The sequence below is a fragment of the Homo sapiens genome, chromosome 2 (genome assembly GCF_000001405.40).
Source record: "Homo sapiens chromosome 2, GRCh38.p14 Primary Assembly".
In the NCBI taxonomy this organism is placed as follows: Eukaryota; Metazoa; Chordata; class Mammalia; order Primates; family Hominidae; genus Homo; species Homo sapiens.
This window is the reverse complement of record NC_000002.12, coordinates 103602276-103674364: the sequence shown is the minus strand read 5'-3', so window position 1 is coordinate 103674364 and position 72089 is coordinate 103602276. Positions and strand designations below refer to the sequence as shown.

The window sequence follows — 72089 nt, the reverse complement described above, 5'->3', positions numbered from 1 at the left end:
GTGGTGAGGTTACATCCAGTGCTCCCAGTGGGATCTGACCAAAGTACCCTCCAGCTAAGACATCCTTTGCTTACTCTATCCTACTTCCCTTATTTCTTTTTGCAGAGGAATGTTCTCTTAATAAAGCATGTGCCCTGAAATCCCTATCTCAGGCTGTGCTCCTAGGGAACCTGGCCATAAACAATTACTAAGAGGATTATGATAATATACAGATTACTTGCTGATTCTTAGACGTAAACACATCGAATCCTTTAAGCTGTGTGTGTTTGTGGGTGTTTTGTGAGTGAATTGTTTGAGGATATAGTATTCCTAAATATAAGTCATCTTTTTATTACTTGAAGTATACATTTTATATTATTTTTTGTCACCTTTGTGTGAAAAGAAACCTTTTGTTTTCTTTAACTTTATAGCCCTAATAATCATAATGTTATCTAAAATATATTGCAGAGGGTAACATTCCTATGACAATATTAATGTTACTCATACTTGACCCAAGTTGTATTATGAGTACTTTTTCTTCACTCAATGTTTTTCCATACAGTAGTTGCTATCTTATTTTTTATTATATTTTATTATATACCTCCTATTGTTTTACTTCAATTTTTTGTTTTTAATTAATACTTTATTTTTATTTTTTATAATTGATAAGAGTTATTGTATAAATTTTGGGGGCACATGTGATATTTTGATACATGCGTATAATATGTAATAATCAAATGAGAGTAATTGAGATATCCGTCATCTCAAACATTCATCAATCTTTAATCTTTGTATCTGGGAACATTCCAAACCTTCTTGTATATCTGTTTTAAAAGATGCAAAAATATTATTGTTAACTACAGTCACCCTACTGGGCTATTGAACTCTAGAACTTACTGAAATCAAGAACCCATTGAACTCTCTAATTGTAGTTTTGTACCTATTAAACAATTTCTCTACTGTGCTCTAAATGATCCAACAGATCATCACATAATCCTGCCGGAACCCTGCCCCATGCAGGAGGCTTCTCTCAACACCGTCTTACAAAACCAGTGGGTGCAGGTTGCTCTCTGGACCTCCTGGACAGCTGCCAACTTGAGGCTTCTTTTTACTCCTGTCCTGGTCACCGTACTTTGTTTTTTCCCTTTCTTCAATTTACTGAGCTTTGCAGTAGCTTCCTAAGTAAGGGTACATGCGAGCTAAGCCATCCTTTTTTTACTCTGAAAGACTTTGTTCTACCTGTATATTTCACTAATATTTTGCCTAGGTAGTTTACTGTCATGATAGTTGCCTAGTTTACTGTCATCTCCAGACCTGATAGATAAGGCATCAATTCCCTCTGTTAAGAATTCTCCTTTCTGGTGGCCATGAGCCTATCACCTTCAGCTACTCTTGGTGAGGTGGCATTAGAATAGTATATTGCTTAACAGGATAGGCTTTGGGTTAAGACAGCCTTGAGCTTAGAAACTAAATATACAATAATATGGCTGGGTGCAGTGGCTCACACCTGTAATCCCAGCACTTTTGGAGGCCTAGATGGGCAGATTGCTTGAGCTCAGGAGTTCAAGAACAGCCTGGGCAACATAGCAAAAATTTGTCTGTATAAAAGAAAAATATAAGGCCAGGCCTGGTGTCTCACGCCTGTAATCCCAGCACTTTGGGAGGCCGAGGCAGGCAGATCATGAGGTCAGGAGTTCGAGACCAGCCTGACCAACATGATGAAACCCCATCTCTACTAAGAATACAAAAATTAGCCAGATGTGGTGGCACATAGCTACTTTGGAGGCTGAGGCAGGAGAATTACTTGAACCAGGGAGGCAGAGGTGGCAGTGAGCTGAGATTGCGCCACTGCACTCCAGCCTGGGCAACAGAGCGAGACTCTGTCTCAAAAAAAAAAAAAAAAAGTAGAAGAAAAATGTATATACAATAATTTCTTAACTTTCACAGCCTCCTGCTCCTGATATAGAATACTAAAATATCTACTTCAAAATGTGATATGAAAATTAACTGATATAAAAAATGTAATGTGAACATTCAAGAAATGGTTATTTAGATTCTCAAAGGCGATGTCAAAGGTAGTAAGCATTCATAAGGGGCATAACATATAATTAAGATATATTTTGTATAGCATAGAGGAGAAAATAAACTTGCCCTCAAAATACTTAAAAATATGGAACACAAAATATATATGAACGTCAGTATATTAATCATAAGAATCTTCATCTAACATAGGCTAGATTTCATTTTCTTCCAGGTTATAGAATAAGATTGGCAATTTATCTAACACATGTGATTTTATGAAATTTTCAAACTATGTAAGATTTGATATGGTTTGGATCTGTGTCTCCACCCAAATCTCATGTTCAATTGTAATCCTCAGTGTTGGAGGTGGGGCCTGGTGGGAGGTGACTGGAGCATGGCAGCAGCTTCTAATGGTTTACCACCACTCCTCCGGGTGTAACTCTCATGATCGAGGGTAAGTTCTCATGATATATGGTTGTTTAAAAGTGTGTAGCACCTCCCCTCTCTCTCTCTTCCTCCTGCGCCCACCATGTAAGACGTGCCTGCTTCCCCTTTGCTTTCCACAGTGATTGTTAAGTTTCCTGAGGCCTCCCCAGAAACCAAGCAGATGGCCAGCATTATGCTTCCTGTACAGTTGGTAGAACTGTGAGCCAAGTAAACCTCTTGTCTTTATAAATTACACAGTCTCAGATGTTTCTTTATAGAAGTGTAAGAATTAGCTAAAACAAGATTATAATAATTAAATCTTTGGCTAACTACTAGGGCTCAGAATTTAAGTCAAGGACTCTTCTTGTGTGTATATTTGTGAGTAGGTGTGGTAATGTCTATCTTGGTTATTATTGTATTAATCTCATGTCATGTTGGTGACATTGTGGCTATATGTAATTCTTGCACATTACCTCAATAATATGTTTTCATAACCTAAAATACATATATAAAATAATTATTTAGAGTATTATTGATTGTGTGTGTGTGTGCATTTGAAAAAAGAGAGAGGGTGACATTGATCGTTTTCTGAAATATCTAGTTACTGCTTTCCTGAAGAAGTTATATTTGAAACTTCATGTAATTTTTCCATTTTTATATTAAATCATGTCTGAAAAATGTTCTGAAAAAAGGGTAATACAAAATAATTATGAAAATGTTGGCTTTATATCTTCTCTTCAGGGTATATTAATTAATAATGGGTAATATTAAGAGGTTCTTGTCTGCTTACAAGAGTGTGTAATTTTAAGTGGAGTCAATGAAAAATGTATCACTGAAACTGCAATTGCTGATATTTGTTGGGAAAAATTAAGGCAAAGAGCCTTAATATCTCCCTTACCACTGCTGAATGTTTTAACAATTATATACATTTATTTACTCCATAAAATAATTTTGTACCTGAAAGAAAATAAAGATAATACTTTATTTTTTTGTAAAGACCTCTTCTTTCTTATTAACTAACACTGAATAAATCTATATTAAGTGTAGACCCAATAAACACTACCAGCAGAGCTGTGTGAAAAGCCAAATGCAGCAGTTGATTCACCGAACCTGTTATAACTTTCTGAATTAGTAAAACTAAGGTGCTCTATTCGGAAGTTACAGTCTTTTCTAGGTAAATAATATTATGCTTGGTTTCCAAAAATCTTTAAAGAATAAATTTTGGTAGAACAATAGTTGTTATACCTTATATCATTTGGATAACTATTTTCATTATTGCCCATCAGCAGTGACACCTCCAGGGTCATTAAGCCGGTGGACAGCCCTAATGTGTCCTTGTTCTTATGAACAGAAAAATAAAGCTTACACTGACTGCAATGGTTTGCTGCTCATACTTACGTTGAAATGTTTCTCACACTGGAAGATTTTCATATTTCCAAATAAAATAGTCTACAGAAAGATTGAAGGGAAGGAGTTGTTATAAAGGACATAAAACAAAGGAAAACAAAACAAACATCAAAGAAAAATATCCATTTCAGATATCAGCAACTACCAAAAACTTCTCAAAAACATCAGAGCATTATATGAAAATTAGACTAATGTGGCCACAATGTGAGAGCTTTTGATGTGAACTAACAAAAAAAAACTCATTTAATGAAAACAAATTTATTTTTTTCTCTCATATATACATATATAAATATATATGTGACATATGTCATAGTTCATAGATATATTTGAAGAACTGTAATCACTGTCAGTGTCTCAAAGAAGTGAGAAATAAAGTCTGCTCCACTATGCTCTGACACAGCTTTTAAGCTTTTGGTTTGCCAGAAGTAACTCAGAAGCCTTTAGATCAGGAGGTCTTTTATGCTTAGGAAGGCAAGCTCTGTGATGATATTGATCGGTTTCAAGGGCATATTAGAAATGAAGCCAAGTCTCTGGAGAGAGGTTGCCATCACCTTGACCTTGGGTCAGCATTAGACCACTGACCCTTGAACCCCAAGACCTATCTACCAGATTCTGATATCTTTTATGCCAACTGAGTAAGTCAGCAGGGTACACATGTCGATGTGGCTCTTGCCAAATCAGAATTGACTGGCCAGTAGGAAGCCTGCGAGCAGCGGGAAATGTGGGTTAAAGTATGTCAATAATGTTTCAGAAGAATGATTTCTCCCAAGAATTGTAGCTGTTGGAATGTTTTGACATTTATTCAGCAGAGAAATGTAGCATGTTTTGTGAAGCACTTCAAGAGAGCTGCTGCTAACTGCTGTGGTATATTGATCTTTCTGTTAAATTGCATGGGCACACTTGGGAGATCATTGAGATTCAGGCAACAGGACAGAAAGGATCGGCTGCACCCGATGGTCACTAATGGTAATTGGTTTCGATCCTTGCACTTGAAGAAGCCGTGATTTACTTGGTTCACTGATGAATTGTAGACACTAAATATTTTGAAAGAAAAAAATACCATTTTTAAACATTTACAAGGCATCACCTCCATTCCTGAATATCTCATATTTAATACATTCAGCAATGTAGAAAATATACCAAGTCATATTGTTTAAAATTCTGATGTTCTTGCTGATGTTGCCAATCTTTACTTATACCATTTGTTTGTTCATTAGTTTATTTCTCAACTTGTTCGTAATTGAATTTAAGATAGTCTATTCTGCGCGTTTTTCACTGAAATGTAGTTTTATAATTATAAAAAATACATCTATAAGAGTGCATAAGAACATAAAGAGGAAACCAAATGACTTTTTTCTTCAGTCATGTGCTATTTTCAAAACTTTATTATATAATTTTTACACTTATAATGTAAACATTATTCCACATTAATACATACACCAATAATTCATTATCTTAGTGATTACACAGTAAACAATAGTATAGTGTCTGTTGAGGATCAATATTTACTTTATTGCCAACCATTTCATTTTTTTGCTAATTCTAATAATTCTCCCATATAAACATGTATACACACACGCACACATATACACATATGGCTGTGTATATAGAAAGACAGATATGTATATACGTATCTCTATGTATGTATTATATACATTTTACATATACGTATATATAAACACATAGATATGTATATACATAGGTATATATACACATACATATATCTAGCTATTTACCTATGTACATACCTATGAATATGTATATATGTACATGTATGTGTACATATGCCTGCATAACATATATTATACATAATATATGTGTATATATGCCTGTGTATATATATGTATATACATATATATGCCTATCTACCTATATACATGCAGTATTTTTGTGTATAATACATGTATGTGTGCATATACCTATACAATATATCCATTATATATGTGTTACCAATGTATATGTATTTATGTATACGTATGTACATAGTTGAATATAGGCATGTATATCTATGTATACATACATCTCTATCTATTTACCTATATACAGAGGGGTATATACATTTGTGTTTTATAATGCACATACACATATACACATATGTAATACATATATGATACTACACACACAATTCTGCCACACATATATAGACAAATGCCACCTGTGTGTATGCATATGTGTGTGTAATATATATATGGTTGGCAGAATTGTTAGAACTAGCAAAATAAATTTAAAAGGATATCCACAAATTTAAGTACTTGTGTCAGTTTAGTTACAGCACATTCCCAAAGGCGTAGTCATTTTAATTTTAACAAATATTGACACATTTTCTTTTAAAATAATTTCACCATGTTATATTGTTTTAGGAGTACTTCTTAATTTTTTTCTACCTGTGTTTATGATTCTAAGATAATTTTAACTAAAATTTGAATTGCTTTCTTAACCCTATATATTTTGGGGAGTATAATATTAAATAAATACAATACAATATGTAGTCATATTAACCAATGAAATAGTTCTCAATTTAATTGAAGAATAGGAATAATGGAATTATAACTTTTATACTAATAAAATATCTTTAAATGTCCTACACATTATGATATCAAATTGATTTTTACTGTTTAGTCACAGTCGTACTCAGAGTTTATAATCATTCAATAAAGAGGAAAAAAATTATACTATACAAAGTAGGTTTAAACACTCATTCAGGGTGTATTTCTCTAACCCACATTGGGATGAAAAAATATTTTTCTGATTAGATGTATAAGAAAAGGTTTGAGAAACATTATTGGCTATTAAACTTGAGGACATTTTGCAAACTTATTAATACATTGCGTAAGAAACACTTTGCTTATTTCATTGAACCATATTAATGAGAAATGCAAGAGAACTTAGTGGTTTTCATTGTGTTAAAATGTAAAATGTGCATTAGAATTCCTCGGGAGCTTTCAACCATGAAGGTAAATAACATGATCATTTCTTTGGAATCTTATTTTCCATTTCTGGAATGAAGATCATGCTCATGAGAGCTGTAGGCGGGAATCAGGAGACAGATCTCTGTTACTGCTGCCAATGGGCTAGTGGCAGTGAAATTACCTCACAGATTCATAAGAATCTTTCAGTCTTCTCTTCTGAAGGGTTCAGCACTAGTGGAGATAAAGGGATTATTTTTTCTGCCCATCCATTCTCAGGCTCTTATAAAACCTTGACAATAAGTGTGCTAATAAGAACTAATTGCTCTAATGGACACTAGTCTAGTGGGATCCAACAGAGACCACCAACTCATTGAAGTTGAAAAGTATTTTGTAGCAGGCTATGAATGCGTGGATTTCAACTGTTTACTTCAGAGTAAAAGAAAAATATACTTCCAAGTTTTCTCATAATTTCTAATACCTGTTTTTTTGTGTGTTTTGAAAGAATGTTTAAAATAAAAAGGCTCTGGCTGTTTTTATGATTTCACTTAGGGGAAAAAGTTATTTTCTCCCAAAGCAATGGATCCATAAGAAAGCAGCATGAAACCAACTATGATACTAGATGAGATACCAATTTTCTTCTTTTCTTAATACCACACATTCAATTCTTTTCAATAGTTTTCATATATATACATATATATATGTATATGTAAAACTTTTTTTTTTTTTTTGAGATAAAATCTTTCTTTGTCACCCAGGCTGGAGTGCAGTGGTGCAATCTCAGCTCACTGCAACCTCTGCCTCCTGGGCTCAAGCGATTCTCCTGCCTCAGCTTCCCAGTAGTTGGGAATACAGGCATGCACAACCGTGCCCAGATAATTTTTGTATTTCTAGTAGAGACGGAGTTTCACTATATTGGCCAGGCTGATCTCAAACTCCTGACCTCAAGTGATCCGCCCACCTCGGCAACCCAAAGTGCTGGGATTACAGACATGGGCCACCATGCCCCATCCGTTTTCTGATATTTCTTACAGAATAATGTATATGTATTATTCCTTTCTTCTGTTCAACCCCCAGCCTCCAGGTTTCTTTAGAATCTTGTAGAGATATATATATGGCTATAGATATAGAAGTACATCTGTAAGTATCTATCTATATCTGTTGCGCTAAGCTCATGCATTAGAATCAAACTAGGTCCTTAGGCCTGTTGTTGCCCACTATTTTTGAACACCCCAGTCCAAACCATGTTAAACCAGTTTTCAGATTCCTATAGTTTGGGGACATTGCCCATATCTTCCTTTTTTCTATCATCATCATCATCATCATATTTAATTCTGGGTCTTTTGACTTTCTATATAAACATTAGACACTAGATTTTCAAAAAATAACTCTTTAGGATTTTGATTGGGATTGTGTTAAATAAAGACGGAAAGAACTGACACGTGAACAATATTGAGTCTTCCTATACATGAACATGGAATATTTCTCCTTTTAAGATGTTTTATTTTCTTCAACATCGCCATATTTTACAATCAGCTCATCAATGCTTTATTCTGTAGATAGAGAGCCCTTCGAAAAGCAGAAGTAGTCATATTAACCAATGAAATAGTTCTCAAATGGAATAGAAGCTATTCATAGGAAAGAAAGTTGTTCTATTTTTATTCTTAATGCTATAAATTCACAATGAAGTGCTTACTATTCAGGGATCTGGTCAAAAATAATATAAGAATATTCTCAGCAGCTTATTATACAATCTTTAAGAATAGGCCCATTACATGAGTGTGTAGCTTTTTAAAATGATGAATATTTTCTTATGCCTTACCTATGGTGGATTGCAAACTATATTTGGTGCTTCTTCAATATAGCCCATTTGATGTCAAAAGGTGAGAGTAGCCAGCCCGAGGAAGGAAATCAATATGCTCTCGGGCAGCACTTAAGGCAACATGACCCCTTGGAGCATTTGGTAAACCACAGTAGTGAAAAAGCAAGGAAAGCAAATCAGTTTTTCCCAATTTTTTTTTCAAAAAGTCCTGTAAAGTTTTTCCTAAGATCACATTGTCATTTTATAATGTTGATGTATTGTATCAAAACATGTTACAGTATAGGAAAAATATTAGGAGAAAGGAAAATGGATTGATTATAATTTTAATGATCATGCATCCTCTTCAAAGCCGTAGATCCTAGCTAGATCCCTAGCTCCACAGCATTTACAATTGATTATGTACAGTTCGAACTTCTGAAATATTTACAAATGTTAGATAGATAATGACAACCCCAGAAGAAAATGCAAAAAAACCCAGAAAGCTCACAGAAGATAGCCTAAGGCAATCACTGATGAAGTCAGACCTTCATGATCTGTGAGCTTTACTTGAAAATCCTTTACTAAAATGTTTTCACACATGGTTCTGGGCTTTGGGATGAAGCAACTGTTCACCAAAGAAAGGTAAGGATTATTTACTGGCATCAGAAATAGGGAATCTATTATTAAACAGTACAGAGGTTATTATCTATCACACACTGAATTTACCAAAGTTGAATGACAACTCTCATAGCAACGGATTTTAGCTGAGATGCTCCAAGCCACGTTTCAGATAAAAGTTTATGTGATCTCTTTAAAGGACTGTGTACTGTTAATCAAGAAATTTTGCTCCAGGCCTCATGTTTGTCTTTCACTTCAGGCTATTCAGCACAATCCCGCAGGTATTCTGGCAAGGGTATGCTAATGTGGGCTTAAGTGTGTTTGTGTCAGTAAGTGGCAGCTTGGGAGTCAGGGGGTTTCAGAGGTGTCGCTGCTTATTGGTTGGTTTACCATTGGTTAGAAAAGTCAGTGAATTAGGAATGATTTTACCCAGGTACCAAACTAAACATATGATTGTTATTTTTGATGTCATGTTTATACATGTATGCATTCTTTACTCAAGCTGTCTTTTGGTTTATCTGTTTCTAGTCTCTGATGAGACCATTTCCCTCTATGCAACATTGGGAAAAAAAACTATAAAGGTTCAAATATTTGTGGATTTTCTAATCAGAAATTCATTGCCCAATTAATTACATCCATCTAGCTCTCAAAGTTACTATTATGAAAAGTTCTCATAAATTTCCAACAGTGTATTAAACCTGTTATTTTTGAGTATCTATATTTGCCCAATTCTGTGTGAAATTCTTTATATTCATGAGCCTATTGTTGAGGAAGGAATTATTTGCATTTTACTTATGATTGAACTGAGAACATACAGCTAGTAAGTAGTGAAATTCTGGATTCAAATATAGGCTCAGCAGACTCCATATTCCATGCTAATATATTATTCATTTATTCATCAACAAATATTTATTGAGTGTGGACCGTGTGGTTGGCCCTAGGAATACAGCAGCATCCTACTTAAATAGGGCTTATATTCTGAAAAGGTAACAGTGATTGTCAGCCCTTCTCTGCAGAGGTGCCTGCTGACATCATCAGCATCCTTCATGATGGTGTCTTCTGAAGTAGCCAGTTCCACTTGTCTATGGCTTAGAGGATCCATTCTGCTAGCATCAAACTCTTCCAGGCCACTGTCTCTGTCCTTCTCTCTCTCACCCACTTCTCTGTTCATCTCAGAATACAAGCAAATTAAGCTCCTCTCTCCTTGAGCCTAGGCACCCCTCTGCCATCTTTACTTTAAGCCCCCATACCATAAGAGAGAGAAGATTTGCTACCCAGGGCTTACCACCCTTCCAGAGCACCAAGTGGGAACAGGCACAAGTGTTCCAGTGTTTGAACTGGTGTTCCAGAATCCAATCTGGTGGGCTCAACTTCAGGAAATAGACAGGGTGTAAGATCCCTTTGCTGAGATTCCACATCACCCTTCTTTGCTCTGCACTTTCCTCTCTGCTATTTCCTTTCCCAGCCTAGTCAAGCCTAACGCTGTCGCTGAGAGTAGGGAATTGTGGATGATTTTGGCAGTTTCTTTTGGTCACTTTCACTAAACCAATAAGTTTCAGGAGTTCTCTTTGAAAGTTAAAATCTAAGACACATTGCTTACTTTGCATTGCTGTAATAGTTATTTTTCTGAAGACAAGGGACTGAAAAATAGAAATCATAAAAAAGTGTTGCAGTGGAGGTAAAAAAAATCTGTGTAAATAAAATGTGTGTGTGTGTGTACTCCATATATTGTTTCTAAAAATTTCAAAAGATCTGCTGTATATATCATAGTGACAACAGTTAATAACAATATATTGTATATTTTTAAATTGCTATGAGAGCAGATTTTAAGTGCCTTACAACAAAGAAATGATATGTATGTGAGGTAATGCATATGTTAAATAGCTTGATTTAGCCATTCTACAATGTATATATATAAATATATATCCAAACATCATGTTGTACAGTGTGAATATATATATATGGTTTTTTACTCATCAATTATCCTAAATAAATATTTTAAAGAGAAAGACTTATAAATTTCCTTTTGTAACTCCACCCTTTATCTGTTTGAACATTTTTTATCTTTTGCAATTTGAATGAAATATTTTATTACTATTAAAAATTTTGTCATATATAACTCTTCCTATAAATTGCTTGAATCTTTTTTATTCTTTTCAAATGGATATTCATTGTTATATTTAATATCTAATATAACTACCATGTTTACTGAGGGCTGATAAATATTTGATGCCCAGACAGGAAATCATATATTAGAATTAGCATTTATATATGTTACTTTTTTTTTCAGAGACTAGGTCTTGCTATGTTTCCCAGGTTGGAGTTCAGTGGCTATTCACAGGCACATGTACAGCGTGCTATGGGTTCCAGGGATACTCCTGCCTCAGCCTCCTGAGTAGCTGGTACTACAGGTGAGGGCCACTGTGCTCCGCCTAGTAAAGAAAAAAAGGAAAAGAAAAAATATTGACTACTAAGGTATTTGAGGAAGATAATTAACAACATTATTTAATTTAAAAATAATTCTTGAGAGGTTTCTATCACCCATGTATGGCAGGGCTAACATATCTACCACTAGGATTATCAAACTTTTCAAATGTAAGAAGGAGCAAGTAGGTTCCACTATGTCTTAGCAAAATGCCACAAAATTTTACAAACCTCATTTGTTTTTAATGCAAAAAGCATAGCAGACTGAGTGTTACTTTCTCTTTGATTAAAATATTTCCAAAATTATGAGCTATTTTAAGATTCATTATCCCCTCAATTGTGTACCAGAGACTTTATAAAATATAATTAACAGTTTTCATTAAAAATTATATCCAATAAATATGGGGGTGAATATATTACTTTGATATACTGATTTCTTTTCCTTTGAATAAATACACAGTATTGGGATTGCCAGATCACATGCTAGTTCTATTTCCAGGTTTTTAAGAAACCTCCATACTGTTTTACAAAATGGCTCTACTAATTTACATTCCCACCAACAGTATATGATTTTTCCTTTCTCAGCATCCTCAGCATCATTTTTTATTCTGTTTTTATTTTTAAATAGCCATTCTAATTGGGGTGAGATGACATCTCACTGTGGTTTTCATTTGTGTTTCCCTGATGATTAGTGATGTTGAGTATTTTTTCATATACCTGTTGGCCATGTGTATGTCATCTTTTGAAAAACATCTGTCAGATCTTTTGCCCACTTTTAATGGGATTATTTGTTTCTTTTTTCTGTTGTTTGAGTTTCTTGTATATTCTGGATGTTAATATATTAATCATTTATTAGATGAATATTTTGCAAATATTTTCTTCCATTCCAGAGATTGTTTCTTTACATTGTTGATTGTTTTCTTTGTATGTTTTCCCTCATATGTGGTAGCCAAAAATGTTGCTGTCATTGAGGTAGAGAGTAAAATGATAGTTATCTAAGGCTAGGAAAAGTGTATGTGTTGGGGAGGAATGAAGTAAGGTTGGTTAATGGGTACAAACAGACAGATAGAAGGAATACGTTCTAGTGTTCAGTAGCACAGCAGGGTGACTTGAGTTAATAATTTATTATATATTTCAAAATGCCTAGAAGATTTTAAGTGTTCCCAATGCAAACCAGTAATAAACATTTGAGTTGATGGATTTCCTATATACACTAATTTGATCATTATATCATATGCATCTATCAAAATATCACACATACCGCATCAATATATGCAATTATATATCACTAAAAACTAAATAAACTTACTTCCAGCAATTTCAATTTAAATGTTAAGAATTATAGTTCTTTTGATCTGAAAATTAGCGATGAAAATAACATTTTCCTAATCACAAAACACTTCCTTTCAGTAAATACTACCAACTTATGAAAAAGTAGACTATTTAGTTTTTTAATAATTTAATTTGGTAATTTTACTAATTCAACATTTATATATTGTTCATAACATTCAGGTTTAAATAAGAAATGTAGTATGATTGACCTGTTAGGGGATCCATAATTATGTATTGTCTTAAACCTAATACATGGCTAATTTTGCTTAATTTCTTGCAATTAAGGAAGGAGTTAAACTTGTGATGATGCAATGCAAAATGTATCATGACATAAGCTTAATAAGAGTCCCCTTCTGAATATGTGATGAGTCTAAGGAGTACATGTAAACGGTACCATTTTAATTTGTGCATTTTCAGCCCAACATCACAGCTGACACACAGTGGGAGATTAATAAATAATCACTGAAAACATGCTTTGTAATATCAGTCACCTGAAAGAAGCACTTAACCACTCATGCTGTGAGCATACATAGACCCAGTATTATTTCTTTTAATTTTCATGATAATTAAGTTTAAAAAGAACTAACATGAAACAATAGAAACTACAAGCTTAAAATAATAAAGTTACAGACATTGAAAGCTAAATCAAATTATAATTTATATATGAGAATCAAAAGTAATCAGCTTGCAATTGATAAGACCTAAGCATATTTTATTAATTTTATGCTGACATGACATTAAAATATTGTAAAATGTTTCAAAATTGCTAAAAAATGAAAAATATATTTCATAGAATATAGCAAAAGGAATGTTTTTATTTTCTAGAAAAGTTATTTTCATATATAATGTTTTGAGTTATTGTGCATTGTTTAGAAATTTGTGCAAAAAATTAAAATGTATCACAAAAATCCTTAAGAGAAACAGTATTAAGTAAAACAATAATCTTAATTGCAGGGGATATTCATATTAAAATAATTCAATTAGTATTGGTAAGAAACCATTATTTTAAAATAATGTCAAAATTCAAGAAGTTTAAGGAAATTTACATTTTTTCTTTCTTTCACAGGATATTAGTTCATATTGTAGATAATATTATATGTGATTTTGAGCTTAGAACATTAAAATAATATGAACTATTCATTTATATTTTATAATTAAATAATTATTAACAATAAGCTAGGCAATGTACAAAAGGTCAATGTAAATTTAAAAATTGAACGTATTCTCATTACATACTTAGAATTAGGTATAGGCACCAATGATGATATCTCTTGTGAGTTAAACAAGGTGGAAGTTTATTTCTCCCACATGTAACAGTTCACCGCATGCTGTCAGGGATCCAGGTTTTAACTGTGTTGGTGCTCAGCCACAAATAACTTTGATCTCATGTTGTACTCCAAGATGATAACATCCACATTCTAGGTGACAAGAAATAAAAGGGACAAAGAAGAGACCAAACAATCACTCTGGACTTTCTTAAAGAAGGTTCTGAAAAACTGCCACTTAGACATACTGTCACGTAGCTACAGTAAGATTCAGACATGAAGTGTGTATCCTGAATGGACACTTGCTTGCATTTTGATAATAAAGTGGAAGGAGAAAAAAGAGTGATAAAGGAAAACCAGCAATCTCTTTCACATCCATGGTGACCACAGTTAATATAGTAATGTATTTTTCTAATATTGTTTGTTTATTTGTTTTTTTGAGATAGAGTCTCGCTCTGTCACCCAGGCTGGAGTGCAGTGGCTCGTCTCGGTTCACTGCAAGCTCCGCCTCCCGGGTTCATGCCATTCTCCTGCCTCAGCCTCCCAAGTAGCTGGGACTACAGGCACCCACCACCATGCCAGGCTAATTTTTTGTATTTTTGGTAGAGACGTGGTTTCACCGTGTTAGCCAGGATGGTCTCGATCTCCTGACCTCGTGATCCGCCCGCCTCGGCCTCCCAAAGTGCTGGGATTACAGGCGTGAGCCACTGCGCCCGGCCCTAATATTCTTTTTGTGTTCCTATATGTGTGATTTTATATAAAACCAAGTAATATCCCAAACTATTTTTTCATTTAATTTAACTGACTCGTATTCTTCAGTGTTAAGCATTTCAGCTTATAGATAGATGTTAATTTATTTACACAATTCTCTAATGTTAAAAACCTAGCCTTTCTCAAAATTGTGTTAATATAATAATTTTTTGTGATAAACATTAGCTTACTATGATGTTTTTTATATCTTGTCATTCCCTTGTAACTAACAATATTTTAATATTACAGTAAGCCTCTTCAGCATGAAACAGAATACTTACAATTAAATATATGTTCTAATGAATTGTAAACTCATTCAAGTTACATGTTTAAAATTTGGGGCTGGGCGCAGTGGTTCATGCCTGTATTATCCCAGCACTTTGGGAGGCTGAGGTGGGCAGATCACGAGGTCAGGAGTTGGAGACCAGCCTGACCAACATGGTGAAACCTCCTCTCTACTAGAAATACAAAAATTAGCCAGGCATGGTGATGAGTGCCTGTAATCCCAGCTACTCAGGAGGCTGAGGAAGGAGAATCACTTAAATCCAGGAGGTGGAGGTTGCAGTGAGCCCAGATCATGCCACTACACTCTAGCCTGGGCGACAGAGCAAGACTCTGTCTCAAAGAAAAAAAAAAAAAAAAAAAATTGGGTTATGTTAAGCTTTTAAACTCAACTTATAGATTTTCTTATTAAAGACAATTAAAATCTTAACATATAGTAATACTTGTAAATGTAAATCCAATCACTTTTTCTTGCACTTTTTACTAATTTTTGGATTACTTACATATTTTAGATATAATTTTTCTATTATTTAATGAGATTTCCAAATTTCATTAAGTATGTTCCCTTAGACATTACAAACCAAAATTTCAAGTTTCATAGACTTTATTTTTCTCTAGAAAATTTAATACGGCAGACTTACAAATCTAACACATTGAATCATTATAAGCATTTAACTCCTTTAAAAAAAGACATAAACATCTTAAGAATTTTAGATATGTTTAAAAATTTTAAAAATCAATTACAAATTTGTTACTATTCTACTTCTTTCTAAAATATATATTTATTATTTTATATAGCTCCCTGATATTACACATCTACTCAGATAATCAAGAAAAAACAAAGTTACCATTATCTGGAATATGGATATGCAAATCATCAAAAAGCACTATAAACTATTTTTTAAAGCCACAAACTTAACTCATTCTCAGCCATGTCTAAAATGACTCTACAACATCCAATGGATTTATATTTTAGTGACCTCATAGCCATAGTAAAATGTGACACATAGAGAAAAGAATTAGAATATACAGTTATGTCTTGTCCTTTGGTACATAAACATATTCACTGAAAACAAGAAACTACCCTTGACACTGAAATCACTATTCCACAATTCCTTTGCAAAATGTTGTATTAAACTCATTGTTTTTGCTACTCCATTACATACTCATTTCTCAACTAGTTTCATGCACTGAACTAAAACTGATATTCTAGAAGTATCAATGTCTATGGTAGTTAGAATGATGGCCAAAGATTATCATGTCCTTATCCTCAGTACCTGCTAATATGTTACCATTTATAGTGAAGCACTTAACTCCTTTAAAAATAAGACATAAACATCTTATGTCTTATGGGCATGGTGGTTCGTCCTTTAATATTATGTTTTATTATTATTTGTTTTAGGATGAGTTGAACCAACCATTGTTGAATAGAAATTAATCAGTTATTGATTAGATAGCTAATTAGGTAGTTATATTTCAGATGTGATTAATGTTATGGACTTTGAGATGGGCAAATTATTCTGGATTATCTGGATGCCTCCAGTATAACCTTAGTCCATAAGAGTGGAGAACCTTATGCAGCTATGGTTGGAAGAAAAGAGATGTGGCTGAATGTAGTGGCTCACACCTGTAATCCCATCATATTGGGAGGCCACAAAGGGATGGTCGCTTGAGTCCAGCCTGAGAAACAAAGTAAGACCTTGTCTTCAAAAACTGAAAAAAAATTAGCCAGGTGTGGTACTGGGTGTCTGTGGGCCCAGCTACTCAGCAGGCTAAGGCAGGAGGATTGCTTGAGCCCCAGGAGTTCGAGGCTGCAGTGAGCTGTGATGGCCACTGCACTCCAGCTTGGGCAACAAAGCAAGACCTTGTCTCAAATTAATTAATTAATTAAAAAATAAAAGAAAGAGATGGGATGATGAAGGTGAGTCAGAGGTATGCCATATTGTTGGCTTCAAACATGAAATGAGAGAGCCACTAGCCAAGGAATGCAGGTGGTTTCTAGGAACTGAAAAAGGTCAAGAAACGAATTCTTTCTAAGAGCATCCTGAAGGAAATGTAGCTCGGAAATATTTTGATTTTATCCCAGTGAGACAGCTGTCAGGCATCTGACCTAAAGAGTTGTAAGATCATAAGCTTGTATTGTTTTAAGCCACCAAATTTGTGAATAATTTGTTGTAGTAGCAATGTGAAACAAATAAAGTGACCTGTTAGCACCACATTCAATGAGTTAGGGGTTAGTTAAACTATTTTGTTACACCATATTATCCTATAATATCTTCCTCTGAACACTAATCATATTGTAATCTTTTGTTTGATTTATTATCCTTCTGTAAACTCCCAGAAGACACAAACTGCATCTTGCACAGAGATGTACTCAGGACCATGGACAGTACTCTCAAAAGTGTGTTACATGAAATCACTGTTTTTCAAGTCTTCATTGCAATCGACCTCTGAAGCATTTGATCTTTTTTAATTTAACTCCTCCATATATTTGAATGGCTACTATGCACAAATTTTAGTTGTTTAGGAGTTGCAAATTAGAGTAAAACATTCTGTCTCCAAGGCATTTGTAAATGTAGTAGTAGCGGGAACTCGATAGCTAATTAGGTAAATAGGTAAATTGATGGACTAGACCAGAAAAAATCTAATCAAGAACAACCATACGAAAAAGAAGAAAAGGTACCAAGTGAGGAAAATTGTATATTATATAATAAGTTACCTGGATCCAGGGAATATGAATAAAATTAAATCACTGAGCTAATTGTCTCAGATGAGGTGCCTTGCAATGGTGTATTTTGTATTTACACTACTAGTTTGTCTCATCACATGCTCAATGTACTTTCCACCCAAGGATGTAATAGTTCTATCTTTATTTTTCTTTCTTCATGTGTCTAAGCTTCCATAACTATGTATTAGTATTGATCCCTGGCCTGAAATTATATTTGAGGAAATTTTCTGTTTGGCTGGTTCCTGCTATTCTGTCCCTATTGCACATGCTTTAGTTCGAATGACACGCTTCTGCCTAGGTGATTTTTCCTTGATTTAATCTTGATTCTATAGCTATTTCCTTCACAGGACAGGAATTCTTTCTTTATCTAATCAGTCCTGATGAACCGATACTGAAAGAAAAACCTGGTTCCAATTAGTTATTAAAAAAAACACCTTTCAGATGCTGGCTGCATGTATAGATATAGTTTCATCTATGGCTCAGCCCTATGTATGCATTTTAGTAATGTTAAGATGTGCTGCCTAATACTTAGCTGGATATTAATTGGAACAAATCTGTTTTGTTTTCTCCCACCTCTTAGAAAGCTATTGCAGCGTATGGTACTGGACAGTTTCTTTGAACCTGTTATTTCTCAGATTCATTTTCAGTCCAAGATCCTCACGGCTGTCCTTAACTCCTATTCCAGCGTCAATAATAAAACAAATTGAACAGAACCTCATTGCAACACTTAGTTAATATATTGGTCTATGTATTTAAAACCACTTGCCAACTACTAATGCATCCATGGCTTATGATAAATACAAACCATACAATATTATGATCTTAACAGTAATGATTTCATAATACAATCCAACTACCATCCCAGTCTCATTGACTGCTTTTCCTACATTCCTGCCAGACTCTACTTGATCCCCTCTGAGGAAACCCTTGTTCTCTGTTTCAAAAATATTCTTCTCAGCTTCTTTCACCTCTCTCTCTCTTTACTTGTTGTAATAACATAACTTTTATAGTCTCTTCTTGAAGCTCTTCCATTCCTGTAGTTACCAACACTCCCTTTTCTGCACTCTCACTAGACTCCTTTCTGGAAAATATATTATGGGAAATGATATAAGTGTGTCCTATGGTTACTAGTGGAATATTTTCATTCCAGGCTGTCTAAGTTATATTGAAATGTTTTTCTCATGCCTTATCTTTTTGGCTGTGACAGGTAAAACTAAGTTTGGCTGTGAGCAACAAACAAAAAATAACTGTTTCTTCAATAAGACAGAAGTTAACTTGTCACTCTCGTACAAGTCCAGGAGTCAGTGGCATTGAGGAGGTAATGTTCCTCAATAGCAAGACTCTGGACCCTTCCTGAAAGGCTTTTCTAGGGCTGGCGTCTATTCTCAAGGTGAAGATTCTCAAGGTCATTCACCATGGCAGCTCCAATTCCAACTAGTAAGCCTGCAATCAGTCCGGCAGGAAAGAAAAAAGGGATGGTGACTTTGAAGGGCTTTCATACTTGAAGGATATTTCCTAGAAGTTGAAAATATTATTTGCATACTTCCCCTGACCAGAAAACTAAGTTATATTATTACTATAATAAAGATCATGCCTTTGTTTTTGTTGTTGCTGTTGTTGTTTGACCGCTGACAGTTTTTAAGCCTCACCCCTCTCTCTGTTTTCCCCTGGATAAGACGGAAAGAAAGCCTGGCTGCTCTCCCCTTTGGATCCAGTGGGAGGTTCAAAGGATAAAAGCCTCTGCCCACGCACAGGAAACCTACACCATAGAAACCCCAAGCAAGTCTGCGTACTGATCTCTCAAATGATTTTCTGACCTGTTCAGGAGCCACACTGCCCTGTCCAGAAAGCCTTATTATGTGAGTAACATCTTCTCACACACTATTGGAGTGTGTGTATGTGTGTGTGTGTGATCATCAGTTTCAACATATGAACCAAATTTTGGATGGGCTTTCATCCTGTTTCTGCTACTACCCAGAACGAAATACTAGAAAATGTAAGCTTTCCTCTAGTATTTCTTAGGTCCAGTTCAAATCTGGTGGTTCTATTACCAAAGAAAAAGTCATTAGTGGTAACTGGCAGTGAATTTTGCAAATCTTTACATTGTATGTAATAATGATGTTCTGCATTGAGTTGATTTTGAGTACATTTCCATTATTATTATTGTATTTCTGTATGTATTTTAATAATAGCTTTGGTATACACTATCTTCTTTTGTGCTTAAGCAAAACGATGTTACCAATAACACCATTTTCACACACACGTGTGCATGGACACACACACATGCTGAACAGTGTTCAAAATGCCTTTTGAGGTAAAACTAGCACAGACAGGCAGGAATGATTCACATGATGAGATAGGCCCATTCTGAGAGGAAGAGCTAATTCCAGGAATCATTACACTAACTCATTATTTGATTACATCAATACACCTTTTCAGATTTTATAACTAAATGCAAATTATAATAAATGTTTGTGTTGAAAATATAGTTATAGTTTGTGTAGAAAAATATAGTTATTCAAGTTTTTATATTTACTGGCTTTAAGACTATTCTTAATCTACTATTTGCTTAGCCTTTGAACTGTGTTATTACCATTTAATTTATATATTTGTCATCATATTCTTCTACTCTTTCTGACATCTGGGAGTCTTCATTATACACAGTAGGAGCTGAGGAAGTGAAAATTTGAAATAACTTACTTCACTAATTCTAAGCTCACTTTTTAAAAATGTTGACATATCTTAAACTCGGTTGTTTCCTAAAAGCAATAGCATATAATTATTCAATTTGTAGTGTTTATTTTCTCTCACTGATAGATAAAATAACAAGGCGTGGTAATTCTAGATATATATTTTGACTTCTTGAGATAATTCTATTCTTGAACAATTATCAATAGCCCTAAGACACTGAAAGTTTAGAGATAATATGCTTTGTGCTATGATAATTTTTCATTGTATAAAGAGAATCTGAAATCAAAGTTTCCTTGTACCCGTAACCCATCTCATTTCAATTGTTTGTTTAGTGGTTCACAGCCCAAAGACAAAATATGTATGATAAAATTACTATAGTTGACATCTTATAAGAATTGTTTTCTAATTTATTCTCAAGTAAAAACACTACATGTTGACACCTATGTCTGAGAAAAAAATCATTGGTACCTCTCAAATGAGTGACTAAAGATAAATTTTCAACTTCAGTAAGCATGAGAAGTAAAATCAAGTTCCATTCATTGGTTTTTTGACCTTGAAGAAATAGTTTAAGACTTACAATTATAAAGGGTTTATTTTAGGGTTACATATTAGGTCAGGCTGTGTGCCCAAGAGCCCATTGCTAGATATGAATAAGAAGCTCTAAATATATGCACCAAAGAACTTCCCTTGTAATAGATCCTGGGGTGGGAAATCAAGATCTTCTTTAGTGGTTCCACCATGTGTTCAATTCCCACATTTCATATTTTTTCTGCTCCCTCATACCTATCCATGGTTCTGCTGCTGTCTTCAGACTTGTTATTTTATAGTTGCATGAAGATGTGTGATTGCATTAGACTACATTGTAATCTTGGTGAATAGATTTTCCCTACCATCTTACCATAGTATATAAATAAGGCATTATTTTTTTTTAAAAATAAGAAATAATAATAAGAAATCTTCCAAGAGTTATTAATTTGATGCTGATATGGATGGCTTGTGTGGACATCATGGAATATGCAGGTATGCTGGTCTGATTTAAGAAGAAATTATAAAGAGTACCCACTCCCATACTGCTATGATTATTGGAATTCAGGTGTGAGGTAACAATACATTATATACTTAAAAATATAGAAGTAGGTACTTAGAATACTTATGATATTTGAACAAATATTACATAAAATCAGTTTTAAAATACAGCTTACAAAAATAGAATTTTACAAAAATAGAATTTTACAAAAAGGTGAAAAGAAAGAAAACTAGAAAAAGTACAGTACTAGAAGAAAGCATGAGGGACAGAGGGAGAAAAGAGAAATGAGTAAAGAGGAAGGGAGAAAAAGAAACCCCAAACTGGTAATAAATTCTGTAACAGTAAAAGTTTCCATAAAATGAGGAAGAATTAAAGATAATAATGAAGTTAATGTCTAGGAAATGTATTCTATTAAAAATAGTTTACAAGTATTTCTGATTAAAATTTAATAAATGCAAAAGCCAATCAGATGAACCATGCCTAGGATCATAATGTTTTAAAAAATCTGTATTTCTATAAACATACTAAATCTAAGTAAACTGCATGTTAAAAGAATAGTGAGTGTCTACTTGGAGTTTAGGAAAAAAGATGATCTAAGGAAAAAACAGTTGGTCTTCTGTCCCCAGCCTTCTTCCTGATAAATAATGTGCTGAGAAGATTGAAAATGTGTCCCAGTCACCTAGAAAGTTTTATTTCTTATTAAAAATTAATAAATTGAAATATTGATGTATATCTGATATACAAAACAATCATGTATTATAAATTAATGTATTAAAAGTATCCCATTTGGATGATTATTTGTTAGCTATGAAAACCATTTTTGAAAAAGAAGGCCAGGTGTTATAAAACTTTTCAGCCATCATCGTGGAATTTTGTTTGAAGTTTTTAAAAATAAGCTGTGTCTTATGTCTTCTGTACTCTAAGAAATGAATCTACACTTGTATAGAAGTGCTGCACTGAATAACTGTTCTTCCTCTCTTTCAACACTGAGAGTGTCTTATACACTGAAAATGGAACCATGTTTCCACTATAAACAACTATTAGAGAGAAAATGTTATAGAAAGATTGAAACAATAGTGGCCAGGCGCGGTGGCTCACGTCTGTAATCTCAGCACTTTGAGAGGCTGAGGCAGGTGGATCACGAGGTCAGGAGATCGAGACCATCCTGGCTAACACGGTGAAACCCCATGTCTACTAAAAATACAAAAAATTAGCCGGGCATGGTGGCGGGTGCCTGTAGTCTCAGCTACTCGGGAGGCTGAGGCAGGAGAATGACGTGAACCTGGGAGGTACAGCTCACAGTAAGCCGAGATCACGCCACTGCACTCCAGCCTGGGAGACAGAGGGACACTCCGTCTAAAAAAAAAAAAAAAAAAAAAAAAAGAATGGAAACAATAGTAAAAGAAGCCAGAATTCAGAAATGCTGTTTAAAAAAATTCGCTGTCATTGCAATACACCAGCATACTTCCAAGATCTTACAGGTTCAGTTCCAGACCACCGTAGTAAAGCAAGTATCACAATAAAGCAAGTCACTTGCACTTTTTGGTTTCCTAATGCTTATAAAAGTTATGTTTCCACTATACTGTAGTCTAGTAAGTGTGCATTAAGTAGCAGTATGCAATATGTACATTTTTCCTTCCTTCCTTCCTTCCTTCCTTCCTTCCTTCCTTCATTCCTTCCTTCCCTCCCTCCCTCCCTCCCTTCTTCCTTCCTTCCTTCCTTCCTTCCTTCCTTCCTTCCTTCCTTCCTTCCTTCTTTTTTTGAGATGCAGTCCTACTCTGACATCCAGGCTGGAGTGCAGTTAGCGATCTTGGCTTACCGCAACTTCTGCCTCCTGGGTTCAAGTGATTTTTCGTACCTCAGCCTCCCAAGTAGCTGGGATTACAGGTGCCCACCACCATGCCCGAGTAATTTTTGTATTTTTAGGAGAGACGGGGTTTCACCATGTTGACCAGGCTGTCTCAAACTCCTGACCTCAAGTGATCCACCTGCCTTGGCCTCCCAAAGTGCTGGAATTAAAGGCTAAGCCACAGCGCCCAGCCACATATCTTAATTTTAAAATATTGCTTAAAAAAAGCCAATAATTATCTTAACCTTCAAGGAGTTGTAATCTTTTTGCTGTTGGAGGTTCTTGCCTCCATGCTGATTGATGGCTGTTGACTGATCCAGGTGGTGGTTGCTGAAGGTTGGAGTAACTGCAGCAATTTCTTAAAATAAGACAACAATGAAGTTTGCTGCATGGATTGACTCTACCTTTTATGAAAGATTTCTCTATAGCATGCGATGCTGTTTGATAGCATTTTGCTCACAGTAGAACTTCTTTCAAAACTGAAGTCAACCCTCTCAAACCCTGCCACTGCTTTATCAATGAAGTTTATATAATGTTTAAATCCTTTGTTAATATTTCAACAATATTCACATCTTCACCAGGAAAGGAGTCCATCTCAAGAAAACACTTTCTTTGCGCATCCATAAGAAGTAACTCCTCACCTATTGAAGTTCTATCATGAGAATGCAGCAATTCAGTCACACCTTTGGGCTTCTCTTTTAATTCTAGTTTTCTTGCTATTTCCCCACATCTTTAGCGACTTTCTCCACTGAAGCCTTAAAACCTTCAAAGTTATCAATGAGTGTTGGAATAAATATCTTCAGAATTCTGTAATGGTAATATTTTGACCTCATCCTACGAATTAGGAATGTTCTTAATGGCATCTAGAATGGCGAATCCTTTCCAGATAGTTTTTAACTTGTTTTGCTCAAATCCATAAGAGGAATCCCTGTGTATGACACCTGTAGCCTTACAAAATGTATTTCTTAAATAATCAGACTCAAAAGTCAAATTTACTTCTTGATCTATGGGCTAAAGTATGAATGTTGTGGCAACAGGCATGAAAACATTAATATCCTTGTATATCTGTACCAGACCTCTTGGGAATCTAGGTGCATTGTCATTGAGCAGTAATAATTTGAAATAAAATGTTTTTTCTTAGCAGTAGATTTGGATCATGGGCTTAAAATATTTAGTAAACCATATTTTAAGCAGATGAGCTGTCATACCATCTTCGTTATTCCATTTATAGAGCACAGGCAGAGGAGATTTAGCATAAGGTTTAAGGGTTCTAAAATTTTTTGAATGGTGAATGAGCATTGGCTTCAACTTAAAGTCACCAGCTGCATTAGCCTCTAACAAGAGAGTCAGCCTGTCCTTTGAAGCGTTGAAGACAGGCTTTGACCTCTCTATTTATGAAAGTCCTAGATGGCATCTTCTTTCATTAGAAGGCTGTTTCACCTAATTGAAAATATGTTGTTTAGTGTAGCCACCTTAATCAATTATCTTAGCTTAATCTTCTGGATAACACAGTTTCTACATCAGCACTTGATGCTTCACATTTTATATTATGGAGATGACTTCTTTCTTTAAACCTTATGAAGCAATCTCTGCTAGCTTTAAACTTTTCTTTTGTAGCTTCCTTACCTCTTTTAGCCTTTACAGAATTGAAGAAAGTTAGGGTCTTGCTCTGGATCAGGCTCTGGCTTAAGGCAGTGTTGTAGCTGTTTTGATCTTCTATCCAGACAACACAGACTTTCTCCATACTAGCAATAAGGCTGTTTCCCTTTATGCTTCTGCTGTGTTCACTGGAGCAGCATTTTTAATTTCCTTCAAGGTTTTTTTTTTCTTTTCTTTCTTTATTTCTTCTTTCTTTTTTTGGTTTTTGTTTTGTTTTGTTTTGTTTTGTTTTGCATTCACAACTTGGCTCTGTTTGACACAAGTAGTCTAGCTTTTGGCTTATCTTGTGCCTTCCTTGCTAAACTTAATTATTTCTACCTTTTGGCTTAACGTGAGAGACATGTGAATCTTCTTTTATCCTGAATACTTGGAGACCTCTGTAGGGTTATTAACTGACCTAATTTCAATACTTTTGCATCTCATGGAATACAGAGGCCAGAAGAAGAAAGGGAGAGAGAGGAGAGAACAACCTGTCGGTGGAGCAGTCAGCATATACACTTTTATCGATTAATTTTGCCATTTTATAAGGGTGTTTTTCCTGGTGTCCCAAAACATTTGCAATGGTAACAGCGAAGATCACTGATCACAGATCACCATAATAGATATAGCAGTAATGAAAAACTGTGAACTATTGCAAGACTTACCAAAACGTGACACGGATACAAAGTTAGCACATGCTGTTGGGAAAATTGTGCCAATAGACTTGCTGGTGATGTAGGGTTTCCACAAACCTTCAATTTATTAAAAAAAACTCAATATCTGTGAAATGCAACAAAGTCAACCACAATAAAGTAAGATATGCCTGTAATGTAGACATATGTGTAAAATGATGGTGTATCACCATGGAATACTATGCAGCCATAAAAAAATGATGAGTTCATGTCCTTTGTAGGGACATGGATGGAATTGGAGATCATCATTCTCAGTAAACTATCGCAAGAACAAAAAACCAAACACCGCATATTCTCACTCATAGGTGGGAATTGAACAATGAGAACACATGGACACAGGAAGGGGAACATCACACTCTGGGGACTGTTGTGGGGTGGGGGGAGGGGGGAGGGATAGCATTGGGAGATATACCTAATGCTAGATGACGAGTTAGTGGGTGCAGCGCACCAGCATGGCACATGTATACATATGTAACTAACCTGCACATTGTGCACATGTACCCTAAATCTTAAAGTATAATAATAATAAATTAAAAAAAAAGAAAAGCAAAAAAAAGATGGTATACCTAATAGCAGTTGTGAAATAAGTATAAAGGAATATCCTTATGCCATAAAACTGACTTTGATGACAGATTTATAGTGGCAGAAAAATCACAATTATCTAATGGATTGGTTTCCAATGTCAATATTACATTAAAAATGAACTTCACAGTGAGATATTTAAAGCTATCCTTGAAGATACTCTGCAATTAATGGAGAATGCCCTCCCAACCTTTTTTTCTTAAGTGGCAAATGTTGACAAAAAAATTGATGTATTTTATCTTTCATTCTAGAATGGAACATTTTTTAAAAAGCTGATTTCTTTAAAAGGTTATTTCTCCCTTACTCTCCCAATCCCACTCCCAAATGATGGACACTCAGCCCCAGCATTGGAAAACTCTCCTATTGACTAGCTTAATTCCCTCTCTAGACCTCATTTTCTTATCTATGTAAAATGGACATTAACGCTTAGCTCATATTGCTGTGTGAGAATTCAATTAAATGTGTTAATACAATTTAAAAGATTAGCAGAGTACCTGAAAAACAAGAATGTGCTTGATAAATGATGACTATTAATACATTTATTTATTTTTATTTCAATTTTGTTATTTGGAGTACAAATCTCTTCCAAAGACCATAGAAACTCCCCTGGAAAACAATTTTATCACTCATCATTTTAATTTCAGAAATATTTGCCAATATTAGAATAAATAGTTTTCATCATATAGACATATCGATACTGGTGTATTACTTTTCCATTTCTGGTGCAACAAATTCTCACAGATTTGGTGACTTAAGACAAACTAATTCTCTTACATCTCTAGAGATCAAGATCTAAAATCAAGGTATCAACTGAGTTGCGTTCCTCTGGAGGTTATGAGGAGAAAAGCCATTCCCTGGTCTTTTCAGCTCCTAGTGGCCACCTGCATTCCCTGTTCATGGCCCCTTTCTTGTATCACTCCAATCTTTTGTTTCCATCATTCCATCTCCTATTCCTGACCTTGATCTTCCTGCCTCCTACACTACAAAGACCCCAGTGACTATGTCAGTCCCACCCAGCCAATCCAGGGTAATGCCCCAAATCAAATGATTGAATTAGTCAAATCTGTGAAGTCCCTTTCATTATGTCAAGTAACATATTCATGGGTCCTGGGGATTAGGACATGAACATCATTAGGAAGCCCTCATTCAACACAGCACAATTAGTATCCTTTATTGTCTCATTCTACAGGAGTTCCACTGTGGTGCTAGTACAAATTATTTTAAGTATCCTTTCTTTCTTTCTTCCTTTCTTTCTTTCTTTCTTTCTTTCTTTCTTTCTTTCTTTCTTTCTCCCTTTCTTTCTTTCTTTCTCTTTCTTTCTTTCTCTTTCCTTCCTTCCTTCCTTCCTTCCTTTCTTTCTTTATTTCTTTATTTCTTTCCTTCTTTTTCTTTCCTTCTCTCTTTCTTTCCTCTTTTTGGGTCTCACTCTGTCACCCAGACTGGAGTGCAATGGTGTGATCACAGCTTATTTCAGCCTCCAATTGCTGGGTTCAAGCCATCTTCCCACTTCAGTTGCCTAAGTGGTTGGGACTACAGGTGGGCACCACCACACCTAGCTGTTTTGTTTGTTTGTTTTGTAGAAAGGAAGTCTTGATATATTGTGCAGGCTGGTCTTGAACTCCTGGACTCAAGGGATCTTCCTGCCTTAGCCTCCCAAGGTTTTGGGATTCCAGGCATGAGCCACTGCACGGCATCTATTTCTATCATTTCTATCACATGCTACAGCTTGGCATAGGCTGTACAGAGCAGTACTTATTCTCCACTTTCCTAACTTGGTTGAATTTTAATCACAAATGGGACATGCAAGCATAAATATTACTCACCCTACTCCTATTTCTGTAAAGTTAACTCTTCCTGATATGTTGTTCTCAAGATAAATAATTGGGGTCATATAAAAGCTGTTCTTTAAGTAAAAAATGTAAAGAAAACCACTTATCATTTTCATAGATAACATAAAATCTATTTTACAATTAATCTCATCATTGGGTGTATCAACATTTCTTTTTAAAATTTCAATTTCCCATGTGAGTGAATTTCCCATCCATCTGTCTTTTCCCATTGAGGTCCTGGTATTTTATACAGTAAAAGGACTTAATGGATTATCAAGGAAAATGAGCTTGCCAGCCCACATAATTTTTAAAAAATATATTTATGTAGTTTTTATTATAAACTCAAACAGAAAAGTATCTTTAATGCTGTAATTAACTGTCTTTTACCTCTGGGCCTTTTTTGTAATTGTAGTTCTATTCTTCTTTAATAGAAACTTTTTAATCTTATTGTCATACTATGTTTTAGTCTTAATATTATTTTACTATGTATTCTTTGGTTTTTCTTCTTCTTTTCTTTTCTTTTTTAACCGGAAAGCTAAGGCAAGAATATGAACCGGTAAAAGAGGAGGTGAACTTTTTTTATATGAATGAATCCCAAGAACAGAGAGCTCAACAAACACTTGAAGATTTATGGAATGTGTTTTCCTACCTGACAAACTGTATTAGTCAGGTTTCTCCAGAGAAACGGAACATATATATGGATGGAGAGAGAGAGAGAGATTTATTATGAGAGGAGGTATAAGTCCCAGAGCCTGAAGGCCCGAGAGCCGAGATTTCAGATGTCCAAGGCCAGAAGATGGATACTCCAGCTTCAGATGAGAGAAAATTCACCCTCCTTCCGCCTTTTTGTTCTATTCAGATCTTCGATAGATTGGATGAAGCCCACTTACATTGACGAGGTCAGATCTTGTTTACTAAATTTACTGAGTCAAATATTAATCTCTTCAAAAAAAACCTTCACAGACACACCCAGAACAAATATTTTACCACCTATCTAGCAACCTCTTAGCCGATGGAAGGTGATGCATGAAATTAACCATCATACATTACTGTCACATTCTGAGTGATAAGTTTGTCAGCAAAAAGGCAATAGATGAATAAGGTTTCTAGTCTCCCATTAACACCCATTTCTTTCTTTCTTTCTTTCTTTGTTTTTTTTTTTTTTTGAGTTGGAGCCTCACTGTGTTGCCCGGACTAAAATGCAATGGTGCAATCTCTGCTCACAGCAAATTTTGCCTCCCAGGTTCAAGCAACTCTTCTGCCTCAGCCTCCCAAGTAGGTGGGATTACAGGTGCCTACTGCCATACCCAGCTAATTTTTGCATTTTTAGTAGAGACGGGTTTTCAAAAGTTGGTCAGGCTTGTCTCAAACTCCTGACCTCAGGTGATCTACCCACCTCAGCCTCCCAAAGTATTGGAATTACAGGCGTGAGTCACCGCGCCCGGCCAACACCCATTTCATATCTTTTTGTTTTCTTAGTGATTAAAAACCGATATATTTAAAATAATGTGGATTGGTGAAAACCCATATTTGCGCAGAATACTCCAGCTGATTAAAATGAATTGTTTGCCATAGCACAGTGTGGACCAACCAAAATGGAACATTATGTGGCCCTTTAAGCACTTGCAGTATTTATTATTTATGCTCATAGTGGAATCCTTTTGCTTAACATCCCAAAAGTAACATTTTACTGATTTTAAATACAGAACTTAATTCCATATTTGCTATCAATCCATAAGATCCAATATTTTAAATGGTTAAGATAGTTTTGGAAAACAATCCTTTCATTCTGTTGCTAAAATGCAATACAGTTACTATGAAATGACAAAATTTGTTTTCCATCGGCTAGTGATAAACGGGTACTCTAAAAATAAGATTAAATGAAAAATATTATTGTGTGTTTAAATAGATCTTATTTTTTCCTTTATCATTTCAAGAATTATTATATTGTTTTTTAAATAATACAAATATTATATTTTAAATATTATCATCCTTGTTTTCCAAATAAGAAAAGCAAGTCTCAAAAAAGTTGTGAAATTAACCCAGAGTCCTATATCTGGTACCTGGTGGTGATCAGCTTTGATTGTGGTTGTCCTGACTCCAGACACAGATTTTTTTTAACTAGCACATTATGGCCCCATTTTCATTACTCTCCCTATCCGTTTCTTTCTCACTTTAAAGTAATTTTATGCTTCTATTCATTGTTAATGTTAACAATTTTGAAGACATGCTATGTACAAATTAGGGTCCTATGTTTTAATTTATTAAAATTTTACCCAAGGATTTTCAAGGACACAGACAGGCTTATAGGCAGTATCCTGCCAGGGAGGGTTTATGATCCGTGCTTTGTCTGTTTCCAAGGCTGACTTCCCTTGGGTTCTTTTACAAACTTATTTATTTAGACTTCCCATATGCTTCCACATTTAACATGAGCATGTGATTTCACAGCCACGGACCTAAGGCTCTACATGTTGGGAGGTTAAGGAAGCAGAAATTTGGGGTCATGGGAGAAAATTAGAAGCATAAAAAAAAGTCCTTGTTAATGTTAAACTTTTGAGAAAAGCTTGTTGACTACTCAGAGGTTTTCCACCCCCACACGGGCAAGTGCCGGCAGAATAGAGTCCTAGAGAAAAGGAGGATCAGGAGAAGAAAAGAGACTAGTGAAAATTCTGGCCATGAAAATAGTTGCGAATAGTGAGAAGTGGACACAGGAGCCCTGAAACATTGCTGAAATCATCAGAAACAAAACAAAACAATAGCAACACCAAATAAATTGTGATCATTTTTCCACCAGGCCTGTGAAGGAGACACTCCATCTCAAGTTTAACTCAGATACACCTAAAATTTAGTAATTTGGAAGGTAATTAAATATGAGCTTCCAAAAAATACTTTGTTTGTTTTGGAGTAAAATAAAGACATTAACAAATTTATGAAGCCTAGTTTGGTAGCAGAGGGGTTGGAGGAGGTAAGGAGTAGAGAATAACTTTAAATAAAGCAAATGAAAAGGGTAATGTGTGTAAGATCACTTTGTAATCTTTAAAATATTTTATACAAACACACACATGATCGTTGAAAAAAATCCACAAATAGGGAACTTTAATTATTTAAACCTAGCTTTGAGTGTATAGCCTATTGTGAAAAGCAGTTGTTGTCAATTTAACATCCCTGATGGTTTGTTCTTGAAAAAGTCTTTCTGTGAAACTATTGCATAGGAAAATGCCATTTATTGAAATTCAATCACTATGCAAGTCACTCATTTTTGAAAAATTTGGGAGTATTTTATTTAAGAACAAGCATAAATTACTATGGAAATCTACTGTAAAATTGTGTATTTTAATGAAGAAAAATATGGGATTATACCTGCATTTCTGAATTATCTGATAATTTTCTCCCATACGCAGATATTTATCCATCTCACCATGAGTCATTTTATAATTATGAGTTTGTGAAAGCAAATTCATTCACAGTTACACAAATTAATTATTTTCTGTATTAATAAAATGAAATTTCCTGTTTTCACCCACCTTTCTCATTTATTTATTTTATCCATGAAAGTTAACTTAATTACTGGTCAATTTGATGGTATGATATAATTTAGAAAATAAACTGAAATGCCTATTTACTGTGGTATGCAGAATTCTAAAGGCGTCTACTTTCCCCCAGTGTTCTCATGCCCTGCTCAGTCAAGCACATATTACTGTGAAGAGATTTTGCAAATGTGATGAAAGTCATAAATCAGTTGATCCTAAGATACAGAGATTTTTCAGTGATGCCTGATCCAATGAGGTGAAAGCTTTAAAAGCATAAAGTTTTCCCTGGTGGAAGAGGAAGTAAGAGATTGAAAGCATGCCCTCAATGTGCAGCTTCTGGCTTTGGAAAGGGAGGTGGCCCGGTATCAAGGAATGCAGGTGGCCTTTATGGCCTTTAGAAACTACCCTTGGCAGACTACTGACAAGGAAATAGGGGCTTCAATCCTATAGCTGCGAGGAACTGAATGGAGTTTGGCCAAGTACCTGAATAAATTTGCTTATGGATTCTTCTTCACAGCCTCCAGATAGAGTCCAGCTTGGAAGACACCTTGATTTTGGCCTTGTGAAGCCTTAAGCAGAGCACCTTGCTCAAATTCTAACTTACAGAACTCTGCAAGCTAATAGATAAGTATTGTCTTAATGCTATTAAGTTTGTGGTAATTTGTTACACAGCAAAAGTAAAGTGTAACTTACTATTACTACTGTCAATTTACTATCAACTTAATAAAGTTAACAGTAAATAATAACTTTATTACGTGCCAGCTACATTATAATACAAATGACAGTGTATCTTATCATTTTCAGAGTTTTGTCTGCTTGGTAAGGTAGGACGTCGTTTGTCCAATTTACTAATGAGGCACAGGGGAAGTGCCTTGCCCAACAACTTGTGGGTGAAGCCAAGATGACAATTCAGATTTCCTGACTTTTATTTGAGACCTTTTGGTTAACTTAAGCATTTTACTTTTTGTTGTAAAAAGTACAGTAGCTCCTACATATCCATGGTTTTGCTTTCCACATTTCAGTTACTAGAGGTAAACCGTGTTCCAAAAATATTACATGCAATAAGATATGTTGTGCATGCACACATGAGGGGAGAGAGAGAGAGAGAGAGAGAGAGAGACCACATTCAATTAACTTCTATTAAAGTTTACAGTTGAGCCTTGAACAATGCTGGTTTGAACACAGCTCCATTTACACACAGTTTTTGCTCTATCTCTGCCACCCTTGAAACAGCAAGACCAACTCGTCTTTTTCCTCCCCCTCCTCAGCCTACTCAACATGAAAATGCCGAGGATGAAGACCTTTACGATGATCCACTTCCACTTAAAGAAGAGTAAATATATCTTTTCTTCCTTATATTCTTAATAACATTTTATTCTGTAGCTTAATTTATTGTTAGAATTCAGTATATAATAAATAACTTACAAAATATGTGTATATAGACGGTTTATGTTATCAGTAAGGCTTCTGGTCAACAGCAGGCTACTAGGAGTTAAGTGTTTGGGGAGTCGAAAGTTGTACACAGATTTTTTTATTACGTGAGGGATTGGCCCCCCCCATTATTCTTTAGTCAAGGATCAACTGTATTTTTATAACTGTTCTTTTTTATTATTTGTTATGGTGTTCAGTCTTTTACTCTGCCTGATTTCTAAAGTAAACTTTATCATAGGATGAAACATAGTATATATAGGATTTAGCACTATCTGTGATTTCAAGCATCCACTGGGGATCTTAGAAAGTATTTCCCATAGAGAAGGGGATTACTGAATACACATCATATTTATCACTTTTGGTGTTTTTTACTTTCTGCTTTATTGAATCTTTTCCATCACATAATGATACCTAGGGCAGATGACAAACCTTTACTTTATTTAATTAACTAATTAACATTAGTCTTTTTTTGTATACAACTTGAATGTTATATCCAGATCAAAGCTACTGCCCTCACACAAACAAGGCTGGACCTGCAGCTGAGGAGGTGCAATGTAAATGGAGCTAGCAGAGGGTGTGGCTTGCCCTAGTACTCCTTCCCTTTTCCCTCTGCTTGACTTTGAATCCTGTAGTGTTGGGAGTGTGTTAAAGAAATGGTTAGGAAAAAGAAAGAGACTTTCCTTTTCCTTTTATATTTGGTAAAGGTGGGGTCTTGATATGTTGCCCAGGCTGGTCTAGAACTCCAAGCCTAAAGTGATTCTCCTATCTTGGCCTCTCAAAGCACTGTGATTACAGGTGTGAGCCACCACATCTGGCCCAACAAGCCTGTTTCTCGACTATTGCATTCCTCATTTTGTCAATTTTTAATGATATTTTAGCCAATAACAACTTTCCATTAATAACCTCCAAGGGAGGATGTCCAGAAAGCAGAGCAGTGTAGCCTGGGTTCTTTGGTGAGGAATTACCTGGCTAGACCTTTTAAGTCCTTCTTTGTACCCCTGTCAAGACTTTCATTTGTGCTGCCAGGCCCTTGTGTGGAGCCTCTTTTCTGGGATGTAGTATTGGTGGGGTTTCTCCAGGTAGCTTCTTTCTACAGGGTCCATGGGAAGCTAACATATCCTTGCCATGCTCAAAATGAGAACTGCAGACACATGCCATTGCCCATGCTTGTCCTTGCCTTCTGTCTCTAATTGTCTTCTCCCTGTTGAGGGCGGCACTGGGGATGATCGGCAAGTCTTTTGCTTAAGGTGACATTCCAGGAGGCCATGCAAGGTTATCCACTGCTTCCTGTAATCATCCACCCATGGGTGATACTCTGGTCATTCTCACATTTGTTCCTCAACATTCACACTGCATTCCCCACACAGCCTGGGTCACTGATGACTCTAAGGAACCCTCCTCCCTCTCTTCTTTCCACTTTTTTTAAGTAGATTGAAGGAGGTGGCTGGTAATAGGAGCATTTCCACCATATCTTGACAAGGCAGTGTCCTGCACCAATTATTGATTGCTTGCCTTAGAATGCGGAGCATGCGATGCTAATGGTTTTCAACTGAGTGTACCAACCCTCAACCTGGGACCAAAGGGAGGGTCACACTAGGTATTTATTGCACTATTCTGAAACATTCAGTTGTAGCTCAGCCTACAGAAACAAAAAAAGGGAGAAGTGATTTGCCCAAATGTCACATCAGAGTCTGGATCTAAACAGTTCCCTTTGTTTATAATTCCTCTTCTGTCTGTCATAATTAATAAGATGGTATCCAAAAAAATTAATGTGATTGTAGTAAGATCTACATTTCAGTTGCCATCTGTGAGTTCTATGTTATCTGAGATCTTTGGAAATTCATTTTGACCTAAGTATTTGAATAAACAATAAAATTTTGGAATCAGAGTAGAGCAACCTTTAGAGATAAAGAGGTAGCTGTGTTTAGTGTGGCTAGTTTGAAGTTATTCTGGTTTGTTGAAAAAAATATGAACTGATGACGTCATTATAACCTTGAACTTTTTGCAATAATTCCCAAATTGTATAAAAATGCAGATACAGTTGCACTCAAGTGTTTGCCATTCAAAGGATACAAATTTGTAGAAAGCTGGCAAAGGACTGGGATGGGAAGGACGCTTGTGGCTTGTGGCAAGGCAGTTCTAGATTGATTGTGAGATATGAAACCTAACAGAAAATAAGGGGGGTTGCAGGAATTGCCAGCCAAACTGAAGTCAGGCTGATGTCCCAGGGTCTGTTAGAGTAGAAGAGGAAAGGTCAAGACTGCTGATAGAATCTAAGATATCCTGAAGCAAAGAGTTATTGTTCAAGATGGCAGATAAATTAGAGGCCCTTTCTGGTTGGGATGTAGTGGACAGCGAAAGTGCCTGGGAAGTATATTATTATTACATTTTATTTATTGAGTGCTGTCCTGGCATTGGATTCTGGATTATGCTAAACAGGATGGATAAAACACACTTATAATCCAACGCACTAACATTTAGTTGCACAGACCAGGTAATGGGGAAAAGAGATACACTGATGAAATGAAAAATGGGTTCATTATTTTTCCCCACTTTAAACACTGTTTCTCTCAAAAGAAATCTTCAACTGAGAGGAATTGATTTATTAATTCAATAAAAATCTGTTGATTTTATGTGATTTCACTATGTGCCTAACACTGTACTAGACACGTGGGGTAAACAGAAATAATAAACCATAATCATATCCTTATAGAAATGACTATTTAGAGAAGGAAAGGGGTAAGAATAACAGAAAATAGATCACTCTGCAATAATAGTCAGCAGTAAATATCCATTGCTCTGTTGTCTAGAACACTTTCCTTCTTATGAGAACAATGTGTCCTACTGATAAGGACTCTTTGCCTTGACCTTTCTCTAACCATGATTACTGTGTCTCAGTTACATTACCGGGCTCAAGTCCAAGCCTGACCCCTCAGAGTCCCTCACCAAGACTTTTCTCATTGCAGCCAAGGAAGACACTCAACACCTCAAGGTGGCAAAAGTAAAGTTATGAAGAGTTAAATATTTCCTCATATGGAAGAAGCCACACTCCTGTAGGAGATTGTGGAGCCATGAGTTGGAGAGACACTGGGAATACTGATGAAGAATAAGCAGCACTGGTTTTATTTTCTCCATTGCCAAGACATGTTTCTACATGTCTACACCTGCTTTGGTATTTTCTGAGACATGTTTCTACATGTCTACACCTGCTTTGGTATTTTTCGAGACAATATTTTTAAAAATTGTGTCTAAAATAATTCTGGTTTTGTTTTCTAGCCAACTGCACCAAGAAAGACCTGACTGTTTCTACCCAGTCATTATTTGGACAAGCATTGCCAAAACTTTAATATGTGGCAAATGGGTAATAAGACAGTAAAAGATAACTGTGGCTCACAGTTCAGCACTTCTAATCAGGATTCATCAATAGTGACCCCGACTACAATTTTTTGTTCTGTCCCCCCTGTATAGTTGCTAAAAGGGCTTTGGGAGTTTGATATAGCAGAAAAACAATAATTTTTCAAGCAAATGCAGTGACAATGAGAATTAAGATGAGAAGAAGAGAATTTTCATATACCCCTCAAATGATTCAAAGAAGGAAAAGGCAGAGAAAAAAAGAGTAAATAGTGGAATTAAGATTTTAAAATATGTAAAAAAATAACAATCGGAAATAACAAGAAAAGGAAATTAGGTGTAAAAGGTGAAGTCCAAGAAGTGAGAAAGAAAGTAAGGGAATCATCTTGCTTAGTGGTAGTCCCCTACCTCCCATCAAATATGACCAATGGTAGATATGAACAAGTGACAAAGACCCAAAATAAGAAACTCAGATTTAAAATGCACTTCAAAGGGAAATAAAAACATAAACTTTATAGGTATTTTGGCGATGATAGAAGCCTTGGTTTATAGAAGTGGGGACACTATTTTCCTCAAAGATTTTAGTTGGTAGATTTTCAAATTCATCCTGTTTAGAATGCTCTTCCTTTCTAGATGTCTGCTTCTTAGCTGTAAACTTATTTTTGAAGTTAGCAGTTGTGGTTTTGTATAAAGTGCAGAATTCAACACCAGAAAATAACACAATAAGTAGACCACCCTTTGATATACTGCCTGGTGCTAGGCATCAACCGTTCATACTTTATTTCAGTAAGAAGAGGCACTTGTCTATGGTGCTGTCAAGCCTGTGTTAAAACAGATCCAAAAAAAAATTGACAACAAAATATTATGTTGCTTGAAACTTCAAGCAAAACACTTTTCTCTTTGAAAAGAAAAGTAACTGAGACAGCAAGGGATTTTCCATTGCTTTTAAACATTCTTAAAGACTATCTGTTTACCAATAAAATAATGAAACACAATGGCAGTTTTAAAAGTATAGTAATAAAAACCATTTTTGATAACAACTTAGGAATTGTTTTTATATTAATTATCCTCATGCCTTTATTCAAATATTTGGTAGGGCATGTTGTTAGCATTGGTCAAACACTAACACTAAAAGATAAAATATTTTTAACTCACCATTATATAAAACTTGTGTTTTGAACAAGTTTTGACAAAAGAGGTGAGCAAACTTTTTCTTTAAAGGGCAAGATAGTAAATATTTGCTGGTTATATGGTTTCCGTCACAGCTGCTCAAATCTGCCATTGTAGTGAAAAAGCAAACTTGAGGAATCCATGAGCAACTGGGTATGTCTATGTTCCAATAAAATAGGTAGGGGGCTAGATTTGACTCACAGTGTATACATAACTTGCTGACCTCTGCTTTACAATAAGCAAAGAGAAGCATGACATTTATTTTTCAACTTCTCTTTGTTCTCTTCCAAATTGTATTTAATAATTATACAGCAGAGATACCACATTGAGGCAATAAAGAAAGGGTCTATATCAAAGAGAACTGAATAATTATGCAAGTGTCCCAAATCAAAGGGGGAATGAGGGTGACAGTGACATTCCAAAAAACATTCAGTTATTAATATTGAGTGCTGGCATGTTTCTGAATACAGATGTGCTGGCATTGCAGCAATCCTTTATTATGAAATGAACAGACCAGCTTTGAGAATCTAACTCAGGAAGTAGCAGCCATATCCACTTCTCCTTGCTCCTGCCTCTGCATTAGGAATGTTCCTACCTTCTGGTGCATGCTAAAACCTGTAGCTAATATAATAATCCAGTCAAACTTAAGTCTTGTTTAAAATTTTTGCACCTGGGGTTTAGGCCTTCTACACCTTGGGGATTAATTAAGGAATGGACTTAAATATTCTTATGTTGGCTTCTAGTTTTCATAGAATTGAGATGAGTTTAAAAGCAAACAGAAAATAAGGAAATGATATAAACAGTAGAGGAATTTATGAACTGTTAGGTCCAATTATACTTTTAAGACTTCGAACACAGTCCTCTCTCTAACATAGATTTGACTGTTCCCTACTCACTAATTTAGGAATTATTTCTGATAAATAAAAAAAGAGAAGAAAACAACTGAATTTTTTAAGAAAAACAAATTAAAGCAATTAGTAGGTTTTAATCAGTGCAGCTGGACTCTTTGTGCAGTTGTTCATTTGGCAGGAGTGCAGGTGATCCATTAAGAAATTATTTACTGCACATTTAAACATGAGGACTACTGTAATAAGAACTACCCAGAAAATGCACAATTGGAAAAGGCTTGATTAAAAATCTGCTAAGAAGAGACGAGATAGACCCAAGAATTTACTGAAGTATAACTCACAATATAAACCTCAAGAACTATTAATATAAAAAATGAATTATAAATATGGCATGGATATATCTGGGTGAGTCATGGTTACAAGAGTAGAGCATAAAAATAGAATAGGGGGCCGGGCGTGGTGGCTCATGCCTGTAATCCCAGCACTTTGGAAGACCGAGGCGGGTGGATCACAAGGTTAGGAGATCTAGACCATCCTGGCTAACAGTCCATGTTCATTGGCTGAAATTATCTAATAATATTAAAATGTCAATTCTTTTAACTTTACAGATTAATTAAACTCAATCAAAATTCCAAAGAAGTATTTGTAGATATCAACAAACTTATATGAAAAGGCCAAAGACCTAGGAGAGCCAAAGAAATACTAAAGAAAAAGAAAAACATTATAGCTGAAGAACTGATGGCACTCAACATGAAGACTGACCATAAAGTTAAAGTAAAAAAGTATCGTACTGGTGAAAGAATGGAAACAAAACCTATGCAACAAAATACAAGCCTAGAGATTAAACTCACACAAGTGTAGCCAATTGCATTTTGACATAGGAGCAAAGGTTATTAAATAGAGTAAAAATAAAAATTTCAACATGTGCTGCTGGAATGTTTGGATGTCTAGATGCAAAAAATAATAAAAATGCTCATAGAAACAGACCTTATACCTAACACAAATATTAACTCAAAATGAAACATAGACTTAAATGTAAAATGAAAAGCTACAAAATTCCTAGAAGAAAATACATGTGACCCTGGGTATGATGACAGATTTTTAGATACAACACTAAAATCATAATGAATGAATAAAAAATTTCATAAGTTGGACTTTATTAAAATTAAAACTTTGGCTCTTTTAAAGACACAAAAAATGTTAAAAGACAGGAAAATATGTGCAAAATATATATCTAATATCAAATCGTAACAGAGAATTCTTACAACTCAAAATATGAATACAAACAATGCAATTTTTAAAAAGGCCTAAATTACCAAAGAAGGTGTTAAGATGGCAAACAAACATATGGAAGGATGCTCGACATTATTTGTCATTAAGGAACTACAAATGAAAACAACAATGTAATACAACTACACACCTATAAAGTGGTGAAAATGCAAAAAAATTAAAAATAGCAAATGCTGGCCAAAATGTAGAACAACAAGAACTCTGATTCACTGTTTGTGAGAAAGCAAGATGAAAGAACTGTTTTGGAAGACAGTTTGGGAGTTTCTTACAAAGCTAAACGTGGTCTTGTTATTAAAATCAGAAATGGCACTCTAGTTATTTACCCAACTGATTTGAAAACTTACCTTCACACAAAACCTGCATAAGATAGCGGTTTCATTCACAATTTCTAAAACCCCCAAGTAACCTGGATATGTTTCAGCGAGTGAATGGGTAAACATACAGTGGTACATCCATACAACAACATTCTATTCCATAGTAAAAAAGCAATGAGCTCTCAAGTCATGCATAAATGTGGATGAATGCTAAATGCATGTTGCTGCATTAACGAAGCTAGTTTGAAAAGGTTACATATCATATGACTCCATTTATTTGATATTATAGAAAAGACAAAACCATAGAAACAGGAAAAATATCAGTGATTGCCAACAATTTGCAGAAATGGAGTACAGTGGTTTTTTAAAAGATATAGTAATGGTAGATATATGACATAATGCACTTGTCAAAAGCCTTATAATTTTACAACACAAAGAGTAAATCTTAATGTACACCAAAATAAAAATAAAATCTTTTTTTAAATTACACTTTAAGTTCTTGGATACACGTGCAGAATGTACAGGTTTGTCACATAGCTATACACGTGCCATGGTGGTTTGCTGCATCCATCAACCCATCATCTACATTAGGTATTTCTCCTAATGTTATCCCTCCCCTAGCCCCCCACACCTGACAAGCCCCGGTGTGTGATGTTACCCTCCCTGTGTCCATGTGTTCTCATTGTTCAACTCCCACCTATGAGTGAGAACATGCGGTGTTTGGTTTTCTGTTCCTGGGTTAGTTTGCTGAGAATGATGGTTTCCAGCTTCACCCATGTCCCTGCAAAGGACATGAACTCATCCTTTTTGGTGGCTGCATAGTATTCCATGGTGTATATGTGCCACATTTTCTTTATCCAGTCTATCATTGATGGGCATTTGGGTTGGTTCCAAGACTTTGCTATTGTGAACAGTGCAGCAATAAACACACATGTGCTTGTGTCTTTATGGTAGAATGATTTATAATCCTCTGGCTATATACACAGTAATGGGATTGCTGGGTCAAATGATATTTCTGGTTCTAGATCCTTGAGGAATAGCCACACAGTCTTCCACAATGGTTGAACTAATTTACACTCCCACCGACAGTGTAAAAGCCTGCTTATTTCTCCACATACTCTCCAGCATCTGTTGTTTCCTGACAACTGGCTAGTCATATGCAGAAAACTGAAACTGGACCCCTTCCTTATACCTTATACAAAAATTAACTCAAGATGGATTAAAGACTTAAACATAAACCTAAAACCTTAAAAACCTTAGAAGAAAACCTAGGCAATACAATTCAGGACATAGGCATGGGCAAAGACTTCATGACTAAAACACCAAAAGCAATGGCAACAAAAGCCAAAATTGACAAATGGGATCTAACTGAACTAAAGAGCTTCTGCATAGCAAAAGAAACTATCATCAGAGTAAACAGGCAACCTATAGAATGGGAGAAAATTTTTGCAATCTATCCATCTGACAAAGGGCTAAAATCCAGAATCTATAAAGAACTTAAACAAATTTACAAGAAAAAAAACCAAACAACCCCATCAAAAAGTGGGTGAAGGATATGAACAGACACTTCTCAAAAGAAGACATTTTTGCAGCCAACAAACAGATGAAAAAAAAGCTCATCATCACTGTTCATTGCATAAATGCAAATCAAAACCACAGTGAGATACCATTTCACACCCATTAGGATGGCGATCATTAAAAAGTCAGGAAAAAAATCATTCTGATGGTCAGGGGATCCCAGGATGGAAATTAGAATGTAACTATTTAAAAATATACATGTTCTTAAAAATGTATGAAACAATGCCAGTAAAAGGGGTCAAAAAAATGTTGACCTAAATACCTGTTGAAATAATTGGAGTCTATAAAAATAAATGCAAAGTCTTCTGTGATAGGGCTACACATGCAAGGCAAACCCCAAATGCCACAGGAGCAAAGAAACCAAAGAAAATAGACAAATCCAGTTTGTCAGTAAAGGGTGTTTTATTACAGAAACTTACAGACTGAAGGGTGGTGTTTGGCCGCTGCAAGACAGGTATATGTACCCACAGTTACTTCCCAGACCCAGGGCTTATACACCACAGGGAAAAGGTATATGTGCTCCAGCCAGACAATTGAAGGCAAACATTTAGAACAGGCAACAATGTTATGTGCATCACATCCTATAATTTGTGTGATAACATCAAGCTTTCTTTGATCTAAAGGCAGGATTTATAGTGAGTACATGTTCTTACATTAGTGACAATAAAGTAGGGACCAGGAGGCATTCATGGGACTAGGGCTAATCAGAAGTCAACATGGCGGATTAGCACCCAAGATGGAGGCACTTTTGTCACCATAAAAATAATTTGCACATAAGCATTACATTCCAGTTTATAGATTTGTTTGTCATCAGGGGAAATGCATTAACAAGTCTGACAACTCTATTCATACATATTGAAATGAAACTCTTATGTAAATGGATGGTGGAAGATTGGAACCAGTTTTCTCACTGTGGCAGTGGAAGTATAAAGACAAGAAAGAAGAGAATGCTAGAATGATTCACAAGGAAGTGTATTAGCATTGGCGATATCTGAGTGAACTCAGTTTAGCTTAATATTGATACAGATGTTTGCATATAGAAATATTTATGGTTTATATGCATTGGCCAGTATAAACAAACAGATTTCCCTTCATTGTCAGCTAAGTGGCCTACGGGCAACTACATCAAAATAGAAACAAATATAGCCACTACCCAGATCTTGGTCTCTAATGCCGTCAAATCACACTACAGAAAAATCTTTTGCAAAAGGAAGAGTCAATTGATGTGGCAAATTTTATTGTTGTCTTATTTTAAGAAATTTCCACAGACACACCAACCTTCAGCAACCACCACCCTGATCCATCAGTAGCCATCAACATCAAGGCAGGACCTTCCACCAGTGAAAATATTACAACAAACAAATGCTAAGTGATTGTTAGCATTATTTGGCAATATAATATTTCTTATTTAGGGTATGTACATTTTTAGACTTACTGCTATTGTACACTTAATAGACTATAATATTGTGTAAACATAATTTTTATATGTACTGGGAAACCAAAAAAAAATGTGACTGACTTTATTGTGATATTCACTTTATTGCCACGGTCTGGACTAAAATCCACAATATCTCCACAATGTTCCTGTAGTTTTGTGGACGATTTGGACAACAAAGTGTATAGTGCCTCTCTACACTTTCTTAAGACATACCCAGATATCCTTCAAATTATTGGGACATTTATTTTGTGGAGAAATATTTTCAGTTTGTGTAATGAAGTTTGGGCTAAGATAAAACAGAAATAAAATAATTTCTCTATTGATACATTAGACATATGAATTTTTAAGTTTTTATTTTTTCTTTACAATATTGTGTTTTACATAAATCTAGATGTTATAGAATAGACAATTTAAGCAGCTAGGGTATAGTTATCTTTTATTTTATTTTTATTTTTCCATAAAAGAGCATTGAATTGATAAGGTATTCTTTCCCACAACACACAATGCATTTTATTCTAGGTCTGGCATAATACAACCTAAGGGATGACTAAAACATTATGCCTTAAAAAACATATAAAATATCTCCATAACTGTTAACATTGAATACAACTCAGCTATCAATCAAATATTAACTTTTTACCTAGAAGATACACATAAGAAATTAATAAGAACTCTTCAAATTCTGAACCTATTGAGATAAATCAAAAGAATAAGTTAGACGAACATAAAAATACAACTCTTATTTCCAATAAGGGATAGTTTGTAGGATGGGGCTTGGATAACTGAAAAACAATGAGCTTCCAAATGACCCCAGAAAAAGACAGACTCTCTGATCTCAGTCACAGGCAATGCAGGACAACTGTGGACTCTGGATGGGGCAGAACTGCATTTATAAAATGTATGGCTTGAGTAGCAGACCAGAGTGTGCTCACCACAACCAAGTAGATCACGAAGAGAAAAGAGGCTTCATCACATATGGCCACCCCATTTCCCAAATTCATTAAATAGGTCCCTTCACTTCAGGAGGTGGAGTAGAGATTTGCAAACGACTAGGTCTATTTAGGAAGCATCTCTCTTCTTGGAGACTGGAAGAGAAGACAATGTTTTAACTTCCATGTCTTATTTGGTTCTGATTGGTATAAAAATACTATAGACTGGGTAAGTTATAAACAATTTATTTCTCACAGTTATGGAAGTGGAGAAGTTTCAAGTTTAAAGCATCAGCATGTTATTATATCAGCACTGGTTAGGGCCCATCTTCTGAATCACACATGGCACCTTTTTGCTGTGTCCTCACAGTGTGGAAGGGACTAGCTAGCTCTCTTGGGCCGTTTTATGAGGACACTATTCCCAATCATGAAGGCCTCACCCTCATGACCTAATCACTTCTCAAAGGCCCTACCTCCTAATATTATCCTCTTGGGGATTTGGATTTCAATATATGAACTTTGGAGGAACACATTCTGTCTATAGAACACAGAAAGTAAATCAAACCTATGGCTGCATTCTAGACCTATGGAATGTGGAACTGCTTAACTTTGGGAGTCTAAATTTGAGTATATCCCTCCCAGATTACTAACTCTACCTTTATAGACATCTCACTGCACACATGTCAGCCACATGATCACTCCCTCCATTTCCCGCTGGGTTACCAGCTCTTGTTGATCTCATTCACTTCCCTACCAAGTCTATATCTATTTTATCTAAACTATAAAATTTACCCTCAAAACTTCCATAGCTTTCAACATTATTTATTCTAGTGTTTACCACATTATTCCTATTAGTATTACCACTGACTAATCATCCATAGCCCATGCTCATCAAAAACTTTATTTTCCTTGTAATTATAGGAAATAAATTGGAAAGTGGATTTTGTCTCTTCAAATGATAAAGAGACAAAAATCACATAAATAGTTAGATTTTATTGTGGGGGTGTTGGGAAAATCCTTGCCAGTTTTTGTGTTTTAGAGAGTTGACATAATTTCACTCATGTTATTGAACTGATACCAGTTCAACTTAAACACTAAAAGAAATAATAATGAAAGTTGCAGAAGAAGTTGGGAATACATTTTATAAGTTTGGATGAAATAGGTCTGAACAGAAGCAATGACTAGGGGAATGACAAGGAGGACATGGGCATGGGAAACTACAGAATGAACAGGACCTGGAACAGGACTTAGAACCAGTACAAAGGAGAGAGTAGGAGGCATCAAAGGTGACTGCTGGTGTCTATCAATACCTGGCACATGAGGAAAAACATGAATATATGTTGAATGCAATATAGTGTTTATAATCAGTATTTTTAATAAAATTAAGTGAATATTAGGTAACTCCCTGAATATTAGAGGGATTTCTTTGAACATTTTTAGAATTCTATATATTTTATGTTATACTAAAATAAAGGCTATTTTAAATATCTTTTCCTCTTACTTCCCACTTCAATAATTTTCTCATTTCCTCAGTTGTGAAAAGGTCACTTTATTGTTATGCATCATAGTCATTTAACTACATTTCTATTAAATGGTCAAGAGTTTGATGACAGCACCTCTGAAGAAACTGCTTTGGATTATATACAATTATATGAAATTACTAATGTATATTGACAACTTGCAATGTATCAGGTACTTAATAGACATCATCCTATTTAATTGTCAGAACAACTCTCAGAGGTATCTGTTATTTCCAATTTGTGTATGTGTAAACTGAGAGCCCAGTGAATAATTATATTGGTTCAAATCTGCACAGTTGGTGGGCATGAAGCCAAGACTTCCATTCAAGTTTTTCTGACTGCATCACCTGTAGTCCTATAGACAATAAACTGTCTTTACTTTGTAGTAGACTGTAAAATACAGTATAAATTTTGCATTACCTCCCTTTACTGTTGTTGCTGTTGTCTGTTCCTGAATTCTGTTGAATAATTATTGCTTTGAGAATTATTGCTGTCTTAATGAAAATTAAAAATGGTGTTTGTGTTTTACAAAATATGCAACTATGCCCAAGGCAATAATTTGAAATATGATAAAATCTGACCATATGTGAACATTTTTTTAAATGAATATAACAGTTTAATTGAACATGCAAGGCTGACCCTTAATGCTACTCTGTCTAACATAACAGTGTTAAGAAGAGGAATTGGTACAGTCTGCACTCTTTAGTATTTTTAATAATGCTATTTTAATTGACAAATTATAATTGTATACATTTATAGGATAAAATGTCTGGATTATTTCACTTAACATAATGTCCTCCAGGGTCATTCACATGGCCTCCAGTAACAGAATTTTGTTCTTTTTATGGCTGAATAATATTGCATTGTGTGTATATATACCACATTCACTTTCTTCATTCATCCATTGATAGACACTTGGGTTTATTCTGCATCTTGGCTATTGTAAATAGTGCTGCAATGAACATGGAGGTAAATATAACTCTTTGACATACTGATTTCCTTTCCTTTGGATACATACTCAATAGTGGGATTATTGGATCATATGATAGTTCTAATTTAGTTTTTTAAGGAACCTCCACACAATTTTGCATACTGTATGTGCTAATTTACATTCCCATGAACAGTGTGCAATGATTCCCTTTTGTTTACATCCTCACCAGTACTTGTAATCTTTCATCATTTTGATAATATGCAACAGGTGTGAGGTGATAGCTTATTGTGGTTTTAATTTGTATTTCCCTAATGGTTAGTGATACTGAGAATCTTTTTTATGTACCTCTTAGTCGTTTGGATGTCTTCTTTTGAGAAATGTTTTTTTAGATCATTTGCCTACTTTTTTAATCAGGTTGTTTGTTTTTGCTATTGAGTTGTTTGAGTTCTTATATATTTTGGATATTAACTCCTAATCAGATGAGTAGTTTGGAAATATTTTAATCCACTCTGTAGGTTGCTTCTGCACTTTGTTAATTGTTTTCTTTGTTGTGCAGAAGCATTTTAGTTTGATGCAACCCCATGAGGTTATATGCAAAAGTCATTGCCCAACTAATGTTGTATAAGTTGTCCCATATTTTTTTCTAGTAGTTTAACAGTTTCAGGTTTTATATTTAGGCCTTCTTCCATTTTGAGTTGATATTTGTGTATGGTATAATATACGGGTCCAATCTTATCCTTCTGCATGTGGCAAACCGGTTTTCCCTACACAATTTTTTGTTTTGTTTTTAATTTCAACTTTTATTTTAGAATCAGGAGGTACATGTACAGATTTATTACATAGGTATATTACACCCAGGTAGTGAACATGGTACATAATAGGTAGATTTTCAATTCACACCCTGCTCCCTCCCCACTCTAGTAGCCCACATGTCTCTTGTTCCCATGTTTCTGTCCATGTGTGTTCAATGTTTAACTCCCACTTACAAGTGAGAACATGTAGTATTTAATTTTTTGTTCCTGCAGTAATTCACTTAGGATTATGGACTCCAGCTATAACCCTGTTGCTGCAAAGGACATGATTTCATTATTTTTTACGGCTGCATACTATTCCATGTAGTATATGTACTACATTTTCTTTATCCAAATCCACTCTTGATGGGCACCTAGGTTGATTCCATGTCTTTTCTATTGTAAATTGTGTTGTGATGAACATGCAAGTGCTTGTGTCTCTTTGGTATAATGATCTATTTTCTTTGGCTTATACATCCAGTAATAGGATTGCTGGGTTCAATGGTAGCTTTGTTTTAAGTTCCTTGAGAAATCACCAAACTGCTTTCCACAGTGGGTGAACTAATTTATATTCCCACTAGCAGTTTATAAGTATTTCTTTTTCTCCACAACTTCACCCAAGTCTATTTTTTTGACTTTTTTAATATAAGTCATTTTGACTAGTGTGAAATGGTATCTCATCATGGTTTTTATTTGCATTTCTCTGATGATTAGAGATGATAAACATTTTTTAAAATGTCTGTTGGCTATTTCTATGTCTTTTTGGCTGTTTGATGTCTTTTTTGAGAAGCGTCTCTTCATATCCATTGCCCATTTCTAATGGTTTTTTTTTTTTTTTTTTTTTTTTTGCTTGTTGATTTGTTCAAGTCCCTTATAGATTCTGGACATTAGACCTTTGTTGGATGCATAGTTTGCAAATATTTTCTCCCATTTGATATGTTGCCTGTTTACTCTGTTGATAGTTTCTTTTGCTGTACTGTAGCTCTTTAGTTTAACTATATCCCACTTATCAATTTTTGGTTTTATTGCAATTGCTTTTCAAAACTTAGCCACAAATTCTTTGCCAAGACCAATATTGAGAAGAGTATTTCCTAGGTTTTCTTTTAAGATTTTTATAGTTAGAACTCTTACATTTAAATCTTTAATACATCTTATTTAATTTTTGTATGTGGTGAAAGGTAAGGGTCTAATTTCATTCTTCTGCATATGGGTAGTCAGATATCCCAGCTCCATTTATTGAATTGAGAATTACTTCACCGTTGCCTGTTTTTGTGACTTTTGTCAAAGATTAGACAGTTGTAGGTGTGTATCTTTTTACTGTGCTTTATATTATGTTTCATTGGTCTATGTGTAGGTTTTTATACTAGTACCATGCTGTTTTTATTACTGTAGCCTTATGGTATAGTTTAAAGTTGAGTAGTGTCAATATAATTTATTGAAGACACTCTCTTTTTCCCATTGAGTATTCTTGACATACTTGTCCAAAATCAATTGACCATAAATGTGTTGGTTTGTTTCTGAGCTTTCTTCCTGCTTCATTCATTGATGTCTCTGTTTTTATGCCAGTAGCATGCTGTTTTAATTATAATAACTTTTGAAGTCATGAAGTGCAATGCCTTTAACCTTGTTCTTTTTGTTCAAGGTTGTTTTGGCTATTCACATTATTTCATAGTTTCATACAACTTTAAACATCGTTTTCCCTATTTCTTGAAAAATGCCATGCAATTTTGATAGGGATTGCATTGACTCTTTAAATCACTTTGGGTAATATATACATTTTAACACTACTAATTCTTTCAGTACATGAACATGGGATTTTTTTCATTTATTTGTGTTTTAATCAATTTCTTTCATCAGTGTTTTATAATTTTCAGCATATATGTGTTTCACCTCTAAGTAAATTTGCACCTAAGTATCTTTGTTGCTATTGTAAATAGAATTAATTTTTTCTGCTAGTTCATTATTAGTATATATAAACATAGCATATATATTTTCTATATGAATTTTGTATCCTGCAACTTTACTGAATTTGTTTAACTCTTCTAACAATTTTTTGGTGGAATCCTTAAGGTTTCCTTTTTAACAGATCATGTGATCAGCAATTTCACATCTTACTTTCCTATTAGTATGCCTTTTATTTCTTTCTCTTGCCTAATTGCTCTAGCTAGGACTTCCAGTACTGTGTTGAAAGTAAGTGGTGAGTGTGAGCATCCTTATCTTGACCCTGATCTTAGCAGAAAAGCACTTTACTTTGCTTTTCACCACTGAATATAATGTTAATTAGTATTTGTTATTTATAGTCTTTATTGTGTTGAGGTATATTTAATCTATACCTAATCTGTAGACAGTTTTTATTATGAAAGAGTATTATATTTTGTCAAATGCTCTTTCTGCATCTATTGAAATGATCATAAGGTTTGCGTCCTTCATTCCGTTAATGTGGCATATTACATTTATTGATTTGTTTATATTGAACTATCTTTGGATCCCAGAGATAATTCCCCCCTAAAATCATGGTCAGTGATTCTATAATGTGTTGTTCAATTTGGTTTCTTAATATTGAGAATTTTTGCATTTATGGTCATCAGAAATATTGGCCTATAATTTTCTTTCCTTGTAGTATCCTTGTCCAGCTTTAATAACTCCTATTTTCCTAGATAGTCTAGCTAAGGATTTGGTGATTTTGTCTTTTCAAAAAACCAACTCTTGGTTTGTTGATTTTTTTCTATTATTTTTCTACTCTCTATTACATTTATCTCTGTTCAAATCTTTATTATTTTCTTCTGTTTGCTAACTTGGGGCTTAATATATTCATCTTTTTTTTTAGTTCATAATTTTTTTGTTTTACATTTTTTACACCAATGTAACAAAAAGGTGGAAGGGAAGGGAGCCTGACAGACAGTGTATGTTATGCTTATAAGTTGGGGGACTGGGAGGAAACAGGGGCAGGGGCCCAGGTGAAGAGAAAACACACGGTCTCTATGGAAATATGAAGAGTTTGGATAGCAATGTATGATGGGAGACAGGTTCAGAAATGGCAGAGGGTGGCCATCTGGCTTTATTCTCAGGGAGAGAAGGTGCTGTGCCTTTTCACAGTCCACAATGTGAATCCCAGCAGACTTTTATCTTGATCTATAGCAATCCCCTTGACCTATAGCAATCCCCATCTCTGTTGCAGTCACACAAAAGGTAATCCTTTCCCACTTCCTTGTCTCTGGCAATTTTCATTATCTGATTAACAGAAGGCAAGAGATCTTCACATAGATGAGGGATCAGGTCAATCAGGTTGCTGAGCTTTTTCTCAATTTGCTGTGGAGGTAGGTGCCTCATTAGGTCTAAGGCATAGTCCAACTGCTGATCACTCATGGTGGCAGAGGCAGCGGCAGTCCCCATCCTGGTGTCTGTGATTTTCCACCCCATGGCAGCAGGGCCAGGCACTTCCCATATTCATCTTTTTCTAGGTTCTTGAGGTGTAACATTAAATTCGTTGAGATCTTCTTTTTCGAAACAGGCATTTGTTGCTATAAATTTCTCTCTTGGGATTGCTTTTGCTGCATTGAATAAGCTTGTATTTCTATTTTTATTTGACTCAAGGCATTTTTTAATTTTTTTATTTATCCTGTGATCCACGGGTTGTTAAAGCATAACTTGTTTAATTTCCACACGTTTATTCTCCAAATTTCTTCCTATTGTTAATTTCTAGTTTCATGTATCTGTAATCAGAATAGATACTTGATATGATTTCAAACCCTGCAAACTTTTTAAGACTTGCTTTGTGACTGAACCTACAATCTATCTTGGAGAATGTTCCTTATCTGCTTGAGAAAAAAATGTATAATCTGTTAATTTTGAATGGAATATTCTGAATATGTATGTTGGGTCTATTTGATACAAAATGTAATTTATGCCCAATGTTTCCTTGTTGATTTTCTGTCTGGGTGATATATTCATTGTTGGGAGTGGGGTATTGAGATCCCCAACTATTATTGTATTGCAGTTTATTTCTCTCTACAGTTCATTTAACATTACTTTATATATTTAGGTACTCCAATGTTGGGTACATTTATATTTACAATGATTATGTCCTCTTCATAAATTGACCCTTTTGTCTTCATATAATGAGTTTTTTCTCTCTTTTTATAGTTCTTGAATTAAGTGTGTTTTGTCTAAGTATAGCCACCTCTCCTGTCTCTGGGTTTCCATTTGCATGAAGTATCATTATGCATTTCTTCACTTTCAGTCTTAGTGCCCTTACTAGTAAAGTGAGTCTCTTGAAGGCAGAAAGTAATTGGGTCTTGTTTTTTATTCATTCAGTCACTCTATATCTTTTGATTGGAGAATGTATTCCATTTATATTTAAAGTAATTATTGATAGGTAAGAACTTGTGACTGCCATTTTTAATTTTTGTTGTTGTTCTGTTGATCTTTTTTTTTCTTCTTCTTCTCTTGCCATCACTGTGCTTTGATGGTTTTCTGTGGTGATATGCTTTGAATCATTTTCAAAAATGTTTTGTGCAACTATCATAGTTTTTTTTGTGGTTACTATGAGGCTTTACATAAAATACCTCATACCAAGCTATTGTGAGCTGATAACAGTTTAACTCTAATTGCATACAATCACTGTATACTTTCATTCCTTCCCCCTAAATTTATGGTTTTGACATCAACATTTACATCTTTTAATAATCTGTATCCCTTACCAATTTATTGTAGCTATAGTTGTTTTCAGTATTTTTGTCTTTTAATTCACATAGTAGAGATAAAATTGTTTTGCACACCAACATTATATTATTAGAGTATTCTGAATGTGACTCTGCATTACTAATACCATTGAGATTTTTGCTTCCATGTTTTATGTTATTAATTAGTAGCCTTTTATTTCAGGTTAAATAACTTCCATTGGTAAATCTTGTAAGGCAAGCCAAGTGGTGATGAACACCTTCAGCTTTCGTCTGCCTGAGGAACTTTTTTATTTTTCCATTATTCCTAAAGGACAGCTATGAGAAATAAAGTATTCTTGGTTGGCAATTTTTACCTTCAGCACTTTGAATATATTATCTTACTCTCTTCTGGCTTACAGAGTTTCTGATGAGAAATCTGCTGATAGCCATATTGGAACTCCCTTGTATGTGATACGTATTTTTAATATTTGGTTGCTTTCAGATTTTTTTTTTTTTGCCTTTGGTTTTTGCAGGTTTGGTTATGATGCATCTTGGTGAACTCCTTTTTGGTTTTAATCTGACTGAAGAGTTCGAGCTTCCTGTATGTAGAGATTGTTCTCTTTCCATAGATATTGGAAACGTTTAGCCATTATTTTCTTAAACATGCTTTGTGGGCCTTTTTCTCTCTTTTCTCCTTCAGGAATTGAATGATGCAAAAGTTAGTGCTCTTAATGGTGCCCATAATTTCCAAAAACCTTCTTCATTTCTTTTTCTTAATGCCCCTTTAGATAATTTCAAATGTTCTCTCTTCAAGCTCACTGATTTTTTCTTTTGCTTGGTCAAGTCTACTTTTTTGTTCATTTATTTTAATCTTTGTATCTAGAATTTCTTTTTTATTGTTTATATTTTTTGTCAAACTTCTCATTCTGTTAATGAAATGTTTTCCAGGTTCTATTTAATTTTCTAGCCATCTTTTATGATAATTATCTGACCTTCTTAGGATTATTTTGGATTATTTGTCAGTAATTTCACCGATTTTCATTTTTTTCAGGTTCTATTATTGGAGCTTTACTAGGTTCTTTTTTTAAGGGTGTTATGTCCCCCTGATGTTTTGTAATCCTTGTGTCCTCTCATTGGTGTCTGAACATTTAAGAAAATGGCCACCTCTACCAGCCTTTGCAGATGTTCTTTGTAGAGATGGATCTTTACTATTTAGACTAGCCTGGGATTCTAGATAGGCCAGTTGGTAGCAATTCTGGACAAATAGACCCTGCTGCCAGGTTCTCTAGTTGAGCAGGGCCACTGTCTTGTCTGAGGTGGAGTGGAACTGCTAGCAGTGCTCCACAGACCAGTAAGACCACTGGCTGGACTCCACAGCCAAGCAGAGCTACTGACTTGTCTTCACCACATCCTCTGATTAGGCAGGATTGCATGCTGTCTTCCCTGGCTGGGTGGTCCTTCCAGTTGAAATCTTTAGATGGACAGAGCTGCATTCTGCGCTCTAGGGTTGAGTGAGGTCTCTGAGGTTGCTGTTCAGCTTCTCTGGTTGGCAGGGCCAGAGGCTATGCTGCACAGATATGCCTGGACAGCGGCTTGCCTCCTAGCCTGAGAAACGTTTGTACAGAGCACCAAGGCTTTGCAAAGTTGTTACTTGGCTGCTGGGGGTTGGAGAGGGTCAGATGTTCTGTTCCACAGATAGTAAATTGTCACTTGCCTGTTCTCCTAGGAAAGGTTTATGTAGAGTACCAACGTTTTGTGGGGTCGACACTTGGCAACTTATCTCTACAGCATTGTGACAAATATTTTTTCTGTTATTGACTCCGTAATTATTTCTTTATTGGATTCTTACATGGAACACTGGTTTTCTTTGTGGATTTAACATTTACACTGGCAAAAATACATAAGCATTAAAGGTACTAAATTTGAAAGAATTACATATTTGAAAAGTTCTGTCTACATAACTTCTGACACGAATAAGTTTCAAAATCAGAAAAAAAACATAAAAGAAAGAGAAAAAGATGTTTGTCAATAAATTAGTTACAGCTTGTATCACTTAATAAACTAGTAGATCAAGATGTACCTGAGGTTATCCAGTAAAGGAACAACACAATCTAACACAGAGATAAGGAAACCTTTTTGTCTAGCTCTTTTTTTTTTTTTTTTTTTTTTTCAGACGGAGTCTGGCTCTGTCGCCCAGGCTGGAGTGCAGTGGCGCAATCTCGGCTCACTGCAAGCTCTGCCTCCCAGGTTCATGCCATTCTCCTGCCTCAGCCTCCCGAGTAGCTGGGACTACAGGCACCCGCCACTACGCTGGGCTAATTTTTTCTATTTTTAGTAGAGACGGGGTTTCACCGTGTTAGCCAGGATGGTCTTGATCGCCTGACCTCGTGATCCGCCCACCTCGGCCTCCCAAAGTGCTGGGATTACAGGCATGAGCCACCACGCCCGGCCTGTCTAGCTCTTTTTATAAACACTGTACTACAATGTTCCAAACTTTGTAGGAAGTACTTCTGAAGATAAGGTAAGAATAATGACAGTATAAGTACAATGCATAAATTCTTTACTGCAGTTAAGTTTATTTGCTGTGACATTATTTTGATTCAGCTATAAAATTTATTATAAATGTGGCTTTCAATTTTATAGCAAATAAAGTTTATGCTTCATATATTTCAATATCAATAGATGAATTTAGAAATTTTGTTTTATTGGCAAAATTTTAGTATAAATGTCAGATTTCTTAATTATTTTGCAGTTAGTTTTGAAAATGACACTATAAACAACACACTGTATAGAAGAGAATCCTCTTCTTCTCCATACCTGTTATATTTTTTTAATTTGTTAGAGTATAATAAATTACTCTAAATTATTCACAATGCAAACAGTAATCCGTTGATAAATCCACTGTCATTTTATTGACACCTTTGTTGTCGTTTATAAATAATAAGGTTTGACTCAGGAAATGTTCCAGAGTTGCATGTAGTGAAAACTGGTAGCTTTTCAGAGTTCTTCTCCTCAGCTAGTAGAGAATTCCCACATGCATAAAAATTAATTAAACCAAATTTTTTATTTCATAACAACAGAAATAAAGAGCTTCAATTAAACAAACAGATAATTTGTATAATTTAAAAGCATGTCTATTTTATTTATTCATGTGTCTTTCTGTTAACGTTATTCAGGTATTACATATTGCAGAACATAGCAAATCATATAACTATTGCATGGTAACTTCATGGTATAGCTTAAGATGAAAGGTTATCCATTAATTGAGTTGTATTTATATTTATGAGGATCAAGGCAACTGCATTACAAGAAAATTACTCTTTAAACCACTTACTTACCAACCATGTATATATCAACTATATATGAGCAAGGAGAAAGCTATGCAAATGTATGCAACATATTCTTAGCATTGGTTTCAATGGTCATGTGAGAAATGTATGAAAGGGAGGGGTGATTATTAATATTGCTTTTATACATATTTATAGTGTATATTTCAACTTATTGAAGTCGAACATTGCTTTTATAATTTGAGGGGCTAAATGGTATTTGTCAAGCATAGTCTTTTAGCAGTAGTTAAGAATGTAAAACTGTGTGACACTATACCAATTTCCACTAAGTAGAACTGAGAGGTTCAGATATATTTAGTAAGATAGTTATTTTTCTGGATTTGGGCCATAGAACATTAGTAATGCCATTTCAGTGTATTTAATTCCCATCCACATGTGATACGAATGAGTGCTAATAACATAAAAGGGAGAGATAGAGATGTTAGAACTATGGATTGCAAAACAAGAATATACATTATACTCCATGATATGGAGCCTTTAAGACCTAAGCTTATCCTATGGCAGAATTCATTTTTGTACCATGTGGTAAGGCAACAAGAAAGTCAGCAACTTGGTGTGCTGACATTGCAGCAAACATGATTTTAATGAGCTCACCCAGAGGACACATTGAGGAAAAAGTGACATTTCATTGAAGAATATACTATTAAACACAACTCTCCTTGCCCTTTCATTTATCAGGGTATGAGCTAGAAAGCGCATGACTGGTTAAGACTGTGTCATTGTCCTTTAACCCAGGGGCATATGGCTCATTTGCACAGACATTTATTTTGGGACTTTCTCAGTTCAGTTGCTTAACATCTGAGTACGAAGTACCTACATATTACCATCCTAGAGGAGAAAACACTGATCTTTAATGAAATTAAGGAAACATAAATCACATATTTTGGAGAAAAATTAGTCATTGGAAAGAAAGGTAGATACTAGTGCATTAGTAATAGGTCATATAAAATAATTTTCATATCTGTGTTAAATTATTACTTGGGGGGAAACAATTAACTTGTCTTGCTTTTTCTAATTTCCTCTCTCCAAAGACTTTCAATAATAATAATAATAATAATACATTATTAATTTGAACTTTCATTAAGCTTCTCTTCTAATGTATTTAAAGCTCCTGTTTTCACTGGGCTCTGAGATTCACCCAGTCTAGAAACCCCGGAAATTACTTTGCTCCCCATCTCTCTCTTGTCTTTCATACCGAGTCTCTAAAATAAAAAATTCTTCCTGTTTCTAATATGTCCATTGCTGCTTACTACCTTCAGATATTTGTCAGTTACTTCATAACGGCTTTATAGCTTACTTCCTCAGCTCCACTCTTGCCTCCTTTAAACCTTTTTGAACCGTTTCCCTTGTAGTCACAGGAGTTAGACTTTTTCAAATTAAGCAAAAAGAAACATACCTATAGGCTGGCTACAGCGACTTACACCTATAATACCAACACTTTGAGAGGCCAAGATGGGAAGATTACATGAGCCCAGGAGTTCAAGACCAGCCTTGGCAACAGAGGGAGACACCATTTCTGCAAAAAATTTAAAAATTAGCCAGACACGGTGGCTTATGCCTGTAGTCCCAGCTAATTGGGAGGCTCAGGTGGGAGGATCTGCTTGAGTCTGGGAGGGCAAGGATATGGTGAGTCATGATCAAGCCACTGAACTCCTGTCTGGATGAAAGAGCAAGAGCAAGACCATGTCTAGAAACAAACAAACAAACAAAAAACTTACATTTGCTTAAAAATATTTAATAACTCTCCAATATTAATGGATTGATCTTGAAATACAAACTATTTAAAGGCTGACATTTATAGTCTGTATTTGTTTTCAGTTGTTGTGTAACAAGTTACCACTAACTTAGTGACTTAAAACCACACTTCTGTAGGTCAGAGGTCTGGTGTGTCATGGCTGGCTTCTCTGCCCAGGGAATCACAGGGCTGAAATTAAGGTGTCAGCCCAACTGAGTTAATATTTGCAGGCTCTGGGAGAGAAAAAAAACCTAGTATGTCCGGAGTTGGTTCCTTCCGGTGGGTTTGTGGTCTCCTTGACTTCAAGAATGAAGCTGCGGACCTTCGTGGTGAGTGTTACAGCTCTTAAAGGTGGCTTGGACCCAAAGAGTGAGCAGCAGCATTTATTGTGAAGAGCAAAAGAACAAAGCCTGGACAGTGCGGAAGGGGACCCAAGCGGGTTGCCACTGCTGGCTGGGGGTGTCCAGCTTTTATTCCCTTATTTGTCCCACCCATGTCCTGCTGATTGGTCCATTTAACAGAGTGCTGATTGGTCTACTTTACAGGGTGCTGATTGGTCCATTTTACTAACCTCTAGCTAGCTACATAGCGCTGGTTGGTGCATTTTACAAAACTCTAGCTAGCTACAGAGCACCGATTGGAGCATTTTTAGAAAGCACTAATTGGTGCATTTTACAAACCTCTTGTAAGAGAAGTTCTCCAAGTCCCCACTCAACCAAGGAAGTCCAGCTGGCTTCACCTCTCACTAGTTCCAATTTAATTTTTGTTTTTGGCCAAAAAAAAAAAAATCAGTCTTTTGTGATTGTACAACTGAGACAACCACACATTAAGCTTCTAGAAACTACCAGTATTCCTTGATACTGGGACCCTCCAACGGCATGGATCTCGAATTATAAATCTCTTAACATCTTCATTTTCCAACATCTAGGTCTAGATTTAATGTGCTCAACTGATTTATTTTGAACTGTCTGAAAAATATTCGTACTTAAAATTCAAGTGATTGGGATCATAATTACACCTTTAAAACCCTTCAAACAGTACTGAGAATAGTACTTAATTGCATAACATGGAGAGGGGGTATATACACCAAAGGTCTGAAATTGTAAAGGAAATCTTAACATTCTGCCTACCACCCACATACTTCTTTGATAATCTGGCCTCAAATGGCATTTAAATTCAACATCAGCTACTCACACCCCTAGTTCGGTATGTTTCCTGGATCTGCAGCCTTGACATAACCTGGGAACATGTTAGAGATGCAATTCTTAAGCTCATCCGGACGTACTGGATCAGAAACTTTAGGGTAAGGATCAAAAGTTGGTATTTTGAAACACCCAGAGTGTCACGTGATTTTGGTACACCTTATGCTTTGGAACTACTTTCCAATAGTCATACTTCTTGAATGTTGACATGCTCAATAAGCATGTGGCAAATTATTAAACACAGATTTTTCTGCCTCACCAGAGTCTGATTCAGCAAGACTGGGATGGGTCCAGAGAATGTGCATTTCTAACAAACTCCCTGGCGATGCTGCTGCTGCTGGTCCATAAACTTGTTCCCCTTGACTCCATAGTCAAGGGGAACTCTTCAGAGAACCAGCAGACCCTTCCCAGTGTCTTTGACTTTAAATATGCCATTGTCTCTGTCTCAGAATGCCATTTTACACCTTGTCTACCTATGAGATCCGACTTAGTCTGGAACACCTGATCCCAAAACCATTTCTTTCTTGAGGATTTCCCTAGAAAAATGCATTAACCTCTCCTCCAGTTTCTTGAAATTTTTATATACATCAAGACTAGCACTCATGGGATTGTAATTATTTAAATAGCTCTATTTTCCACAAAACTGTTGTGTTTTCCACCTTGGCTGGCATTAGCTCAAACATATTTGGTCCTCAAAATATTTGTTGAATTAATACATATATAAATTAGTGCACACCAGATAGGCAAAAGGATACTAAACTTCCATGTATTCCTAAAAAACATTTATTTCTTATATGTTATTTATATTGTCATGATGTTTGAGAAATTAAATATATGATAATATACTATGGTTTATGCAGCTCAATAATAAACATAGCCAAATTTGTGGATTGCTGAATGCTTGACTGGTTAGATAACTTAAAAATTGTCATTAGTAATCTTATGGCATGTTTCAACAAGGGCTCAAAATTCTATTGTAATTTCATTAAAATAGGAGAGGCTAATGTTTGAATAACTAAAGGAGAATAGTGATTATGTTCTAGGGCAACTTCTTAAGAATCATTACAAGTTAATTTGCAAAGAGAGCTACTAAGAAACTCCTGAATATTTTTCCCTTCTAATTTCCATAAAATAACCTGGTATTTGAGTTGAAGGTGGATAGTGCCTATAGCTTAAATTCATGGAAATTTATATTTATTCATGATTTAGTTTATAATGTCTTGCCATTTCACAAATGGTAACACTGTCTTGAGTTTTACAATTTCATTATGTGCAATGTCAGTACAGTTATAAAATAAAACATTAGAATAAGCACAGGTTGTTGATAATATGATGTACTTGGGCCTCACAAGAACCACCAATGATGATTTTCAATACTTCTTTAGATTTATTTTTATGACAATCTATGTTTATGATAACATTACGATTCATATACTGCAGTAACCTATTTATTATTTTTAAACTTTGGAAAGGGATCAAATGCAAGGGGTAAAAAATTACTGGAAGGAAAGAATAGGAAAGAGGAGGAGTATTAGTAATATTTCATTTATTGATTGATAGGCTCATCACACATTTGAGCAGCTACTTTCTGCAAAATACTGGGCACATAAAGATGATTAACACGTAGTGTTTGAGAGGTCCTAGTCTATGTAAAATTAATTTGTCAGTTAGGCACCATTGTTTAAGAAACTGCAGTATAAATTAGTGGCTCAATGCAGCAGCCATTCATTAATTTTATTATTAATAATTTCCTATAAGTCCTTAGGTCAGCTAGGCAGTTTATGATCTCCCCCGTGTTCTCCCATGCTTCCGAGGTGGGCTGTATGTCACATGGTGAATCTGAGGGCCAATGTGTGAGACAGAGTTCCTCACTTATGATGGGAGAAGTGAAGATCTGGGCCATCAATGTAGTCAGCCTACCATATTAACAAAAGAGTAGTGGCCCCAGGGGCGCTGAGTGGTTTCCCACACAAAAGCTAACCATGTGTATATAGGCATGGGGGCAAAATTGAGCACTTGAGTTTCAGATAACTTAATGTGACTAAATTGTAGAAGGTAACATTGAAGGGTATCACGTGGATGGAGAGAGACTGGAAAACTACTTTATGAGGCTGGAGTGTGTGTGTTCTGTAGCCTGTAATAGACAATGAAGAGGACCATGAGATGTGTGCTTTAGAATGCTAGATAGGTCAGGGTATAGGTTGGAATCTAGATGCATGAAGCTGTTTACAGGGCAATTAAGATAGTTCTGACAAGAGATAACAAGTGCCTGAATGAAGCTAGTGGCTATGAGCAAGAGCAGTGACAAAGTTGAAGAGACATTTAAGAACTCATTGCAGACCTTACATCAATTTCAAAGTCTTTATAGAGCTCGGCAGAAAATTTATTCTTGCTGAGTAGTGAGCAAGTAGTACAAATACTAAATAAAGCTACTTCAGGAACTTCTATCTTGAAGAGGACAAAAATTTTGGCATGGTAGCTGCATGTACTAACCATGTTAATTGCTTCTATAAATTGTGTGTTAATTGCCCTCCATGCATGTGCTGAATACTTCTTGCTTTGGACAACCTGATAATACACCCAAATCACCTTGTCCTGGCTTCCTGCCTCTCTCATTGTTCCTCCACACACTTCTCTAGAGCAATTTTCCTGGTACATGTTTTTCAAATACAAACCAACCAATCCAGAGCCCATGCCATAATCACCTTTTGTACTCAGTGTACACACTCTGGGTCACTATCCACCTGCTCTAATCATCCAGGGCAGGTGCCAGATAACTAGGAACAGTCTCTGCACCCCAGAGCCTGCTGAAATTATTTCAACTAGCCAATCCTAAACCTGCTTACTCTGTCTCATCTTTCCCTTCATGTGGAAACCACAATACAGGCTTTTGCCCACAGTTCTCACTCTGCCCTCTGCCCCATGGCCCAGCCTAGCACTTTCCTACATGGCTCCCTGTAGCATGGTGTGTCCCCTCCTCTTGAAAACTGTGAGTAATAGACTGTTTTCAATGGCAATAAGTTGCTGATCTGTTGGCCTTACTATACCTCAAAATTTATATTAATACACTGTATTTTAAAACATTTGAATAAACGACAATGTAGAAGAAACGGTATTTTTCTGATTTTTTTTACTCTTGCTTTTTAGTTTTAAAATGAGAGCAAATTGAGTTCATTGAAGGCCTTAATGGTAATAGAAAACATAGAACTGGAAAGAGAGGTGAAATAGCATATGGTACAATGTCTTAAAGGAAGTCAGAAGACGTAAGAGGAACAAATTAACCTTGGGCAAGAGAAGAGACTTCTCTTATAAATCAAGAGAATTTTGAAAATAGACTGGACAAGTTTATTGAGTAGATTTAGGACTGCTAACCTCTATTTATGTGAAGTAGGAAGCAAAGATTTCTAGTGAGTGTGAGAAGTGCCTGGGGAATCTTGGAAGCACTGCAGTGGTGAATAGGGACAGAAAGGGAGCAGGCAAATTCATGGATGCTTGAGAGCACTGAGGGCCCAGTGAAGGGCTGGTAGGATTAATGCAAGTTTGATGGACCACAGGATTTCAGTGCGCCTAATGCTCTTTGAAACCTCTTTCTAAGGTTGATCTAAATCATCACTCTTTGGCTGCTGTCTGCCTCAGTGAATCTGTCTGAGCCTCAGTGATTAATTGGGTAGGCATTACTGGGTCCATAATAGAGTTACTCAAGAGACAATGTACCTGTGTGAAATCTCATTTTACCAATGGCAGGGCTTCCTAGTTGAGCATATCAGTATCACTTTTCAGAGCCCATACACCCATTTTAAATTGAAAATGGTATAGTTAATGCATTTCTGAGATGTAGCAAATTTTAAAAATAAATAACAGAAGATATTGGCACAGATTAATCAAACAGAAGCTGAGATACAGTCACCCAGAACCTTCCTACCTTAGCTACTACTTCCGTGCAGAACCCAGTCTCTTGGTTGCCTCTATTTTCTTTCAATAACTATGGCTTTCTTGTCTGACTATTCTCCCTTAAGCTTCCCAGTATCTCACCAGTCTTTAAGATCTCTGCATGGTGTCAGCTCTTCCATGATCACTTCTCCGTCTTGTTTACCTGGAAGTATATCTTTCCTCTGGGCAGCCATGTGGTTTTGCTTCCAGATTTCCAGATTTTAATTAGTTAAGGAGAACTCTCTTACAGCGGATATATGTGTGTGTGTATATATATATAGTCATGAAAAACATATATTATATATGTATATGTATACCAGCTTAGGGGCTGGTATGTATGTATTTCCAGCTCCTTAGCTGGTATACAAGATTTGAGGAAAAGGACTGGGGAGTTTTTAGTCATGTGAAGTCACCAATGTTTCCGGAAAGTACTTTCAGAGTTTCTGTTTTTTGTCGTGTTTCATCACATTTAGAGCATAGGACCTCATACATTGCATGTGCCTGGTTTATATGGTTATATTCCATAACAACAATCACATAATGCTTTCATATTTTACCCAGTGCTATTATGATTACACTCAGGTGGCTCAGTTCATTTTTCTTTATGAGTGAGGTTTAGACTCAAGTTTTAAATTTTTTGTTTAATTAATTTTATTGAAGTGTGATTTAAATACTGTATAAGTTTATGTACCATATCTATTTAAATCGTATGATTTGTGTGATTGATTTTACCAGAAGTACATGCCCATGAAGACATGATCACAATCAATATAAAGAATCTATCACCTCTTAAAATGTTCTTTCTTTTTGGAAGTGTGACTCCCTCCATCTCAAGCCCAGGAAACCATTGATCGTTTTGTCACTATAAATCAGTTTGTACTTTCTAGAATTATATACAAATTAAATTGTGTTGCATGTATTTGTTTCTGTCTTGCTTCTTTTACTCACATACTTTTGAAATTGATATTTATTGCTATGTGTAACAGTTTTCCTCAGCTATGTATTTCTAATGAGTATTCCATTCCATACATATAACTGAGCTCATTCATTCATTTGTTGGTAAGACTTAGCATTGTTCCCAGGTTTTGGCTATGGTGAATAATGTAGGTTGAACATCTTTACACAAGTATTTATGTGGATATATATTTGTATATTTGTATTTCTCTTAGATAAATACCTAGGAATAGAATGGCTACATTATATGCCATTATATATGCCAACAGTTGTCAAAGTGATCATGCCATTTTACATTCATACTAGCAGCATATGAGTATTTCACTTATTCCATGCCTTCATCAAAACTGTGTACTTTTGGTCTTTTAAAATTTTAGCTATTTTGTGACTATTTAGAGATATTTCTTTGTAGTTGTAATTTGCATTTCCCTGATTCCTAATGCTGTTTTCATGTGTTAAGTGGACATTTGTGTATCTTCTTTTGTGAAATCTTTCTCCCATTTTATTATAGGTTGTTTTTAATCTTCTATTATTGAGTTATAAGGACTATTTATATATACTGGATAAAAGTTTGTTGTTTGAAATTTGTCATTGCAAATATCTTATCCCATTTCATAGCTTGCCTTTCCTCTTTTATATGCTCTTTTAAGAGCAAAAAATATTTGATTTCAACAAAATTAAGTGGATTCTTTTTAATTCATACTTTTTATGTACTAAGAAATCTTTTCATACTCTGAGTTAGTAAAGATTTCTGATTTCTCTTCTATTAAAAGTTTTATTATTTTAACCTTCACATTTAGATCTCTACTTAATAGAGTTTTGAGTTGATATTTATGCGTTTTGTTTGATAGGAGTCAAAATTTACTTTTTCTATATGTATATTTAATTGTTCCAACACAATTTGTTAAAAAGACTTTCCTTTTACCACTGAATTTCCTCAAAATCTTTGTCAAAAGTTAATTGACCATATATAAGAGTTTCTTTTTCTGAAATCCCTCTTCTGTTTCATTAATCTATATGCTAATTTTTTTTTTTTTTTTTTTGAGACGGAGTTTTGCTCTGTCCCCCAGGCTGGAGTACAGTGGCGTGATCTCGGCTCACTGCAAGCTCCGCCTCCCAAGTTCACACCATTCTCCTGCCTCAGTCTCCCGAGTAGCTGGGACTACAGGCGCCTGCCACCACGCCCAGCCAATTTTTTGTATTTTTAGTAGAGATGGGGTTTCACCGTGTTAGCCAGGATGGTCTCAATCTCCTGACCTCGTGATCTGCCCACCTCGGCCTCCCAAAGTGCTGGGATTACAGGCGTGAGCCACCGCGCCCAGCGCTCTATATGCCTATTTTAACATACAAATCTCACTCGCTTAATTGCACTAACCTTATACTATTCTTGAAATCAGGTCATTTTTAACTCTTCCAAACTTATTTTAATAATTTATCTATTCTGGATCATTAACATTATCATAAAACTTTTTAGAATATCTTTGCTAATTTCTATAAAATAAATAGTGGTATTTTGAAAGTGATAGCTTTGAATCCATAGGTGAATTCTGGAACAAATGTTATCTTAATAATGAATCTGTCAATCAATTGTTCATTACCCTATTAATTTATGGCTTCTTTACTTTCTCTCAGCAATGTTACCTAGTTTTGATAATAATAGCTTGCACATCTTCTGTTAATTTATTCTAGAGTGTTTTAAGTTTTTTCAGAGAATTACACATGGAAATGCTTTTAAAGTTAAAATGATAGTTGTTAGTATATAAAAATACAGCTGAATTTGAAAATATTTCACTTTTATTATGCCTTATTTCTAATTTTTACTTCTTGGTTCTAGAGTCTAAATAAAACTTTCTATGTAAATAATCCTGTCATGTGCAAATAGAAATAGCCTTATTACTTCCTTTCTCATCTTTACTTTTTTTATTTCTTTTTCATGTTTTATTGCACCAAGATGTCAATAAAATATTATACACAAGTGGTGAGAGTACACATCATGAAGTGAAATATATGTATTTTAAAAAAATATAAAACATTCCATATATATGATATTAAATATATATGATATAAAATATCAAACACATGTGTTGGGAGTGCACATTTTTATCTGGTTCCTAGACTTAGGGGAAACATTTCAATATTTCACCTTTAAGCAGATTAGTTGCACACTTTTCTTAGTGAGTTTTTTTAATCATCAGTTGTTGTCATACATGTTATATGCTTTTTCTATATCTATTTAAATGATAATATAGTTGTTCTTCATTTATCTTAATTTGATTATTTTAAGGTTAAACTGCAATAAATTACATCCAAAAGACAGCACTTTAAAACAATAAACATTTATCTCACATTTTTTGTGGGTCAGGAAGCCAAGTTCAGCTTAGATAGATGGCTTTGGTGCAAGGTTTCTTAGGAGGATTCAGGCAAACAATTGCATCTAAAGATGCAATTGGACAAAGATCTTCTAAGCTTACTCGTGTGGGCCTCCATTCCTCACGGGCTATTGAGCTGAAGGCCTCAGTTTCTTACTGGCTATTTTTTGCTACAGAACTGCCTCATGACAGGACAGCTGGCTTCTTTAAGAGTGAGCAGTTTAAGACAGAAAGAGAGAGAGAGAAAGAGAGAGAGAGAGAGACGGAAGGAGAAAGAACAGCAAGACAAAAGCTGAAGTAAAAATGTACTTTCTGGTAACAGAACATCAGAAGTTAGAAGTGAGTCACTAAACCCAGCCAACATTCAATGTGAAATGATTACAAGACCATGAATACCAGGATGCAGGGACTAGTAGGAGCCATCATAGAGCCTGCCTACAACACTTGGATTCCTGAGTTAAACTCCTTTTGGTTATGATATAATTCATTAAGTAATTTTGCATCTCATTTTATAAGGAATATTAGTCTCTAATTTTCTTGTTTTGTAAAACCTTTATCAGGTTTTGATGTAACACGGATGCCTCTTAAAATGAGTTGGGGGTTGTGGGCCCCTCTTCTATTCTCTGAAAGAGTTTGTGTAAGTTTGGTGTAAATTGCCCCTTAACTGTTTCATAAAATTTGCCAAGAAAACATAATTTAGAGAAAACCTAGAGTTTTCTTGAAGGGTAGGTTTTTGATATTTAAAAAATTAATAAATATGTTGCTATTCGTATTTTCTGGTGTCAATTTTGGCAATTTATGTCTGAAGGAATTTACCTATTTCACCTAAAATGTCACATTTATTGTCCATAAAATTATTATTCTCTTAATATCTGTCGACAATATGGTGATGGTGTCTGTTTCATTTCCAATGACAATTTTTGTAACTTTTTGTTGCTGATTCAAGCTAGACTTTTATCATGTTTATTCGTCTTGTCAAATAACTGGCCTTTGGTTTCTTTTCTGTTCTTTATTGGTCCCCATTTTGCATGTTATTGATTTCTATTTTGATCTTTGTTCTGTCTTCTACTTACTTTAAATTTAATTTACTATTTTTATCTTCAGTTTCTTAAACTGAAAGTTTAGTTCATTAATTCTAGACTTTTCTTGTTTTCTAATATATGCATCAAAACCTTTACATTTCCTCTATTGGATTTCTATGGGTGGATCTCATTAATTTTGAAAGGTTTTGATTTTATTTTCATTTACTTTAATATATTATCTAATATTTCATGTCATTTCTTCTTCGATAAATTATTTTGAGCCTTGTTTTTTAATTTTCACATATTTAGAGTTTTCTAAATAATTTTAATCAATTTCTAATTTAACTTCATTGTATACAGAGAATATACTTTATATAATCTTAAAATTTTTAAATTTGTTGAGTGTTTTAAATGATTTAACATACTTGTCTGTCTTTTAGAACATACAATGAGTTCTTGAAATAAATTTCATATTTTGCAGTTACGTATAATGTTCAACAAATATCAATTAGGTCAAGATAAGAAATAGTGCCCAGATTCCCTATGTATTCTTTGATATTTTTGTCTTGATGTGCAATCATTTGGAGTAGTTACTATCTACTGCTATGATCATAAAATCCTGCTAATTTTTGCGTGATATATTTTGAGCCTCTCTTAAGTACATACATATTCATGATTGTTATATTTTCTTTATGAATTGGCCCTTTTATTAAATGTATCAGTTTTTTGTAATGTGCTTTGTCTCAAGTGGATTTTATCTGACAATATATTCATTCTAGCTTTCTTATACTTACTATTTACATACTATATCTTTTTTCATCCATGGATTTCCAACATAGCTACTTCTTTATATTTAAAGTGCATCTTTTATAGATAACATTAACTGTTAGGCCTTCCTTTTTATACTCATTCTAAAAGCATCTGCCTTTTAATAGAGTGCTTAATACATTAACATTTAATGTAAATATTGATGTGCTTCTAGTGGTTCTATTTAGAGGTTTCATTTTATCATTTGTTCATGTATTTTTTTTATTTTATTTGTTTCTTTTTTTCTTTTTCTGCCTTCTTTTGGAGTGAATTAAAGCATTGTTTAGAATTTTATTTCAATTTATCTATTCTCTTTTTAGCTACATGTCTTCACTTTATTTACTTATAGAATTCTCTAGGTATTATAGAAAATTATCTTCAACTCTTCACATTTTACTTAGAATACATATGGCATAACTTCTTTAAAATGTAGGGAAAAATAAGAACATATATTTTGATTTACTTCTATCAGCTCACCATTCTTTATGCTAATGTTCTTATGTTATATATAATAAATATCTTAAGACATTGTTAGATTGTTTTAAACAAGTCATGTGTAATTTAAAGAAATTAATAAAAATATTGTCTTATTTTTGTGCTACATTTACAATTTCATTCATTCCCAAAGATTTGAATTTTCCACTGGTATCATTTTCTTTAATCCTGAAAACTTCCTTTAGTTTATTTTGTGCGGATGGTGTCCTGACCATCAATTCTCATAGTTTTATTTTATCTGAAAATTTTTTACTTCACCTTCATTCTGAAAGAATAATTTCACTGGCTGTTGTGGGTGTTATCTGGGTTGGTGATTTTCTTTTTCTTTCAGCACTTTAAAAATGTCTTTATGCCGTCTTTGTCCTCCATAGTTTCTGACGAAAAGTCTGCCATCTTTAGAATTACCATTGCATTTTAAGTGAGTGTCATTTTTCTTTGGCAGCTTTCCAGATTCTCTCTTTATCTTTCATTTTCACTAGTTGGACTATACTGTGAGGTTTGCTAAGCTTCTTCAATCTGTATGCTGTACTATTTATAGATCTCACACAGATCTCTAAATAATTAATAAAATTGAGAATGGAGTAAAATAAAATGTGCAGCTAAAGATTTGAGGAAAGGTGAATCCTCTATAAAATGTCCTTTCTCATAGCTGTGATTATTTGATCTCTTCTGGTTTTCCCCAACCCTACCACTCCTAACCCCCCACTTACAAGAACACACATATAGACACACTGCAAGGACACCCACATGCTCCAACGGTCAGGTGCAATCCAGTCTTCAGCCAAGAGAGTTTTCAGGAGTTTTAAACTGGCACTGGTAGTTTCAGCAACCAGCAATCATTGCTTCTGCTTATCACTAACTCTGTGCCAGCTCCAGCACATTTGGGTCCGTAGATGACAAATGCTACTTAAATCCAGAAGGTGAATAAAACCCGTAGGCAGGCTTTCATGCAAATTAGATTTACTTCTAAGATCATGAACTTTGTTAAGCATTTATGTAAGAAGTGTGTAGTAAACACTTTTAAGACTTAATATTATGTTCATGGAAATGCAGTCAGTTGCTATAAGGTACTGAGAATTCATCAAAAGAAGGTAGTGACACTTCAAAATCAATACACATAATGGGGTCTTCCTTCCAACCAAAATTAAATGCAGGAATGGTTCGTATGTTTACCGAGATTATACAGTCTTGGCTTTTTGAGGTGACAGCAGATGGTCCGATAAGAAGTGGCAGGACTAAGTGCAGGCAACCAGCATCTCATCTCAGGCTCTTTTAACCATGAAATCTATGAATTTATGCTTAACTGAGCGACAAGAAAAAAAAAAAAAACATGAACAGTCTTAGGGCAAGTCAGGGTGACTGGCTGTGCCTTGTATTTCTCAAGAGTAATTAAATCTTAAGCTTTTTATCTATCTTACATTCTAAAAAAGAGTGTGCTTTTCTACTTTTCTTAAAATGTCACTCATCAAAAAATGTCACTTACACATGCTTGTACTGTTTCATTTAGTTTTAGATACTTTGTGACTTGGCTTAGTTCATTTTTATTTCTTATTTCCAAGCTCCATCCAGATCCTTAGCCAAATAAGCATCAGTTGTGACTCTATTTTCCAAATTCTATCATTCTTTAAATATCATTTGGGATGATTTCCAGTAGTTCATTGATTTTCATGTTTTTCTCCTTTGTTTTTCACTGAGAATAGTGGTAGTGTATGTCTACATAGTTTTTAGTTTCAAGTATATATTGGGTAATTTAAACACAAAATTTGAGATCAGATAATGGTATATCTGCGGAAAGAAAGAGATATATAGAATATTTACATAGCATATTCTTTTTTAAAGAGCTGAAAGACCATATTAAAGAAATGTTTAAATTTTACCTATCGGTTTAGTAAATATTATCCATTCTTAAAGATACTGGAAAAATAAAATATTTTTTAAACTCATGCTTACCTTTCCAAATGAACTCAAATTGTTTTTAGAAAGCAATGAATGTTCTGTTCTCAAAAGAAATTGTTCCCATCTTTAAAAACCATTTAATTCATGCCAATCCATTAGAAACGAATACTCAATGCACTCTATTATTATGTGATTTTTTATATTATTTTATTAGCATAATTTAAACTAAGTTTATTGTTATTTCTATTGCAGCGTCAGACTAAATTTGGGAAGATATTGTGCTACCCTTGAAAGTTATACACACAGGTTTTATGGCAGAGTGTTGAAAATAGAGCTTTTGGATCCAGGATGTTAAAGAGGAATTATCAGTTTTTCAGATATTGGTGTTAATAGGTAGAAGGAGTCAAAGCTGAAGCCAATACATTGATAAAGAGCTGTTTATCACTGGATTTGATGACCAAAAAAGAAAATCTGTTTTCTTTATGTGAGAAAATTATATATAACGAAGAACTGGAAATAAAGAGAAAGTCATTTGAATAAATGCATTTCCTTTTATAAGATGTATTTTAAATAAATTAAGATACTCTTAGCCTTTGGATATGTCCAAATGCAAAAGCAATCTAACTTCAAAACTGTCTAAGATGACCTTACATTACTTACATTTAAGTCACCAGAAGTGACAGTTACTTTCAGGGATAAGTCAAAAGCATGATTAATTGCATCTTGATTCTAGTCAACAATAAGCAGCCGTGTTTTCCAGAAGACTTCAACCACCATCTACTTCATCTGAATGCTGCTCTCTTCAGAAACTCATTAGCAACTGAATAACTGGAAACAGACTGATAAATCCTTTTAACGAAAGTAGTATTCTGGATACAAGAAATTCTGAAAGTAACTCTCCATATTTACGTTTTTACAACAGGTAGTTGAATTTATAAACTGCATTTGCCATTAGTTCCAGCAAAATTACATATAATAAGGAATTGTTCATTTAGATGGATAGAGAGATAATAAGAGTGAGAAAAAAGATAATGAATTACAGTGAATGCTTAATTCATAATCTATCTGATCTGCCTCACTCTCTCCATTCCCACTGCCAATGTTCTCTTACAGGCATTCAGATGTTGCTTCAGAAATGAAGCCAGCACTCCTAACTGATGACCTATTCCCATGGCCTCCTCTCTAGTCCAGCCTGCATCTCCGGATTAATCTTTATATAACCAAATTAAAAACAATGAAAACAACAACAATAACAACAGCAATAATGCCTTTCCATTTTCTATAGACAAAAACATCTAAAATCATTAGCCTGACATTTATAACCCTGGCTCCATTTCTTGACCCAGTTATGTCCCATTCCTTCCTCTCATTTCTGTGATCTACCCTAAGAAACAAAGTCATGTTTCCCAAACCCACTTCTGTTTCCAGTTCAAATAAATTCCCTGCTGACTTGCAATTCTTATCCCTGATCTTTGTAGGACCAAGTCTAAACTGAGCCAGGAAACAAACAAAAGCAAAACAAAACACAAATCTTTCTCTCTGAAACCCCTTTAGAACTTCACCTATACATCATATTCAGCACTTACCACATTTTAATTCAGGTCATGTTAATTTAGATGTTCAAGACCCAAATATAGTTTATCACATTGCCTAGAGTATTTACTGTGGGGCTTTGTAGATGATAAACTTTGAAAAATAATTGGTGAATGAATAAAATGAACCATTTGCCGAATTTAAAGACTTTTTCCCCATCTTTGTTGTTAGTGAAAGTTGTTACTGATAATTTGAAGGGCAGGGGTGAAACTGGCATTGAAGTCTACAAAAAAAGTGAACTGTTTTATGTAGTAGAGGTAAGTTTGGCAACATTGTTGTATGTGAAAATAAAATGAATAGAAAACATGTCTAGTATACTTTAATATTTGGCTATGAGGCTTTTCAGGCACATTGTTGAAACTGCCAAATTGTTTATTTTAGCTGCATGTGGTAAAATATAGATAAAACAAAAATAAATTGAATTTTCAGTTTTCAAGCAGAATCTGGGCCATATAAAGAAGAAAATATTTGCTGGGTTCTAAAATCAAGCTCTCATCCTTATTTTCTTCTACAGGCAAAATTCTCTGGTCTCAGGAAAAATACCCAATCCAGGTTCTACTAGTAAAGCATGGTCACAGGGTAAAACTCTCAATGCTATGGCTTTAAAACCCTGTAGTGAGACTTCAGAAAGATATATGTGCTTGCTCAGTATAACCTGTAAGATTCTTAAGGATCTGCCTCTTAGACAGTCTCTACTAGATGAAAATTT

General features: G+C 34.9%; 1 pseudogene, besides 3 other annotated features; it reads right to left on the bottom strand.

Annotated features, from left to right (window-relative positions):
• Positions 4031-5365: an enhancer, noted in NCBI's record as "VISTA enhancer hs1147". NCBI's record gives its function as "enhancer in: dorsal root ganglion[6/7] | trigeminal V (ganglion, cranial)[4/7] | cranial nerve[6/7]" and the evidence as "EXISTENCE:transgenic organism evidence [ECO:0001131][PMID:17130149]".
• Positions 17487-17687: a silencer, noted in NCBI's record as "peak3805 fragment used in MPRA reporter construct". NCBI's record gives its function as "represses an SCP1 promoter by STARR-seq MPRAs in K562 erythroleukemia cells {active_cell/tissue: K562}" and the evidence as "EXISTENCE:reporter gene assay evidence [ECO:0000049][PMID:32103011]".
• Positions 35583-36782: an enhancer, noted in NCBI's record as "MED14-independent group 3 enhancer chr2:104254041-104255240 (GRCh37/hg19 assembly coordinates)". NCBI's record gives its function as "activates an origin of replication core promoter dependent on BRD2, BRD4, P300/CBP and CDK7 cofactors, and independent of MED14, by STARR-seq in HCT116 cells {active_cell/tissue: HCT116}" and the evidence as "EXISTENCE:reporter gene assay evidence [ECO:0000049][PMID:35650434]".
• Positions 50517-50811, bottom strand: CAPZBP1 (CAPZB pseudogene 1; annotated as a pseudogene).